The following is a 72,089-nucleotide window of genomic DNA, read 5'->3' as shown; positions in this document are numbered from 1 at the left end:
CCTTTTGCCCAGGAAGCAATGCCAAATGGTCCTCCATCCTGAGCATGACTTAGAAGCAAGGATTTATATTTCTAGGAGCTTTTTGTGGGGTTTGGGGGCTGTGTGGCCCTGTTCTGGAAGAGTTTATTCCTGACCTTTTGCCAGCATCTGTGGCTGGCATCCTCAGAGAATGCTGGCCTGGAAGAGAGGGAGGTATAGGAATAACATCAGGAATAAATTCTGGTTTTGCTACATCTGAGACTGCATCTACACAGCAGAATTAATGCAGCTTGACACCACTTTACCTGCGATGGCTTAATGCTATAGAATTCTGGGATTTGTTCAAATTGTACCAAGGTCTCCTGAAGGTTTTTTTCTAATTTTTCAGTAACTCTTAACACTACATCTTCAAAAGTGGAGATATAATGGTTGTGAACAGCAGGATTAAATTGTTTGACACCATTTTACCTGCCACGGCTCAGTGCTATGGAATTCTGGGATTTGTAGTTTTTTGTGCTATTTGACCTTCGCTTCCAGAGAGCTTTGTTGACACAACAAACTACAGATCCCAGAATTCCATAGCACTGAGCCATGGCAGGTAAAGAGGCGTCAAACAGTATTAATTCTGCAATGTGGCAACAGCCCCAGTTCCTTAGAAAAGGGTGAAGAATCCAGTTATGAATGCCAAGCTTGGCTAACTTAAAATGCAAGTATGAATGAATGATGTGAACAAATACTTTTTGATGATATTGTTGTTGTTTTTAGAAGAAGGGAAGGTATCCTGGTGTCCTGCACCTTCTTACCTGGAAGAGGAAGATATGGAAGACCTAGTTCAGAGAACCGCGCCAGAAACTCTGGATCAAGTGCACTGGACTCAGCATCAGTCTCTCACATGTGATCCTGCGGCTTGGCTCAATTCCGAAATGCTGCTCCCAAGGCTCACCATTGAGAACTTGAGCAAGTGGAGTTTGTATAAAGAGCAGGCTGTTACCCAGTCTCCCAGGTCAAAAAAGGCGTCACAAGGGAGATGGGAAGCAGAAGACGTCAGTGAAGATATTCTGGAGAAAGACATGGCACAAAAACAGGTTAAGAGCACGGGAACCTGCTTTATACTAAGTCACTCCACTGATCCATGAACTCTACAAGATGAAGAGGGAATCATCCCCACCTCAAGTATTTTAGATTACAGCTCCCATAATCCCTTACCATTGACCATGCTGGTTGGGGCTTCTGGAAGTTGAAATCCAAAGCATACGGCAAGCCAAAAGTTTCTCCAGTGCTGGTCTGCAGCCTGAGACATTGGCCCTCTAGGTTGTTGGAAGCAGATACCAGGAGATGCCACGAACCAAATGCCAGGACAGTAGCAGCTAGTGGGTTCCATGCTAGTGGGGTGGTGAGTCTGCTTCATAATTTAGTCAGATGGCACCTCACCTCAAGACTCTGGATGACCTCTCCCAGGTTTCACGTATATGTTAAATAGCATAGGGGACAATACAGAACCTTGAGGAATTCCACAGGTCAGTGGCCAGGGCGTCAAGCAAGAGTTTCCCAACACCACCTTCTGAGTTCACCCCTCTAGGAAGAAACAAAACCCTACCTCCAAGCCCCATCCCAGGGAGGCGGTCTAGAAGGATACCATGGTCAATGGTATTGAAAGATAATGAGAGGTCTAGCAGAACTAACAGGGACACACTTCCCATGTCCAGTTCCCTTGCGTAGGTCTTCTGCAGGGCAAAAGACAGAAACTTGCTCTTTGAACTGAATGCAAGCCTGCTGAGCCAGGGTCTGAGTCCCATTAAGGAGGCAGGGTCCAAAGCAACCTTAGAGCTAGCAGCCTCTTCTTCTTCATAGTCACCATGGTTGTTTCTCTCTCTGCTGGGATGTGCTGCAGCAGGGCCCTCTGAACTCCTGTTTTATATAGCCCAGGCACAGCAGCTGTGCTGGGTGGAAAATAGTGCTTGCTGAGCCAAGGCCTGAGTCCTGCAAGTAGAGTCCCACTAAGGAGGCAGGGGTCCAACATACTCTCTCTATCTCTCTCTCTCTATCTGAATTGTATTTTATTATACTGTTGAATTTTTGTGTTGATCTATTTTAACAGGGGAGGGGATACTGGGTTTTATTTTAATGTACTGTATAGATTTTTACTGTTGTAATGTCTTGATCTCATAGCAGAGGCGGGATAAACATTATTATTATTATTATTATTATTATTATTATTATTATTATTTTATGATGCTCCTTTTGCATGCCTTCTAGATATATACAAATAAAGACTGTTACATGGAGTTGGAGAAAGTGGAAGATCTTTCCAGACTGGAGTAAGGGGCACAGGCATTTTTCCAGAGAGAAATGTTCTGGAGGAGGACCACTTTGCTGGCCTTGTACTGAAGGCTCTCAATTGAGTCATACTGCCTCTCTCAAGTTTCTTCTTTATTCTGCATAAAAGGGATGGGGAACTCATGAGGCCAGAGGCTATACCCATCCTATATTTACCCACTCCAGACTTTGAGTCACACTCACCCCTTTATTCAAAAAGGCCACTGCAGAAATAAATCAGTTTGCAACCACTTTAACTGCCATCGCTCAATGCTATGGAATTCTAGGGCTGGTAGTTTTCTCAGATATTTAGCCTTCTCTGTCAGAGAATGCTGGTGCCTCACAAAACTACAAATCCCAGGATTTGATAGGATGGAGCCATGGCAGTTAAAGTGGTATTAAATGGTTTTGTTTTTGCAGTGCAGATGCAGACTCAGATAGCTCTGCATGACTAAAAAGTCCTTAGTGTATAGGCTTATTGTACCTTATTGTAGAATAGTAAAACAATGAGAAAGAGCAATGCATTGTCATCAGGTAAAGTACCCTTGCCAAGGTATTTTGAGATTTCCCAGTCTCCTTGTAGCTTTTTCATCATAAAATAGAATTAGCTGCATTCTGATAAATGGGTGTTAGCCACTGGTAGCAGTGGGAGGAGATCTTTTAATTTTGACTTATTCTGGCCTTTCTTCGGTTTGCATGTGTGATTCAAAAAGAATGGGGCAAAAGTAAAGCTGTTCTTATTTGGTTTTGCTAGTTCCAGTTAAAGTAGGCCCATTACTTCAACTGCTAAATGGCAGAGCAACATTTATGTAAAGTTTGTTGATTGAATAGAGTTAGGCGAGACTTACAGTTGGTCTTGTTGTTGTTCAACTGTAAATGTTGTTGAACTACAGTTCTCAGTGGGCCTGGTCAGTATAGCCATGGTGAGAGATGCTGGGAGTTGCAGTTCAACAATGTTTGAAGGGATGAACAATTCTAGTCACAGCTGTAACCCTAATCAGAGCTTGGAAAAGTTTCCTTTTTGAATGATGGCGCCCAAAATCTCCCAGCTAGTAGGGCCACTGGCCATGTTGGCTGCAAGATTCTGAGAAATGTACTCTAAAGCTGTGACTTTTCTGAATTCTGCCCTGGTAGGAATCTCTGTGCATTTGTGTAAAGTACCTTAGTAACTAGGGCCATGTTGTCTGCAAGGGTGAAGCACCCTTGATTAGGGTAAAGTACCCTCGTTTACCATTGTTGGCTTTTATGATGCAGTTTCAAGGAGAAACCAGTTGTCCCTTGTTCTTGGAGTGATGGTGCTTTGAAATTATAGATTGAATATGCACTGGCAAACCAAAGTGCCATTGTAATTGCCAGTTTCCCCCATTACTGGATTTGCTTTATCAGAAAAGAGAAATTAATGTGAAATTATGGAAACATTCAGACCCATTCATATGTATCATTAAAGGCATTAAAGGGAGTTAACATTTCTCTTATGCTATCAATAATCTACAACAGCCTGTAGCCAAGGCATACCTTTGAAGAACACTTTGTGAGCTTCTTTGTGTGGTGACAGCAATGGTGGTGGGAAATTTCTGGGCAAAAAAGCAGGCGATCCCTTCCTAGACCACAACAGAGTGTTGATTAAATACCAAGAAATTATTAACAGCCTAATTAGATTGAAATGGACAGAAGTTGCAAGGCAAATGGTTCAGAACCTGTCATAATAGACTGGCTCAAGTGTGTATGGAATCTAGTTTTTCTTTATGAAATTAATATATCTCATTGTATTTCAAAATACTTTTTGGAAATAGGTTCCATTAAACTGAAAGGGACTTACTCCTATGTGTGGAGAGGTTGAAAACTTCATAATACTGAGCAATTAACTGTATATTAAAAAAGGCTGGATATTTCAATTACTTTGAAGCATATCAACAACAGCAGCAGCAGCATTACTATGTTGTAATGAAAAGTGTTTTTCAATTTTTTAATTTTTTAATTTTGTGTTGATTTAAATCATTTACCAATAGTTGTAGTATAAATGAAGATATTGTTATAAAACATGTAGTAAAAATCACATCTCCCCCCTCAAAAAATTAAATATATAAACATAAATAGTATACCCTCCAACATTTCACAAATTAAAACCAGGACACATTTGACCAGGCAACATCAGAGGACCTTTCCACACAGGACACAGAAGTAGGGTCAGTCCGCATTGGTCATGCGTATTCGCGTCATATCACATCGTTCATTCACACCCGCGCTCTCTGAATACGCTTTGCTGATTCGTATTAGTGTCATATCGCATCATTCATTCAAACCTGGGCGGCCTTCCGCATCAAGGTTTTGCGAATGGCCAATGTGTATTCAGGCAAAGTGAGGCAAGTGCAGATTGGATAACCACACCAGCCCGATACAATGTGTATTGGCCGATGTGCATCGGCAGCTTTGCCCATGCTCTGTGGGGCTCTGAACGGGGGCAACATTTTTAACTTCTGGGGTGAAGAATGAGGTCACTGTTTAGCGCGTGAGAATTGCTGCCTTTAGCAACTTACGAAAGGGGTATGCACCATCTGTATGTGTGTGTGTGTGTGTGTGTGTGTGTGTGTGTATATATATATATATATATGCACACACATAAATGCATACATACATACTTATATATATATATACACATAGTGGTACAGCCAAAAGTGAGATGCCTTTTTTTATGTGTACACACACATTTGTCTGTATGAGTGTTTATATACACACACACACACACACACACACAAATATACACACATATACACATAGTGGTACAGCCAAAAGTGTGATGCCTTTTTTATGTGTACACACACATTTGTCTGCATGAGTGTTAATACACACACACACACACACACACACATATATATATACATATACACAAACACACAAACATATATACAAAAACACACTGTGCCACAGCCAAAAGTGTGATGCCGTATTTATATGTGTACACACACATCTGTCTGCTTGAGTGTTTATATATATATGTGTGTGTGTGTGTATACACACACACACACACACACATAGATATATACACATATACACATAGTGGTACTGCCAAAAGTGTGAAGCCGTATTTATATGTGTACACACACAGCTGTCTGTGTGTGTGTGTGTGTGTGTATATATATATATATATATACATACATACATATATACATATACACACACACACATACACACACACACACACACACAAACTGTGGAGCAGCCGAAAGTGTAATGCTGCATGTATATGCTTACACACACATCTTTGTGTGTATGTGTGTGTATATATATATATATATATATACACGTACATATACACATATATATATATATATATACACACACACACACACACACACACACATATACACACACACACACACAAACTGTGGAGCAGCCAAAAGTGTAATGCTGCATGTATATGCTTACACACAAATAAGGTGAGGATAAAGGAGGAAATTGGAGAGAAGAAAAGAGAAACTGGGACTTTTTAAAAGCAGCAGGAAAAGTGGGACAATAGAGGATTAATTGGGACTGTCCCTGCTGTATTGGGATGATTGGAGGGCATGAAAGATATTTTGGGGGTAAGAGAAACTCACTTAATCCAAGAAGAGTTAGTGGAACCAGGATTTTTGTACCACAGCTCCATGCCATGACCCAAAACGACCTTTCCTAACCTCTAGCTCTAGAAATCTAAATAAAGTCTGTTTTCCTGCTACAGTGGACAAAGTGGCTCAGGGAAGACTGAAGCTGCCAAAGCAATTGTCCTGTACTTGTCCAGGCTGTACCAACGAGGAGAAGGTCCTGGAAAAAAGCAAGTATGTTTTATACTATTGTTAACACCACTACCATCACAAAAATGTTGGGTTTTGTACAGAAGTGGCTTGGTCACTGCTCAGATTTAACTTTTTCATTAATGTCTGTGTGTGCCTTCAACTCACCTGTTGACCTGTGGCAACCCCATAAATTTTATAGAATTTTCTTAGAAAAGAAATACTCAGAGGTGGTTTTGCCAATTCCTTCCAATGAAATATGGCCCACAGCACCTGGTATTCATTGGTGATCTCTCATCCAAGTACTAACCAGGGCTGACCCTGCTTAGCTTCCAAGATCCCACAAGATCTCCAACCTTCAGGGCATTTAGGCAGTAGCATTAAACATGCCAGGGTCAAGTAGTGGCTTAAGTAGTGGTTAGAGCATTGACTATGACTTTGCAGGCCATAGGGTTTGAATCCTGGCTCAGCCATGAAAGCCCACTGGGTGACCTTGGGTGAGTCACATTCTCTCAGCCTCAGAGGATGGCAATAGCAAATACCCTCCCACAAAAAGAACTCCTTGATAGTTTTGCTTTAGGGTCACCATAAGTTGGAAATGATTTGAAGGCACACAACAACAATGCCACATGATCTGAAAATAATTCCATATGATCCCAGAGAGCTGGATTTCCCAAAACGATGTACAAATTTAACAGTTTCTACATTCCTGGGAAGGGATATAGGATGCCACATATGTTCCTTTCTGTGGTTAGAGTGGGAGACTCATGGACAGAGGAGTGAACTGTTTGTAGTCAACCCTTTCTAGAATTTGACAATGAGAGTTGCAACAATCTAATGGGAGGCTGAGGGGCTGTCGGGAAAGACTAAAACAAATAGATTTTCTTAATTGGATTATAGCCATAAACAGTGCCATCACTTAAACGGATTATAGCCATAAACATTGGCAGTACTTAAAGGGATTATAGCCATAAACACTGGCAGCACTTTGACAGTGACTGCAAATAGTCCCATTGTCATTTACAGCCATCTGAAGTGCTGCCCATTCTAGAGAGTTTTGGAAATGCAAAGACCATTTTACATGACAGCTCCAGCCATTTTGGAATTTTCTTGCATATTCACCTGAGACAGTGAGTAGACAGGGAAGGGCACAGTAATTTCCTTGGATTTTGCAACCTGTTGTCAGTTCCATTCTTTTTGGAAGCTGTTGGTAGCAATTAATTGGAGTTGTATTAGAACTGGCAGGTTCATATGTAATTTTTCTCTCTCCTAAAATCTGCCATTTGCCTTGACTTAAATGTCTTGTGTTCACTGATTGTGTTTCCAGGATACATTTTATTTCAAGCAATGGGGGAATGTGGAGGGAGGGGCCCAGTATAGTAGGGAATAGGGCTGAGTAGTAGGAGTAAGCAGTAAAGGAGTAAGAGGTTTTTACAGGAGTAGGAATAAGGAATAACAAAATACATTTGTTACTCATCATTCCTGTTATTATATTGCACACGCAAACACCAACCCCCTCCCCCCACTTTTATTATATTGCACTGGGGAATGGATTGAGAGACAAAGAGAGACACTTACACGCAAGCCAGCCTTGCAAAGCAACTGGGGCTTTACCCCAGGGCTGGGGAATAGGAGTAAGGAGTAAAGGAGTAAAAGGAGTAGAAGTAACATGAAGAAAAAAAATATCTTACTCTGGAGTAGGACTAGGAGTAACCGCAAAATCACCACAACTCCCCAGCCCTGGTAGGGAGTGTTTCCAGGATATATTGTATTTCAAACCTAGTCAGTATATCAGGGAGGACCTTAAACTGCAATAGGTTTGATCTCCTGCTAATTTCCAGTCACCTTCAACTCTTTTGTCATTTTTTTAAATCCAAAGATCACCTTCAACACTTCTAATGGCATGTCAATGTTCCATAGAGCACTTTGGGGAAGTAGAAGCCTCTTTCTTAAGAATGCTTCTAAGCCTCTAAGGTTCCTCCATTCTTTGTTGAAGGACTCCCTTGATAAAAGTACAAATTCTGCCTTGTCTGGTTAATCAAGACTGTTCTTCCTTGATCAGGACAACTGAAGGATATGCTTACATATAAATGCATAGTATATTGTATTGAGGCTTATCAAACTGAATGGATAAAACTCACTTGAGAGACACTTTTCGATAGTGTATTCTCTGTCCCCAGAGAAACCTAAGATAGATTGTTTGGTAATGGCTGCATGTTACTTCTGTTATAAAATCTGCAGTCAGGGTATGAAATAAAATGATTCCTCTTACAAGAATTTCTCTCTTACAGTGAATTCATGGTGGGTACGTCTATCTCTCACTATTTTTGGAAAAGTCTAGAGGTGTTTTTTTCAGGTAAGAACCAACCATCCTCACATCCCAGACCACTGGCAATTCCCTCCAGAGGAAAAAAGACCACTGGCAGGCCACCCTTTTTGGGCAGTCTGTCCCAGGCCTCTGTTACAGCTTGCAAAACCCATGGAAGACCTTGGGCAACTCACAGGCTCTCAGCCTTAGAAGATGGCAATGCCAAAAAAATTCCATGATAGGTTTGCCTTAGGTTCTCCATAAATTGGAAACAACTTGAAGGCACACAAGAAAAACAAATGAATGAATGAGAGACTTCCATGAGCCCTGGACATCAACTGCCCTGCTCAGATTTTGCAGAATCTGCGCAGCCATGGCTTCCTAGATTGAATCAATAGTGCAGTGTCTCTCTTTTCCTTCCACTTTACTGTTCCACATTGTCCTGTTAATCATGTCATCTCATCTCATGGTTTGTCCTAAATATAGCAGCTTCAGTTTAGTCAGTTTAGCTTTTAGTGAGCGTTCAAGCCTGATTTTGCTCTTGGGTGAGTTGAATTTCTTCCTGCCAGTTTTCTTCAGTGTCCCACCTTTACAGGCATAAGAAGAAATCTTCAATACTCTGCCATTTCCCTTAGTGGGCTCTATTCCACCAAAACTTCCACAATTGGTCTCATTAAGAGATCACAAGACTTTTAGGGTGCATCTACACTGTAGAAATAATGCAGTTTGACACCACTAAGTGCTGTAGCACCATCCTATGGAATCCTGGGATTTGTAGTTTTACAAGCTCTTTAGCCTTCTTTGCCAAAGCATGCAGGGTGTAGGGTGACATGGTGTCAAACTGCATTATTTCTACAATGTAGATCCACCCTTAATCTGTACCAGCAGCAGGAACAATGAACATGCCTATCTTTCCAGAAAGTGCATTAAGCAGTCAGTTCCATGTTCTACCACTGTAGGGAACCAGTGGGTTTCCTATAGTGCTGCTGCACAAAACTTCCAGGTGCAGAATGGATAGATCTTCATAAAACTAAGTGTGAACTCTGTATGGCAATTAGCACAGCAAACTAGCCTTTCCGTGCTTTTAAATGTGTCACTGTAAGATTAAAATGTGTTTTCCATTCTGGAAAGCAAACACATCTTGTAAGTAGCTGGGCTAATGTGTGATCTATATCTGCCCTTATCTGTTCTTTGTTTTGCTTCTTAATATCATTAATCATAACAGCACCATAGACAAATTAATACATACTATTACGAAACATTTTGTAGACTAAAGTTTGCTTCCGCAGGTCCAGGAAGCATCAGCATAACTAAGCCGGCAGGCATACATAGGCATATGCTGAGAGTGGGGAAGGGGATATAGTATCAAAATACAGGAAGGATTGTGTGTGGTAATTCAGTTCCAGCTGAAATAGAAGCAAATTTATTCAAATTTTTGTATGTACAAATAAAGCTTTTTGGGACAAGAGTAAATAAGAGCAGAGGAAGTATGTATGAGTGGTTGTTTTCTTTTACCTAAAATGAGCTGATCTCTTTAATACAGATAGATGAATGCGTCAAATCAAGTGATCCTCATCCTTGCCTTTCTCCCACCCCTTATTATTCAAACAGGTGATCTTACAAATTCTGGAAAAATGTATGTATTTCTAATAAGGCAACATAGATTGGGATCTCTTTCTGTTTTCACTTCTCTCTACTCCCACGATCCAACTTATCTTCCTGAGGCACACTTCCTCCATGAACACAGAAGAGGCAACATGAAGATTGGTATAGACCTGGGTCAGATTTTTCTGCCTGTTTCTGTCATGTGTCACTGCACCTCCATTTCAGGCAAAAATAAACAAAGGTGCAAGAGGAAAAGTTATGGAGACAGATGTATGAGAGTGCTCTGATTGTGAGTTCCTGCATGGCAGAATGAGGTTGGACTGGATTACCTTTATGGTCTCTTCCAACTGTATGAAAAAAGGGTGATATTTGATTTCCCCTTTTAAAGGGGGAATTTCAGAGAGGAAGAGATTGTTGTAATCTAAGAAGACTATCCCCTACTGGCACATATATGTGGCCTAGATGAAGAAAGCTTGGGAAAATTACTGTTTTAGACTACAACTCCCAAAATCTGGCTGGTGAATTTGGGGAACTTTGCTCTAAAACAGTGAAAAAGTGCTTGTCCTGTAGTTTGGGTGGCTGGGAGAAAGTACTTTCCTGATGACGGGTGGAAGAATGTGAATGCTAGGAGCAATATAGAGAACCCTCAGCTCAGGGGAAAAGCAGTGGTCTTTCAACCACTGGGTACTTGGGACATTGCAGAGCCAGGATTCCAAAGTATGAGGCTTCTGAATCATTTCATGCCTCATTAGGAGTGTTAGAGTAGAAACAGACATTGCAGTTTTCAAATCCCAAGCTATTTTAGTGATGGTGACATCTTATGCCACCTGTTCAGGCTGCCCTGCTGCAATTTTTGCAGTACCTAAGGTGTGGTGATAATTCCCAAACTTTATGTTAATGAATTAAAGTACCGTTTTCTGTTGCAATGCAAGGGGAGAGGTGATGGCTGGAAGGGGGACACAAGTATAGATATCCCTCACACTTCTATGCCACCACCCTTTGAAGATGCCAGCAACAGATGCAGGCAAAATGCCCCCAAAACCCACAAAAAAACAATTAAAATAGCACTTTGTTAATGAATTAATGTACTGTTGTATGTTGTAATGCAAAGGAGGAGAGGATGGCAGCAGAAGTGTAGTCTCAACTGATTAAGGCCTGGGACAGACTGCCCCAAAAGGGCGGCTTGCCAGTGGCCTTTTTTCCTCCAGAGGGAAGCCACAGCCACCAAACTGCACAGCTTCCCTCCGGTGGAAAAAGAACCCAAGAAAACTGGGTTCTTTTTAAGCCGCAGGGGCGGCATAACAAGTGAGCCATGGGTGCACTTGTTATGTAAGCGCCATGTGGCAATGTGCAGATGCCATGCAGCGCTTGCGTAACAATGGCGGCACTCGTGGACACAGGACACCGCCATTGTTACGCCGTCTGTATGTTCTAGGGTTAGGGACCGTGCGGTTGCCGTGCAGTCCCTAACCCTAGAACTGGCACTGCTACACCGCTTTATGGTGGTATGTACCGTGCCTAAGACACATTAGCTTTACAAAAGATCTGATCCCAACAGAGTTAATTGCTAGAACTGATGTGTCAATATGTAACAACACAGCTCTGTTCTTCTTAAATTACCCCTGAGGGTTGGCTATGGAGATTTTCATGAGCAGCAGCCATATTTCATTAACTTTCTCTCCAGGACAGTGAAACTCCTACTTGTTTGAAGGAGTTTTGTATTAAGGGGACATAAAGTAGGCTTGCAGTCAATACAAGCATACAAGTCATGCCAGACTAATCTGATCTTTTTTTTTTTTTTTTTTTTTTTTTTTTTTGACAAAATTACTAGCTTGGTAGATGAATGGAATGCTGTGGATATTGCATATCTTGATTTCAATAAATTTCAGTAAAGCCTTTGACAAGGTCCCCCATGACATTCTTGCAAACAAGCTAGTAAAATGTGGGCTAGACAAGGCAACTGTTAAATGGATTTGCAGTTGGTTGACCGGTCGAACCCAAAGGATGCTCAGCGGTGGCTCCTCTTCATCCTGGGGAGAAGTGACCAGTGGGGTCCCACAGGGCTCTGTCCTGGGCCCAGTGCTATTCAACACCAATAACTTGGATGAAGGAATAGAGGGCACGCTTATCAAACTTGAGGATGATACCAAAATTAAGAAGAGTAGCTAATATCCCAGAGGACAGGATTAAAATTGAAAATGACCTTAATAGATTAGAAAGATGGGCCAAAACTAACAAAATGAATTTCAACACGGAGAAATGTAAAGTACTGCACTTAGGGCAGAAAAATGAAATGCATAGCTATAGGATGGGGGACCCCTGGCTTAAAGAGACTATGTGTGAAAGGGAGTTCTAGTAGACCACAAATTGAACATGAGTCAATGTGGCAGCTAAAAAGACCAATGCACTTCTAGCCTGCATAAATAGAAGTAGAGTGTCTACATCAAGGGAGGTAATAGTGCCACTCTATTCTACTTTGGTCAAGCCTCACCTGGAATACTGTGTCCAGAGGAGGGCAACCAAAATGGAGAAAGGACTGGAAATCATGCCATATAAAGGAGACTTAGGGAGCTGGGTATGTTTAGCCTGGAGAAAAGACAGTTAAGAGGTGGTATAATAGCTCTGTTTAAATATTAAGGGATGCCATATTAAGGATGGAGCAAGCTTGTTTTCTGCTGCTCAAGAGAATAGGACCTGAAATAATAAATGCAAGCTACAGAAAAAGAGATTCCACCTAAACATTAGGAGGAACTTCGTGACATTAAGGGCTGTTTGACAGTGGAACACACTTCCTCAGAAAGTGGTGGAGTCTCCTTCCTTGGAGGTCTTTAAGCAGAGGTTGGATGGCCATCTGTCAGGGATGCTTTGATTGATAATAACATAAATAATAAATCTTTTATTTATGTCCCACGTTTTGTGGCATACATCATTAAAATTGTACAACAATATATACACAATATACTCCCCCCCTTAAATAAGAATTAAAAAGTTAAGGATTAAAATTACATAAACATTAAAATCATTAAAATTAAAGATGGTGAGTGAAATTATAGCATTGAGAGTTCTTGTATGGCAGAATGGGGTTGGACTGGATGGCCGTTGTGGTCTCTTCCAATGCTATGATCCATGTGTAAGCCCCACTGGGAAGAATAAGTGTCCCAGATTCTTAGTTTGCTCCACAATTGCAAATTGTAGTTGCAAAAACTTTGGAATGATGAAAATGTTGCCCTTGAAACACTTCTCCTCTTGGTTCATTTTATGCCTTAAAAGATCTTTTTAAAAAACCAAAAAAACCCTACAAAGTGATTGGCTAGTTGCTTCATTTTTTAAAAAGTCCTTTTAAGTTCTAAAACAGTAAAGGGAGTTATGTCACAGAGGTTTCTTTAGTCACTATTTGCCATTTGGGGTTAAAAAATGTTTAAGGGGATGAGGTGGACTGGGGGCAACAACATGCATGCCCACTATTGCTGGTTTTTGAGGGTAGGGAAGGGAGAAAAAGAAGAAAAGAGTGTACAGCCAGTACTTTTAAAATTGCAAACACTAAAAATACTTTTATTCAGAATTTAAGAAAGCATCACCATCAGGAGGACAGACCTGGATGCTAGTCTGCACAACCTTAGCTGAGCATTATTTAAAAATATTGTCACTGGCCATTGTCTTCCTTGCAGCGCACCTCCTACAGCCAGCGCTGGGTGTACTTTTTCCTTGGTGGAAGGTGGCGGTTTTCAGCAAAATTCATGTATTCTCTGGTCGGGGTTTGGAATGGGCTTTCCGCCAGACTCAAGCCCTCTTGGTGCATGTGACCCAGGCTGACCGCTTCAATCTCAGGAGACAGACCCAGACGGAGATATGTCTTTCTTCTTGTTAGGGGGCAGCAGCCTTGGCCTCTTCCACCCTGAGCCCTGGAACAGAATATCTGAGGTACATCTCCACAGAAATTCATCTTCTCATTTGTGCTCCAGTCAGAGGGTGCCACTGGAAGCTGTTGGTGAAGTGATTCAGCTTTTAGGAAGCTCCTGGGGCTCCTGGGGACATTGAGGAGGAGAAGCCACCATGAAGAGGCACGCAAAGTATTCCTCAGCCTCTGAGCAACGGCCAGCGAGTAACTGCGATGGAATCTGAAATGTAAAGGCCAAGATGGGAGACACGTTAACTTAAATAACTCCCCAGTAGATGCAGCTTAGTAAAAGATGATACTTTCTAGTACCCCTTTCCCCTTCTTTGGATCTCTAAATCATGTGTAGGAATAATTGTAGCATTGCTTTAAATAAAACCCCACACGTTCTAGATCCTACAGTCTCGTCAAACCTTCTTAGCCAAAGCCAGGAGACCCAAAGCAATTGGGCAAGAGGTAACTGACTTCACAATGCCATGCACTTCAACAGGAGCAGCTATGCTGGGACCCAAAGCCATGGTATACTTCCCACGTGTTTCTTGACCACAAAACCATAGCTGCAGCTGACAAGTCCTGGAATATGCTGTAGCTGTCATTCTGTATTGCGAGAGTCTTTCTGCCATATAGTTACATCTCCCAGGATTACTACCCAAATCCCACCTTTTAAGTGATGCAGCCCATGCTGCAACAGCCATCGGACGTTCAGGGCTCCTCAGGAAGTCTCTGCAGATGGCGTTCTTACAACAAGCCCCCACACCACTTTACAGGAAAAAAGCCAGACCCATCTCTGCTGATTCTCCCACGCTCCAAAAACATAGGTATGGTGGGAGGGGCTGTATCACTTAAAAAGAAGAAGAAGAGCAAGAGACAAGGGGATCCCTAAGAACCAGATCATTCCCTTGAGCCTCATAGAAGACCTGACCATTAGACAACAAAGAGGCAGTGAAATATTAAAAGGGATCAGGTTTTCCAACCTGTGTTGCTTAATTGCCCTGGTTTTCTTTCTTTCTTTCTTTCTTTCTTTCTTTCTTTCTTTCTTTCTTTCTTTCTTTCACTGAGCATTAATATTGCATCAAGTTGCTTCAGGTTTCCTTGGAGGGAAAAGAGATTAAATACTATTTTATTTTGAATTGTAATTTTTTGGTAAGAAGAGCACTATTACCCTGAATTTTTTGGTAAGAGTAGCACTATTACCCTAACTGGGCAGTACTTTCTTTAGGCTCAGAATTAATCTGGCATGGGGCCAGAATTCAGAGACACAGCCAAGATTTAGTTAGTCTGAGGTTAGTTTGTTAGTCCAGTGGGATTATTAGTATGCAAAGGGATCTTGCAGTGTCTTTGAGAGAGACTAGGCAAAAGAAGTTAAAGACTTTCCTAGATTTTAAAACCAAAGACTTCTAGACTTTCCTAGACTTGAATCTCCCTCCTCAGAGGCGTGAGTATTTTCATCTTGTTCTTTGGTCATGTCCCCTATTTTTCTGGAATGTCCTCCCTTTCCCCCTTTTGTCTTGGAGGAATTCCAAAATGTCCTCCATTTTGAGCAGATGCTTTGCAGCCACCTGAGGAAGTCGGTTTTGCAAACTGTTTCCCAAGAGGTTTGGAAAAGGGTTTCAGAGCAAGGCTAGGCAACAGGGAGGCAGGTCCTTGGATTACTTTTCCCATCAGCCCCATGAGGAGCGATGCTGGGTATTGAAGTTAAAGCCCATGGAAATGCTACTGCCCTCCCCATCATCCCCTAGTTTGCAGTAGAGCTTGGAATCATGGTGCCTTTCAGATGTTGTAGAACTGCATTTCCCAGCATCCACCATCCACTGGCTTTTCTGGCTGGAGCTGCTGGGAGTGGTAGTTCCAAAGCAACCTCTGGAAGGTTCCAGGACTCCCATCCTTTTGGTTTAAGGCTGGTGCTCTCTATGAAAATAATAATAATAATCAGCAAGGAGTCCCCCATCATGACCACATGCCTCCTCCGAGGCTTAGCAGCGAACATTCCCCATGGTGGTACTCTCAGGCTCCCCTGCTCTGTCCCTCACGTTTGTCCATGCTCCTTGATAAGGGAAAGAGCTTCAAATCGATTCTGTAACCACAAGCTCCCAGAACAATCTCTGGTTTCTCTACTTCTCTGTGTGACATTCCTCCAGCTGTCTGCCTCCTGTGTATGTGAAGTGACCTTCTCCTCCCCAGAAACTTCCTCTGTGTGGTCCCTGTCCAAGACCATTCATTCTGTTCTGTCCAGGAAAACCTCTTGCTCTCTAATATGTAGCTACTCTGGACTCCAGCTGCTGGACTTTCTCCTCCAAGAGTGCTACAAACTTGCACTTGGTGCATGTGAAGTTCCCCACATCTGTAGGCAAGAAGACAAACATCTCACAAGTGTTGCAGGTGACTGCAGCAGTTCCTTCAGTGTCCATACTGAGAAGTCTTAAGTAATCACTGAAACAGGACTGTGGGTTTCCTCCTCAAAAAATCCTCCGATAAACACCAATGTTCAGGTCCCTAATGCCCTGGCCTTTTCACCAATCCCTGCCAGTGAGCTCAATCTACTGGGAATATATCTTTATAGAGATGTCCTGGCTGCTAACTTGTTCTGAAGGCAAGTTTCTGACTCACTTCCTCTGAGCAAGAAACCCTCAAAAGTCCTTTTTTAAAAAAGGAAAAAAACAAAAGGAGAATCTCTAAAGACAAAGTTTATTGCTTCCTTGCTGCCTTTGCTGTACTTTTCCTTGGTTGAAAAAAAAACTATGTGCTCCTCTGGGAGGAGTTATATAGAGCTAGACTCCTAGCTCCACCCCCTAGTGCCTCACAGAAGCTCCACCCCCTCAGCAACAAGCACACTCTCCCAAGAGTTTTTAAAAAGTTCAAACACTCACCCACTCAAAATGACTGCTCTCCTTTTCCTCTCTGTGGCAGGAACTGCCCTGGAAAGCCTCCATTCAAAATGGCTGCCCAGAAACTGCTCTCCTCCTCAATGTGGTAGGAATTGAGAGGAGAGATGCCATCCTTAGTCAGAGCTATGGTCTGAAGCATGGAGAGATATATCTGGGTGTCATCAACATACTGATAACCCCCTGCCTCATGTCTCTGGATGATCTCTCCCAGCAGCTTCACACACACACACACACACATATTAAATAGCATTGGGGACAGAATAGTGCCTTGAGGGATGCCAGATGTAAGTTCTTTTTTTGCAGAGCAACTGTCCCCAAGCATCACCCTTTGGAATCTACCTGAGAGATAGAACACTGCAATGCAGTGCCTCTGATTGCCAATTCTCCTAGGCATTTCAAAAGGATGTCATGATTGATAGTCCAAAAATACCAACAGGGTCACACTTCTGCTGTCAATACTCAGATGAAGATCAGTGACTATGGCAGCCACAGCAGTCTCAACTCCATATATCTTGTCCTAAAGTTGGTTTGAAATGAGTCCAGATAATCAGTTTAATCCAAAATTACTTGGAGTTGAAGGGTAACCGCTCTCTCAGTCACCTTACTCAAAAATGGGAGATGGGAGACTGGTCTATAATTATTCATGTCCAACAGGTCTAAGAAAGGTTTTTCAGAAGCAGCCTTAGGACCGCTTCCTTCAAGCAAGATGGAAACTGACCTTCTGTAAGAGAAGCATTAGCAATGTATCGCAGGTGCGTTATAACAGCGTCTCCACCCTGGACAGCCAGCCCTGATAGGCACGGATCGAGAAGGCATGTTTTCTTCTTCACACTACTGTCCACGTCTTCGTACTCATGGACCTGAACTGATCTTGTTTAATCTCATTCACAGGAGTTGCTGGACATCTCCTTGATCGACTGTTATAAAACAGATAAAACAATGTTAAACTTTTAACATTAAGTTGAATAAACTTACAGAGGCTTCAAAATGACCTTGGTTTATTTAAATCTAAAGTCAAGATGATAACAGATGTCCCCCCCCCCCCCCCCATCTGATAGATTTACAGAAGCGCTATATAAACAAACTGGAAAGTAACAGAAACATGATTGCAAGGAAAAAAAAATTCAAGACTATTGATGGTTCTGTCTGTTTGAAAGAATTCCGTATTTTTTGTAAAATGTGTTTTGTTTGTAGATGTAAAAATAAAGGGTTTTTTTTAAAAAAAAGGAAAGGAAAGACATTTTTAATAAATTTAAGTCTATGAAGGTTTATGCCCCAACTTCTTTTTTTCAGAGTCCCTTTTTCAGAGCCCCTTGGGCTCCAAGGGGCTGCAAGATCCCTTGGGATTCGTTTTAAAGCCCCAGGTTAATGGTTCAAATCTCTCCACTTTTTCAACCAGAGCCTCCACTTTGAAGAGGAGACTCAGTCCCAGGGTCTAAAGGGAGATTTTGTGGGGAAAATGGGATGGAGAAAGGCCTTTTTGCCCCTGCAAATCCTTGGCTGGGAATCTGAAAGGTGTTTTTAATCTTTCTGAACAGCCTTGGGTCCCTTTCGGGCAGACAGCATCTGGACCCAGAAGAAGGCAGACCCCGAAGAGAAGCAAGCAAAGACAGGCTGCATCCACACAGCAGAAATAATCCTGGTTGACCCCATTTTAACTGCCAGGGCTATGAGATGCTGGGGACTGTTGTTTTTTGGGGTGCCTGAGCAGAGTAACAATCCTCACAATTGTGTAGCATTGAAAGTGGGGTCAAACCAGATTATGTCTGCAGTGCAGATAAAACCTTCCCCCGAAAGGGAGAAATGCGGAAAAGGGTTGCTTTTGGGTGACCCAAAGACCTTTTGCCTGGGCCTTTTCTGCCCGAGGTTTCATTCTTTGAACCTAGGACTCTGGCTTGCCATAGAAACCCCTGGGTGACCTTGGGCAAGTCACACTCTCTCAGCCTCAGAGAGGCACAAACCCTCCTGAATAAATGTGGCCCCCAAAAACCCCTATGATAGGGTTGCCTTAGGGTCGCCATGGGTCAGGAAAGGACTTGAAGGCCCAAAACAACAGCCACAACAGCCTCTTCCTGAACCAGAATGAAGACTCTTCCTAAACCCTCAAAAGCTGCTCCTCCTGACTGGCCATGACACCATCAGGGAAACCAGGAGCCATCCCTCTCCTGCCTTTTTCTTTTGGAATTTGTTTCCTAGCTGAAAGGAAGGAAAGCAAAAAGACCCCCTTGAGACCCCCATCCATCCAATCATTGTGGGTGTGTTGTTTCCTCCCTTTCAAGACCCTAAGGCAGACTTGATCACAGGGGTTTCTTGGCAAAACTTGTTCAGAGGGGGTTTGGCTTTGGCCTTCCTCTGCGGAGGCTGAGAGAATGTGACTCTCCCAAGGTCCCCCATTGGGTTTCTATGGCTCAGCCAGGATCCTAACCCTCCTCTCCCAGGATGCTCAATCCAGCCTCCAAACTACTAGAACCCCAATTTTACAATTCTCTGTAAAATAGGGAATGGCTGCTCATTATCTGCTCTTTCTGTGATAGTTTCCTAAGAGCCTCTTATTGGGGGATTCCTTGCCTTGAAAGCAGCTTTACAGCCAAATCATTGCAACAAGATGGGTTCAAGGAGCCCCTATCACCTTTGGCTTGTTTGCCTTCCCATTCCAATGGGCCATTTACAGGTTTGGGCTGAATAGACCTTCTAGTGCCACCATGGATTAAGAGTATGAAAAGGGATCTTGCTCAGGGGGACCAGGCGTCCTACTTTTCCAGGGCATATCCTACATTGTCACCTTATGCCCAGGAGGCAATGCCCAAAAGTCCTCCATCTTGAGCCTGACTAAGGAGCATGAATGTATATTTGTCAGAGGGGTTTGAGCTTTTCTTTTTGGAAGGTCCTCCACTTCGACCTTCTCTCCAGGAGGAGTTCCAAAAATGTCCTCCATTTGAAGCAGGACAAAAAAACATGAATTGACATTTGCAATATGGCTGTTTTTAGCTTTTGTTTTGCAATGTCCTCCCTTTTTCTTAAATGCCTTCCATTTCAACCTTCTTCTGCCCAGGAAGAAATTTGAAAATGTTCTCCCTTTTGAGCATGTTTAAAAAGGATGGATTGGCATAGGAGTGTCTTAAAATTTTCTTTTGGAACGTCGTCCCTTTTCCTTGAATGTCCTCCATTTCAGCCTTCTGTCCAGGAGGAATTCCAAAACCTCCCTTTTGAGCATAATTAAGTTGCATGAATGGACATTTACAGGAGTGTTTTGAGCTTTTATTTTGGAATGTCCTCCTTTTTTCTTGAAGGTCCTACATTTTGAGGGGCCTTCTCCTCCTTTGTGGTTATGAGGACATCTGGACATTCTTGTCTTGCAGCTCCTTTCAAAGAAGGTGTACGATTAAGAAAGTTTATGCAGGATTTTTTTTTTTGTTCTGTTAAAAAGCTCTATGTTCCTTTTTTATTTTTATTATTTTACTGCTGCAAGAAGTCCTTCATCTCAAAGGGTCTAGATCTAGAAGATACTTTTTGCATGCAGGCACAGGATAGTTACACAAAGTTCCTGCGTTTTCTCATTTCAGATGCTTCCTCCCCTTTCAGCAATTGATTCTCTAATGGGAGCAGGTCACACTCTTAATTTCCTATTTAATTCTTTTGAGTGTTGGTAAGACAGCTGCTAAAAAACCCCTGTGATGGGTCACCATAAATCAGAAATGACATGAAAGGTACACAACATCAGATCCTTAAAATGGGTGCTTCACTGGAGGTTCTCCCTTCTCTCTTTTCTAACATGATAGATTTCTATAACAAAGAAACAACAATATCTTTATTGGGCCAAACAAAATGCACAATTACATGTTGCAAGCTTGATAAATTCCTGACCACATCTCAGTTTAAAACCCAAATCAGAAACTTCAATATTTCAGTAATTCAGTAAACACAGACAATACATAAATATAAAAGTGGGGGGGAGAGAAACCACCTTATTTAGCCCCTCTCCCCCTCCCCCAGTTCAGAAGGAAAAGAAAAAGAAAAGAAAAGAAAGTATAATATAAGAAAAGAAGCAGAAGACAAATGGAGCAAAAAGAATTTGCCATAGCACTTCAATCCCAGCAGCAATTCTGCAGTTTTTGACTGTCATATGTTTTGTGATTTTATTTTCCCCATGCCTGAATCTGGCTCATCCTCTCTATTCTGCCAGCGTCCATCATCTCTGTTTGCCCATTGCCCCTGCTAACCATCTGGTGCCACCTTTGGTTGAAAAGTTCAGCTGTGCCATTGGGCATGTTGAATAATTGATACCAGTTCCCCTTTATCCTTCTCATTTCCACTTTTCCATCATAGAGCTTCCTACCTCATCCCCTTTTTACTATTAAAATGGATTCCTTTGAAGAGGTCAGGATGAGCTTCCTTCCCAGCCTTCAAGAAATACAGGTTTTTTAATGCATTGGACTCCAAGTAAGAAGGACCTCTGGTATTTCCAGTGGAACTAGGAGGAAAGAGACTGGTAAGCTAAAGAGCAGGATCTCTAGAGTGCTCATGAAAAAAGCTTGGCTGATTTTGTGTGTGGAAAAATGAAATGAACTCTTAAAGTAGAATCCCTGAAAGATTAAGTATGCTGATAGGCAATGAAAAGATAAAATTACATTCTGAATATTTAGACTATTATTATAGCTGGTTCTGGCCACAAGCTATATAACTGATACAGGGAAAGAATAACATGTTCTGTTTGAGCAACTTTTCCTAATGCAAATTTAGGGAAGTCTTTGGGAGAAACTGCCCCTGCGCAGGTGAGACTGAAGCAAGGTTTGATTGTTGACTTTTGTGTTGCAGAATTTCACCTGTGCCTCCTAGTCAAAAGCCTGCTCATACTGCACTCTCTTACTATTCTCCTGGGATCTCCTGTTTCATATTGTGACTGTTTATCTTGTAATTTTCCTCCACAAAGTAGTTCTGCGACACATAAAGTTTACATATTGATGAAAACATGGAACACAACAAATTCCTACAAAAATAAGGAAATTGTTATAACAAGTACAAAAGTAGTCTCAAATATTAATTAGCTTCATGGTTTGATATAAAGTCTTTCTCTGTGCCTGTGCGTAATAATTATATCTCACACATTTTGTACAATTTGGTGTGTTGGACCACGATTTGACTTTGCTATTCCTCTGTTTTGCTGAGTACACCATGGCACTTAGCTTAGTTTCTATATTTCCCAGTTCCTATTTTCCTGATGGGAACAAATACTTGGCATTTAAAAAACACACATAGAAAACATAGATGCATAAAATAAATTTTACTCAGCAGTTAGTAATCATCTGCCTTGGTTTAGTAAATTTCCTTAGGTTAACATAGGTCCAAAACACACTGCAGAAATAATCCAATTTGACACTACTTTAACTGCTCTGGCCCAATGCTAGGGAATTCTGAAAACTAGTTTTCTGAGACATTTAGCCTTCTCTATCAGAGAACTGTGGTGCCACAATAAACTACAGTACGCTAGCACTGAGCCAGGGCAGTTAAAGTGGTCTCAAACTGGGTTATTTCTGCAGTGTACTTTGGACCATAATCTGCTGGTGCAACTCCCAGGTTATATTGTCTGCTTTATTTGACAAAAATTGAAAGTGCCATTCTGGATGGCAGTTCTAGGTTCGGTAAGATATCAACCACCAGTCCTATTGCTGATGGTGAGGCTCAATGGGAGGGAACTTTTGACTTTTTTGGTTGTTTTGGACTAGAAATCCCACAGTCCCATACTATTAAGTATCCTGGATAGGATTGTTAAAGAGTTGTAGCCAAAGTGTACAATTTGTATGTACCCAAAAAACTGGCTTCTATTATTTACTTATTTTCACACACCACCCATCTTCCATGGAGTTCAGAAAGAGACTGAAGCAGATGCTCAGATCCACCAACACCTTATAATCTTCAAGAGGTTAAAACCTTGGAAGAGAAAGTGGGCTGTTGCGTGTATGAGAAGGAGTGAAGGAAAGGAAATGGAGATACCACATCCCAGCTGAACATCTCTGTCTGAGTATAACTTGTAAATGCCTTGACCATGTCTGGGCAATTCCTTAGTTGCAATGCTCTATATAACAGTGTAGGGGTGCAGAACCTTTGACTGCCATATGCTTTGGTTAGACTTCCTAACAATCCTATCCAGCATAGCTAATAGTATGGGACTGTGGGATTTCTAGTCCAAAACAACTGAAGAGACAAAGGTACCCTATCACTGAACCTCACCATTGGCAAAAAGACTGGTAGATGGTATCTTATAGCCCCTAGGCTACTTCTCAGGATACTAGACCCAGATTATACAGAAGCTGGTCACTTCTCTGATAAGTGATGCCTGCGTAAGGGTTACTTGCTTACTGATTGCTCTTAGAAAATGATACTTTATTCTCCCCTTTATAGGTGACGTGTTTACCAATATAAGAAGAATGGCACCTTCTAAGCAAGAGCAGAAAACATACAGAGAAAAGAAAAGCAAGCATGATCACAAGGAGGTAACACCAACTCTTTCTCAGAAGAAGAAGAAGAAACATGTTGAAGAACTCAAGAACCAGGATAGACGGCAGCATGAAAGGAAGAGCAATGAGCAAGCTAATTCTGAAGAGACGTCCTCTGAGAAGGATGGCGATTCTGTTGTCTCTCTGCCAGGTATGAGAAAAGGCAACAGAGAGTTGAGAAGGGCAAAGAAAGGCAGAGAGAGTGGCTTCAAAAAGAAAAGGGGGAAGAGAGATTCCAAGGTGAAAGGAAATCCTTCTGACAGAAGCCATGGAGGCCAGTTTGCATACAAGGAACAAAAGACAAAAAGGAGTGCAAAGCAAGAGGATCAGAGCAAAGATGACGAAGGGTCAGAGCAAGAGCATCACGACAGTGACATAAACCATAAACAAAAGGACACAGAAGACAGTGAGAAACATGCTTTGAAGAGAAAATGTAAGAGTCAACCAAGTAAGGGAAAAAATGTCCCTGATACGGAATTCCTCAGAGTAGAAAGTGACGAAGGCTCCTCTTGGATGCTGGAGTCATGCCAAAGAAGAGGCTCTGATGACAGCAGGGAACAATATAAGAAGAAGCCTGACAGTAAGGCTACTAGGGTCAAAAGTGAACGGCACAAGAAGATACACATTAAAAAGCCAGGCAGGATGTTTTCCAAAGTACGTCCCGTGAATTCAGAAGATTCATCTTGTTCTGACGCCCGAGATGAATACACTTGGAATCAAAGAAAAAGGGGTAAAGAGATAAAAAAGAAAACAATCAAAACGAAAGAGGACAGACGTTCTTCAGAAGACAGTGAGGAGCAATTCTGTAGTAAGAAATGGTTACCAGCTATTATGGAAAGTCACCATTCAGGAAACAGAAGGGAAACAACCAGTGAAAGTGAAGGGAAGCCAGAAAGTGTAGCCAAAAGATGGGGATCTCAGAATGAAGAGAGTGATTCTGAGCTAGATGAGAAAATTACAAGGAAGAATAAAAAACTAATGCAAAGAGAAGCTACATCAGCTAACAGTAACAAGCATAGTGATGGTGATAGTAGAAGCTCCACAGAAGGAGGAGGAGGAGGAGGAGGAGAAAAGAGTGATGACAGAGAACATGAAAATCTATCAAGAAAGGGAAGTTACAAAAAAGATTCCAACTGTGAACAAAGAAGACCTGAAAGTGAAGAGGATGAAAATGAGATAAGTAGCCTTGAAGAAAACAATAGCACCAAGGCAAGACCACTCCCCAGTACTGTAAGATCAAAACTCCTCAATCTTGGCTTGACCAGAAATCTTCAAGAGAACGTCCAAGCAGAGAAGGGCAAGAATAGCAAGGGTCTGGTAGTCAGAACTGAAACCACATCCTTACCACAGGCAGTAAGGCATAAAAGACAATCTCCTAATCAAGCTGATGCATTCCAAGAAAGTACATGTTTAGAAGACCAAACAAACCAAGATACAAGAACAAGATTGGATGCAATGGTTTTGCTTGCCAAGAGATACCATCATCTGACTTCACAGTCTCAAATCTTTTTGAACCTAAAGAGTAGGCATAGAGAGGCTAAAGCTAAACTATTGACTGGTGACACACTTTGTTATTCCACTAAGACAGGAAAAATTGTTTCTGGTTTGGAGAAGACTCAAAGGATCCTTCCTAAAAAGGGCACAGGAAAGAACAACCCAGTGGCTTCTAGAGTTATGGAGGGTAAAGAATCAAGATCAAGTCTTTCCACTGCTTCAAGTTCATATTCTGACACTAAAAAGCTTTCTGCTGAGAAGAAGAAAGTTGGAAAAGTAACTGGGAAAGGTAAAAAGGCTAAAAAACAGGCCCTGGAGAGAAAAGAAGAAAAGGTGTTGGTGGAGGAACAAACTGAGGAAGAAGACATTGCTGAAGAAGACTTCCCATCTAAGCAAACAAGGTCCAAATCTCTCCAAACCCTTTCCGCATTTAGGAGAGTAACCCACTGGCTAAGCCATAAGCCCTTCCAGAAAGCCAACTTGAAAGGTCGCTTCTTAAGTGCAGTGCGTGCAGTTGGCATCTCAGAATGGCTGTTAAAGAGGTTTGGCAAGAAGAAGAAGAGGAGCAGCAAACCTTTTGGATTCAGGAGAAGAATGGCCATCCACATTGTTCGTACAGTTGGATTGGCCAAGAGGTGCAGCAGAGCTTCCCACGATTCAAGAAGAGAGCAGAGCAAGAAAGATGTATGTAGCAAAGGAAAGTCATGTTCCCTGTTAGAAGGTGATCAGACTGTAGTTGAGGATAAAATCATGGCGGTAAAACTGGAAGAGAGAAGGAAGTCTTCAAATAATTATCCTTGTGATGAAGTCATGAATCCCAACCGACAGTCAGATGAAGAGAGAAACAATGCTACTGATGGAAAGTTTGCCATTGTATTTCCCAGGGTTCATCAACTGGTGAAGTCAAAAGCTTCCTCTCTCAGAAGCTCTGGCAACAGTGGATTGCAGCTGCATCCACACACTCAGTCAAGAAGGAGGCCTCTAATGCCCACCCAATATGACTTTTCTAAACTTAATGGCCAAAGTAGCAGTCTGGGACTTCCTTGCAGTCCTCATACTGATACGTCCTTACCAGGTAAGGCAAATCAACCCATTCCTAAAACAGAAGAGCATTATTTATGCAAATAAAAGCTCTAAAGGCAAAACCTGTGTGACTCCATCTTAAGGAATTCTGGCATTTGTAGTTTGTTGTGGCAGCAGAGCTCTCTGACAGGGAAGGCTAAATAGCTGAGAAAACTACAACTCCCAGATTCCCGTAACATTGAGCCATGCCAGTTAAAGCAGTGTCAAACTATTTTATTTCTGCAGTGCTAATGAAGCCAAAGATGTAGCTGATTTTATTCTGCACAGTTTCTTCCAAACCTATGCTTTCAAGTACTCTCCTTCCAACTTCCTTGCATATGGAGTTCCAATTAGCAGCCGCATACCGACAAAAGGGGAGAATAACAAACAACTGCACACTGCATGTGACCCCCCCCCCCCCAGTAATTTCTGTGGTACCCACAGTCCCTCTGCCTCTGCCACTTGCCCAGTTCCAAATTCCAACAGAACAACAGCAGAAAAACTGCTTGCCATCTAAAAGGAGAATATTGTTCCTTAAACAAACTGAAGAACACCATTCCCCTCTAAAACAAAGCACACAATCTCTCTACACATTGTTTTGCTTTTTAAAATGTGATTTTACAGAAGAACCTGTCATTTAATTTTGTAGACTTGACCACAGGATTTGGTAGGACCAAGAAATGGGCCCCCAGCTAGTCCTTCCCTGAGCTCTTTACGCCAGCTTTCTTGCCTCTTTCTTCCTGAGTCTTCTCAGGTGGTTCCATCTGCCACCTCCCTCCCCAGGCGTAAATTGGTGTAAAACAAATAAAATCACACAGATTTAATGAATGTGACTGGAAGGCATTTGGATGGATCATTTTCACTAACCATTCACTAAAAACAAGTGTCTGGTAAGTATCAAACTTTGAAGAGGGGTAGTTATTTCGCATCCTCTTCCCAGAATTAACAATAAAAATTGAACTTTCCTTTGGGATATTTTTGTTAGGATTTTGAGGCCTTCCCCACAATTATTCTTTTAACTTTCACTGAAACTGAAAGCTGGTACTCTGGCATAGTGGTTTCAGTGTTGGACAGTTATTCTGGAGACCAGGGTTTGAATCCCAGCTCAGTCATGAAATCCACTAGGCAAGTCACACTCTCTCAGCCTCAGAGGAAGGTAATGGCAAACCTCCTCTAAACACTGAAAAAACAGCAGGGTGGAGAAACTGGCAGTACACTAATCTGCAATATATCTAAAGAATAGGGACTGAAACCATCACTCTAACATATACACAATAATGAATTGTTTATATACAGTGACCACAATGCAGTAATTCTGCAAAACATTAAATACACAATCCAAGTGCTTAGAGAGTATATATCCCAATTTATGCCCATATACTTCCTCAGGTGCTACCAGCCTCTGCTGCAGTGAAGGGGTTTCCACTAGCAGAGGATGGCAAATGGTTCCAGAAAATGTAGAATTCACAACTCTGATTCCGAGCTTTATTTCCACAAATCCTAGATAATAGGCCACACCTTAGTGGTTGCAGCAACACAGCATACTATTTGTAGAAACTGTTGAAAGTAAATGGATAGCAATGAACTGGAAAGGAAATGGATAGTAATAGTAGCAGGAAGGCAACTACCTTTGTAGGGATTTTTTTTTGGAAGCTCTTTCAATATATCTTTATTGACACTAATGAACTATATATCCCAACTAAGTATCCACTCCACAATCCAATATCCAGGATGCAGTTTTCCCCCCAAAAAACTTTCCAACAAACTCTAAACATAAAAGCAACATTCTGAAATACCCATTATCCCCCAACAATTAATATGTACTATATAATAATGCTGCTGAATTCTTACCTCTCTTGGAAATAAGGTATTCCCCATTAGATATACTAAGTCTTCCTGCATGCTGTTTTTTGCAAATAGCTTTATACAATCTAATAGCAATGGTTTTCAGATGGAACTAAATACCACTTCAATACCTTAAAGGGACATACCTATGTATGCTGCAAAAGCTCCTTGTATATACTGCAACTCCCCAAAACTGAAATCCTAGACATGGCTGAATCCACTTAAATAACAAGAGGGGAGGGAAACACTAGAATTGTAATACTAATTGTAATGAATACACCAACAGCTAATACTCCAGAGGACAGGATCAAAATTCAAAATGACCTGAATAGACTAGAAAGCTGGGCCACAGCTAACAAAATGAACTTTAACAGGGAGAAATGTAAGGTACTGCACTTAGGGCGAAAAAATGAAGTGCACAGATATAGGATGGGGGACACCTGGCTTAAGGAGACAACATGTGAAAGGGATCTAGGAGTCCAAGTAGACCTCCAGTTGAACATGAGTCAACAGTGCGCTGCGGCAGCTAACAAGGCCAATGCGATTTTAGGCTGCACCAATAGAAGTATAGTGTCTAGATCAAGGGAAATAATAGTGCCACTATATTCTGCTCTGGTCAGGCCCCACCTGGAATATTGTGTCCAGTTCTGGGCACCACAATTCAAAAAGGACATTGAGAAACTGGAGCGTGTCCAAAGGAGGGCGACTAAAATGGTGAAGGGTCTGGAAACCTTGCCCTTTGAGGAACGCCTTAGGGAGCTGGGGATGTTTAGCCTGGAGAAAAGAAGGTTAAGAGGTGATATGATAGCTCCGTTTAAATATTTGAAGGGATGTTATATTGAGGAGGGAGCAAGCTTGTTTTCTGCTGCTCCAGAGACTAGGACACGGAGCAACGGATGCAAGCTGCAGGAAAAGAGATTCCACCTCAACATTAGGAGGAACTTCCTGACAGTAAGGGCTGTTCGACAGTGGAATAAACTCCCCCGGAGTGTAGTGGAGTCTCCTTCCTTGGAGGTCTTCAAGCAGAGGCTGGATGGCCATCTGTCGGGGATGCTTTGATTTGGATTTCCTGCATGGCAGGGGGTTGGACTGGATGGCCCTTGTCGTCTCTTCCAACTCTATAATTCTATGATTCTATGATTTCATTACTTGATATATATATATATATATATATATATATATATATATATATATATATATATCTGTGAAATAAATATTGAATCCAGCAGTGGTATACAAGTCTTGAAACAACATTCAACATGAAGCCAGCTGTAAGAAATAACACTTCTGAATCTTTTTGAATATAAATAATAGTCCCAAAATATGAGTAGATTATCCAGAGTGTCACCAGTAGCAATATTCTGCTGTTTCACACAAAATATCTAATCAAAAACATGAGAAAAATTATTTGTAGCACTTGTAGAATAGGTAGCATGAAGATAAACAGTGTATTTTTCAATGGTAGCAATGTCCTTCAATGGTCTAAATCTTTCAATGATAGAAGACGGCTACCTCCGAAATAATATGTGGCCGTTTAGACTCACAGAAGTCTTCATCAGCATTACAACAACATTCTATGCCAGATTAGTGTCTCAATCTGTAATTCCATGCTTTTAAATGCATAAGGTTGATAGATATTAGTACCACAATCCACATTGGCTACAAAGTACAAAAATGCAAATGACACAAAGCAAACAACATTCTTGCTTACCCAAACCATAGGTCAGCTTGACTTAACAATTGCAAAGTTCCTGGTAAGAAATTAGCAGTGATTGTATGTTGTAATATACTTTTCTTATTCAATGACCTACAGGTGGCTAACTAATACATTGAATCTCTTAAAGGTATATATAACAGAAATGCAATGCACTGTATCTCCCAACACATAAACCTGATCCCCGGCTGAATAATTATACATATACATTACATGTACAAACAAGATGAAATATAATGTGATAAAGAACAGTATTACAAATATATTTTAAACAGTTTTAACTTCATAATCTCAAATTGTCCTCTGTCACACATGTTGCATGCCTCTATAGATTATAACATTACTTACACACACACACACACACACACGAGCTGCACAGTAACTGAATCTAGACAATTTCATAGAAAATTTCATAGAAAAGCAGACAAATCTAGACGCTTATTTAGGCCCGGCCTTAGGTATACTTGATGATAACTTGTGGATCCAAAACGATTCCCTCTGTAGAAATTTGGTTTGTATGGTACCACTAAAGAAGGGGCCAAACTTAACTTGTTCAATTGCAAAGCATTTCAGTGAATCTGGAGAGTGATACAATTGTAAACAGTGTGTAACTAGTGGGGTATCTGAACTTTTATTACGAATGGTGTTTTTATGCTCAGAAATTCTAGTTCTTAATCGTCTCGTGGTTTGTCCTACATAGATTTTCTGTCAGGGACATAAAATCACATAAATGACATTCTGAGAATTACAGTTTGTAAATGATTTTAACTCATAACATTCCCTTGATGTAGGATGTGTGAATGGTTTTATATTTAATGATAGTCTGCAACAACTACAGTGTCCACATTTGTAGTGTCCTCTGATATGAAATGACTCCTGAGCATGAACATGAAAGTCAGTATGAACTAAAGAGTCTTTTAAGTTTCTAGTTCTACGTAAAGCTATAATGGGTGCCCTCTTGTTACTTATACTGTAAACCTTCTGCTCGTTTTGGTTTTCTGAATCCACTTAAGAACAGCTTCATTCACTTGCAACAAACATAAAGTTAGATCAATCATATGGTTATGCAGATAATACTGATATTCATAAAACTGCTATTATTTAAGGTAGCATATTTGACTTTTGTTTTGTATTAACATTCAACCCCAGTATCAAACATAGGGGACACTTAACCTCTTATCTTCCACAATTAATATGTGACAGTCCAAAAATAATAATAACAACCACAATTCAGTATTAGTATTTTATTGTTGTATTGTTTGTAAATTGTACTAAGTGTCTTTTAAGGTTGTAATCCCACCTCGATCCGTGGGAGAGGCAGGAGGTATAAATAAACTATATTATTATTATTATTATTATTATTATTATTATTATTATTATTATTATCCTCTCCCTGAGGATCAAGGTGGGTTACAGTAAAGGATAATAAAATAAATAGTACAATAAATCATAAAATTTCACAATTCCCCAACTCACCACCAACATAAAATATAACAATTACAAATTCAAAAAATAATCAAATTACAAATTCAAGTTAAAATTAATTAAGACAGTTAAAAGATAGGCAGATAGTAAAAATAGATATGGGCAGATGGGGTTATCTTTTATTTTGGGAGGTCAGTCAGTCAGGGAAGGCTTGCTGGAAGAGATCCATCTTGACTGCCTTCTTAAAGGTATCAAGGGTGGTAATCTGATGGATCTCCTCTGTCAAGTCATGCCACAGTTTTGGAGCAGATGATGAAAAGGCCCTCTGGAACATAGTCTTCCATAGACTGAAACCCTGATTGTGGCTGTACGTATTGTGGCAAAACTCACAGAAATTGGTTTTAGTAAAAGAACCCAGTGTTATGCTATATGTTCATAGTCATGTACAAACTATTTTTCCCTTGGGTTATAACCCCCAACTAAATATTAATTATAAATAAACTGACAAATCTAAATGATAATTTAAACCATGAGGTTTGCTGGATTGAAGCCTGTGAATCCAAAAAGCTTCTTTTTGAAGAGGTTTGCTTTGTAAAGACCCTCTTTCAAAGGGATGAAACTGAGTCTGTTCTTTATGGGGGGGGGGGGGGAACCTTAAGGAGTCTCGTGGATGGCCAAATTGAATAAAGTGTTCTGAAAGAGGGATATCTAAGCTGCCATTCGTAATTTTACTTTTGTGTTCAATAATTATAGTTTTTAAATTCCTGGAAGTTTGGCTCATATGTATTTTTAGACACAGACACACAATAATATAAATAACATTCTTAGGATTACAAGTGGTGAATGACCTCAGTTGATAAAATTTCTTTGATACCAGGTGTGTATAATTTTCAATTTCCAAACATTGTTCACAATAAGAACAGTGTCTGCATTTAAAGTGACTGTAGTAGTCAAATGGTTCTCTTTACACTATAAAAAGTACGTGTGTACCAATGAATCCTTAATATTCATGGTTCTCTAACCCTATGATAGGTAATCTGGAACAACCTGGAATATTTTGAAACATATGCCAATGCTTGAAAATGATCCTTTTGATATGATGAGAAACATTACTGAACATCAAAGAACCTATCATTCTGTTGTGTGTTTTCTTGTCTGAAGGTGCAAACAATGAAGTTCTATCCTTTGGGGCTGCCCTATTTCTTGCCTGGGTAATAATATGGAAAGGGAAAAGCACTATTAGTCAGTTCCTGTTGAAATTGGTCTGCAACCACTTCATAATGGTTATCATTTGTGAAATTCCTTTTCAAATGTAAAAACTGAGAATGTGGTAAATTCTTTTTTTAAATGATAAGAATGGCAACTGAAAAAAATGTAACGTAAAATTTCAATCTGTAGATTTATGATAATTACTTACACCAGTTCTAGAATTGTTAATATACACTACAACATCCAAAATTGGAATTTGGTATGGATTAGAATGACATATAAATTTAACATGGGGATTAATGGTATTAATCCACACACACATAAACTTTAGTGGCTTGTGTAAAAAAGATGAAAATGTCATCAGTGTATCAACCATAAGACTCAAGATACTTGTGATATGGATTTACCTCCAAATTGGTAATATAAATTGACTCTAAAAAAACCATGTATAAATCGGCTTTGCTGGGGGCAGCTGGGTGGCCCATAGCTACTACCTTGATTTGGAGAAAAAATTGAATATCTAATCTAAAATATATTTTTCCCCCAAAATGACATCTAAAACACCCAACAGAAAATGTGTAGGTGGTTTCTGAACTGGATGAGACTGTAAATAGCGTTCAATTACTTTTCAAGCTTCTGAATGAGGTATGGATGTATACAAAGAATTTACATTTAAAGTGATAAGACAGGTGGATGATTCTACCTGTTTGTTCTCTATACATTGAATGAAGCGGCTCATGTCTTTTATATAAGAAGGTGTCTTTACAACAAAAGGGGCCAGGAGTTCAAAAACTGAGCTGACAGTTCCAAATGTGAACTTGAGCCTGAAATGATCGGTCTGCCTGGATGCAGAAAACCCGCCTTGTGAATTTATGATAAAATATAAAGAATAAGAATGTGAGGATTCCCTTATATAAAAAAGGATGCTGTAGATGACTCTTTATAGCCCAAGGACTATGCTTCTTGGATCATGACTTTAATAATATTCTTAATAGATTAAGTAGGATCATATCTTAAAGCTTCATAATTACTAATGTCACTAAGTTGGTGTTCAACTTTCTAGAAGGATAATTGTGGCTGTCTAAAAGAAGTATGGCTCATCCTTTACCTGCAGATTTTATGATGATACCCTGATTTGAGGCTAATGCTTTCAAAGTATTGCATTCTTTACGGTTCAAATTGTACCAAGGTCTCCTGAAGTTTTTTCTTTCTGATTTTTCAATATCTCTTAACACTACATCTTCAAAAGTGGAGATATAATGCTTGTGAACAACAGGATGAAATTGTTTGACCACATTTTACTTGCCATGGCTCAATCCTATGGAATTCTGGGATTTGTAGTTTTTTGTGATATTTGGCCTTCCCTTCCAGAAACCTTTGTTGACACAACAAACTACAGATCCCAAGATTCCACAGGATGGAACCATGGCAGATAAAGAGGTGTCAAATAGCATTAATTCTGTAGTGTGGCAGCAGCCCTAGTTTCTTAGAAAAGGATGAAGAATTCAGTTACGAATGCCAAGCTTGGCTGACTTAAAATGCAAGTAGGAATGAATGATGTGAACAAATACTTTTTGATGATATCGTTATTTTTAGAAGAAGGGAAGGTATCCTGGTGTCCTGGACCTTCTTACCTGGAAGAGGAAGATATGGAAGACCTAGTTCAGAGAACCGCGCCAGAAACTCTGGATCAAGTGCACTGGACTCAGCATCAGTCTCTCACATGTGATCCTGCGGCTTGGCTCAATTCCGAAATGCTGCTCCCAAGGCTCACCATTGAGAACTTGAGCAAGTGGAGTTTGTATAAAGAGCAGGCTGTTACCCAGTCTCCCAGGTCAAAAAAGGCGTCACAAGGGAGATGGGAAGCAGAAGACGTCAGTGAAGATATTCTGGAGAAAGACATGGCACAAAAACAGGTTAAGAGCATGGGAACCTGCTTTATACTAAGTCACTCCACTGATCCATGAACTCTACAAGATGAGGAGGGAATCATCCCCACCTCAAGTATTTTAGATTACAGCTCCCATAATCCCTTACCATTGACCATGCTGGTTGGGGCTTCTGAAAGTTTAAATGCAAAGCATATGGCAAGACAAAGGCCTGTTACAGACTGCCAAAATAAAGTTGCTTCGGGTCTCTTTGGAGGTATGCTGTTTAAATTATGCATGGATCCTAAGAATCCGGAAGCTGCACCAAAGCTGCACTCCAGTGCTTAGGAACGGAGTGTGGCTTTGGCGCGACCTCCGGACTCTTAGGATCCATGCATCATTTAAATAGCATACCTCCAAAGAGACCCGAAGCAGCTTTATTTTGGCAGTCTGTAACAGGCAAAAGTTTCTCCAGCCCTGGTCTGCAGCCTGAGACATTGGCTCTCCAGGTTCTTGGAAGGAGATATCAGGAGATGCCAAGAACCAAATGTCAAGACAGTGGCAGCTAGTGCTTCCATGCTAGTGGGATGGTGAAATCCGCTTCACGATTTAGTCAGGTAGTCAAGACACCCCCTATAATGCCTAGTTTAAGGAAACACACATTCAAACTTGATAGCCATGTTTAAATATTTGAAGGGATGTTATACTGAAGAAGGAGCAAGCCTGCTTTTTGCTGCTCCAGAGACTAGGACAAGGGGCAATGGATGCAAGCTACAGGAAAAGCGATTTCACCTAAACCTTAGGAAGATCTTCCTCACAGTAGGAGCTGATCAACAGTGGAATAAGCTGCCTTGGAGAGTGGTAGTCTCTCCTTCATTGGCATTTCTGAAACAGAGGCTGGACACCATCTGTCAGGTGTGACTTGATTGTAGATTCTTGCATGGCAGATGGTTGGCCTGGATGGTCTTTGTGATCTCTTCCAGTTTTATAATTCCATGATTTCTTGATTCCCAAAATAGATTCACCATCTTGAGTAGCTCCTTTAAATTTCAGATGGAAACCCAGAATAAATTTAGTTCCCACCTGACATTGGAGCCACCAGCTGCCACTGAGCTGAGCTAGGTAATGCATGGTTTGATCCCTGAACTGCCACAATCTTCCTTCTGTGCAGTGTCCTATAAGCAAGAGATCATTATGTGGGATAAGTTGTTGCTGTTGTTGTGTGCCTTCAAGTCATTTCCAACTTATCATAGTTGAACCGATATTATGATGCTCATATTACATGTCTTCCAGATCCAAAAAAATGAAGATTGTTACATGGAGTTAGAGAAAGTAGAGGACCTTTCCAGACTGGAGTAAGTAAGGGACAAAGATATTTCCAGAGAGAATCTTCTGGAGGAGGCCCACTTTGCTGGCTTTGTACTGATAGCTCTCAATTGAGTCATAGTGCTTCTCTGAAGCACTAGGGAGGCTATTCAGAAACAACAGTGAAGCTCAGCACTATTACTGGGAATGCTGAAATACATTAACTTATTCGAGACAATAGTGATAGGTATTTCTCCACATGGCTCATCTGATTCTGGTTTGGGAAGTGGTGTACAAAAATGGGGATGCAGAATTTTTTTTTAAAAAAGCTAAGGAGATAAAAATGTTGTCTTCTTTTCTTTTTTTTAGAGAAGTCTGTGAAAGTTCTGTGTTGCTGTGCTTGAAGAAGAGATTCCATCGGAGTTTTATTTATGTATGGGTATTATGTTCTTAATATCTGTGGTTGGTTGTGGTTGGTTAGCATAAGGTGAAAATGTGTGTGTATGTGTTTGCTGGAAAGAAGGGGAACAATCTTTTCCTGATGGGAATCCATAGTGGAAGTGACTGACTAACAATGTCAGTTGTGTCTTGGTGCCCTGGACTTACAAGGAACATAGTAGTGGTAATAATGGTGAGATACAGACCACCAGAAAGAGGTGGACGGTGGCCGCCTCTCTTTTCCGCGTAACCACGCTGCACCATCCAAATTGTGTGGCACGGCTATGCGGAAGCAAAAGGACTTCTAAAAGCGGCTCTTTTTTGCGCAGCCACAAACTGCCTGCGGCGGCACAAGAACATCACTGTCGTGCGTGCCCGTCTGGAAGGTAGTGATGTCACAGCTGTGCGCGCTGTGTATACAGCGCCGCACAGCTGTGACGTCCTGGTGACGTCCTAGGGTTGTGGGGCGTTTAGAAACGGCACCACGAGGCAACTAGCATGTTGCCAGGACATGCTACAGGGCCCGTTTGTCCAGGGCCAATAATAATAATAATAATAATAATAATAATTTGTATCCCGCCTCTCCCTGTATTGGATCATAAACTCCAGTCCCCAGATGCTGTTGGAGTTTCAAGTCCCAGAATGTCTGGTCATAGATCATGCTGGCTGGGGCTTCTGGGATTTGAAGGACCACGGTATCTTGTGACCCAAGGCTGGAAAACCACTGCACTGCAGGAACAGAATGGGAAGAGCAGAAATTTGAAATGCTTCCTTCGTTGTGAGCATAAAAAAACCCAAACCATGTTTTCTTTCTTCCTAGACCTACGTTGGGCACATCTTGATCTGTGTCAATCCATTCAAGCCTCTCAGTCTTTATTCAGAGGAGGTGATGATCCAGTACCAGAAAGGGATGCTCTCCAGAAATGCACCGTATGTCTGTTTTAATTCTGTCGCTAATGTTCCCTCTGGATTTTGTGATCATTTCATTTGAGCAATATTACAGTGTCTGTCTTTAGAATTTAGGGAAATGGCTTTCACAGCCCTGTTAGTAACAATATCTTACGAGGGTGCAGTTTAGCAACAACTGATCTTAGTATAAAATTCCTGATTCATTTAAGTGGGGATATCGCTATGGAATTTACAGAGTGAGAGACAGAGTGCCTTTGTCTGTTTACTTTAGCCACAAATTGCACTAGATCTCTGCCTTTCTGGGTCTTTGGGAAAGTAAAAGCCAGAACTCATATAAAAGCATAGCCTTGCCATCACATGTTAATTGTGTCCCCTGTCCCTAGGAAGTATTATTCCATTCTGGGTTCCACAACAACCTGGAACAGAAACCTGGCACAGAGGCGGGTTACAGACCGCCATTAAAGTACGCGCAGAGCGCGTACTAGGGTTAGGAAGGGGCGGTGCTTCCGCACCCCCTAACCCTAGTATGCGCTCTGCGCGCACAAAATGGTGGCAGCCATTCCACACAGCCACCGCCATGATGGCGTCACAAACGCGCCGCCATCACTCCGCGTGAGGGCGCTTAACGTGCCCTTTCCGCGGAGCAGGAAGGAGCTCTGAAACAGAGCTCCTTCCTGGTTTGCATCGCTGGGCGCAGCCTTCAGACAGCTGCGCCCAGTGATGCAAGGGAGAAAGGGCCCAAGCCGCCCCTTTCTCCTCCTTCCCGCCGCTGTGGGGTGTCCTTGGAGCTTGAAGCCCCAAGGACACCCCTTTCCAGGCTGCGGGGAAGAGGCCTTTTGCTGCTTCCCCGCGGCCCAGAAGGCGGCGGATCGGGGCCTCAGCGGCTGCCGTTCTGGCCACTGAGGCCCCGATACACCGGGGAAAGGCGCGCCTACAGGCCGCCCCAAAGGGGCGGTCTGTAACGCACCAGAGTTTCTCCTTTATTCTACAAAAAAGGGATTGAGAGCTCATGGGGCCAGAGGCAATAACCATCCCAGATTTACCCACTCACCCCCTCACTCAAAAAGATCACTCCGGCTTTTTTTTTTTTTGTGGTGGATATAAGAGAGGCTATTTGGGACTAAAGACAGGTCTTGGCTGCCCTTAATAGCTTTCAAATGTCCAATCATGTTCCTGGAGACATTTGGACATTTTTATGAATGAAATAAAAATAAAAATTGGAGAGGCAAGAAAAACTAGGGGTTGCACTATAATATCTGTATTACGGTTCAAGGGGTGTTTGTTGTTATGTTCCTTCAAATCAACACTAACTTATAGTTCCACTACCAAAAAGTTTCCTCTGCAAGATTTGTTCAGAGATTTGCCATGACCTTTCTCTTAGGATGAGAGAATGTGATTTGCTCAAAGTCAACCAGTCAGTTTCCATGGCTGAGTGGACATTTGAACCCTGGCCTCCCAAAGCCTTAAACCAGTGCCCCATGCTGGCATGGGAGCCATATGCATACATTTATAATTTATAATGTGTCCGACTCCTCACACACATGGGAAGCTTGATGGCTCCATGCCACAGCTATCCAAACTCATGAATCCTCTCCCTCCCCGCCAATACATTCAGCATCTATGATAATGTTATCTGTTGTATGCCTTCAAGTCATTTCTGATTTATGGAGACCCGGCCTAAGGTGACCCTATCATGGGGTTTTCTTAGCACGTTTCTTTAGAGGGGGTTTGCTATTGCCATCCTCTGAAGCTGAGAGAGTGTGACTTGTCCAAGGTCACCCCGCGCGTTCACATGGCTGAGCCATGTAATATATATGATAACACATATAAAAAGTCACACCAAAACATGAATCAAGTTCACTGCCCCATTGACATGGATGCCAACAGATGCTACTACTTACACATCTACAAGCATTGCATGTTCATGGCCACACACCATAACAGTACCTGAAACAGTTCTCTTTCCCCTGGTTTTTAGCTGGCTGATGATAAACTGTGCTAATGCAAAGAGTGTGCTTGGAGATTCACCGGGCCACGGGGATGGGAGTGAGGGGAGCCAAAAACCAAAGATTGCCATGCTGTTCCTTAACTATTCTGCTGGTCCTGAAAACCCATAGGGCCATTGTAATATTAGGATGGTGGTGGGGATTATGATTTAAAATTATGAGCTTAGGCCTTGTCTGCACTGCAGAAATAAGTCAGTTTGACAGCAGCTCAATGCTATGAAATTCTGGATTGGTAGTTTTCTGAGATGTTTAGCCTTCTCTGTCAGAGAGTGCTGGTGCCTAACAAAACTACAAATCCCAGAATTTCATAGGACGTGGCCATGACAGTTAAAGTGGTGTCAAATGGCTTAATTTCTGTAGCACAGTCTTGCATAGCTCTGTATGATTCACAAGTCTCCTTAGTGTATAGACTCTACCAGTTTATTTTAGGATAGCATTGGTTTACCTTTCAACCACCAAATTTGTTGCTAGCTGGAATTATTATTATTATTATTATTATTATTATTATTATCATTATTATTAACCTTTATTTATGAAGCGCTGTAAATGTACACAGCGCTGTACAGGCAATCTTTTTAGTTAGATGGATCCCTGCCCTCGGGCTTACAATCTAAAAAGACATGACACAGAAGGAGAAGGGAGTGGTGGAGGGAAAGGGTAAGAGGTCCAGCAGTTCCTCTCTACCTCCGAGGCCTGGACCAAGGCAGATGGACTGGACGGAGGGCTTGGCTTCAAAATGGAAGGTTAATCTTCATCCAGGGAAAATACATACTCTCAAGTAGGATAATACATATACAATACATAGCAATACAGGAAATGGTTCGATAAACAGGCAACAAAAGAACATCAGATAGTAAGTGACAATTATACAATGCCTGGGAAGGCTTCTCTGAACAGGATGGTTTTCAACTCCGTTTTGAAGCTAGTTAAAGAAGTGATGGCTCTTGCTTGTGGGGGAAGAAGGTTCCAGGAGTGAGGGGCAGCAAGTGAAAATAATAATAATAATAATAATAATAATAATAATAATAATAATAATATTTATTTGTATACCGCCCTCTGGTAAACCAATCCGGGCGGTTAACAACAGTAAAATATAAAATATGAGAATTAAAAACCCTTTATCCCTCCCCCCCTTAAGACAGTATTAAATAGTATAAATATTAAAAACACAATATCAAGCATAAAAACAGCAATTAAAACTAAAAACCCTGATATCCCTCTGTTGATCCTCAACCAGCACTAAGATGGGGCCACGGGAGGAATGAGGGAATCAGGGAACCTGGGAACCTGGGCCGGGATGGTTAATCTGGAAAGGCCTGCCGGAAGAGATCCATCTTGACCGCTTTTTTAAAGCTGTCTAATGATGTTATCCAGGGGTAGGCAACTTTTTTGAGTCGGGTTGCTGTCCCTCAGACAACTGGGGGGCCGAAGCCAAAAAATAAATAATTAAATAATATTTTAAAAAATTATATAAATAAATAAACAGGGATAAATGTAGGACAAAAATTTCAAATGGAGGACACTTTTTATATAAAATGGAGGACACGCGAAAAAATTTGCTGATTTTTTTAAAAATGTTAATATAAATGCATGTTTCTGAGGCTTCTATAGACAATTGCCCCCCTTGCCCGCCGCTTGCCCCGCTTGCCTGCCACTTGCCCCCCCTTTGCCCGCCTCCTCCTGATAGGCCAAAGGTCCCACGCCCTCACGCGAGAGGCCAAAGGCTCCGGCGGCAATCGGCGGCAAGACCGGGCTGGGGCCGGTCCCAAGGCCTTGCCGGGCCGCATCCGGCCTGCGGGCTGCAGGTTGCCTACCCCTGATGTTATCTGACGGATCTCATCTGGCAGGTCGTTCCAGAGTTTGGGGGCGACAGCAGAGAGCGCCCTCTGGGAGGTCGCTGCAAGCCTAGATTTTAGAGGCTGCAGTAAGTTCCTCCCAGAGGACCGGAGAGCGTGGGGAGGATTGTACGGGAGGAGACGGTCCCTAAGATAGCTTGGACCCAAGCCATTTAGGGCTTTAAAGGTGATAACCAACACCTTGTACTGGGCCCGGAAGCTGATAGGCAGCCAGTGGAGGGACCTCAAAACTGGAGTAATGTGGTCCCTCCTAGATGTACCTGACACAAGCCTGGCTGCCATGTTTTGCACCAGCTGTAATTTCCGAGTCAAGCACAGGGGTAGCCCCATGTAGAGTGCATTACAGAAGTCAAGGCGTGAGGTTACCAGCACGTGCACAACAGTCTCGAGATCCCTTACTTCCAGAAAAGGGCGCAGCTGGCGTATCAGCCGAAGCTGATAACAGGCACTCCTGACCATCGCATTTACCTGATTTGTCATCAGGAGCGACGAGTCAAGGAGCACCCCCAGACTGCGAACACAGTAGCTGGAGGAGAGTGTGACCCCATCCAGGACTGGAGGTTGCAACCCAATTCTTGGTTTCGGGGCCGCTACCATGAGCACCTCCGTCTTGTCTGGATTCAGTTTCAATCTGTTTTTCCTCATCCAGCCCATTACCGCTTGAAGACATTCATTGAGAGAAGAGATGCCATTGGAATTCGAGGCCGACGAACGAGATACGGAGAAATAGATTTGGGTGTCATCAGCGTACTGATAACACCCAGCACCATAACTCCGTATTATCTCACCCAGCGGCTTCATATAGATGTTAAATAACATCGGGGACAAAATAGCCCCCTGAGGAACCCCACAAGTGAGGTACCTCTTACTGGAGTTACAGTCCCTGAGTAGCACCCTCTGAGACCTGCCCGAGAGGAAGGACCGGAACCACTGCAAAGCAGTGCCCCCGATACCTAACCCCTTCAGGCGGTCCAAGAGGATGCCGTGATCTATAGTATCAAAAGCCGCTGAGAGGTCTAAGAGCACCAACAGGGTCACACTCCCCCTGTCAATGCTCAGACGCAGATCGTCGGTCAAGGCAACCATGGCAGTCTCAACCCCAAAGCCTGTCCTAAAGCCAGTTTGAAATGGGTCTAGATAATCGGCTTCATCCAAGACAGCTTGGAGCTGAAGGGCAACCGCCCTCTCGATCACCTTGCTCAAAAATGGCAGCAATGACACCGGCCTATAATTCTTCATATCCAGGGGGTCCAGGGAAGGTTTTTTCAGGAGCGGCCTAACCGCCACTTCCTTTAAACAAGATGGAACATGTCCTTCCCTGAAGGATGCACCGATGATATCCGTGAGGAAAAGCACCTGATCAGAAGAAAAGGTGAATGCAACTGATTTCAGTAGAACTTAAAGATAGTTAACTTTCTCTAGATGGCAGCCACTCTTTTTTGAGAATGGGATACATCTGGAGCTTGGAGAAATAACCTTTTTACCTAGAAGTCCAATCAGTATAACCACAGCTGATACCTGCTAGGGGATTCTGACATTACAGATCCCCAAAATCACTTTCCAAAGCTCAGGTCAAATCATCTTCAGTTGTTATACCTGTTGTTATACCATCTTACCATGATAATTCATGGTAAGAGTTAGACAGGATTATTAAAATATACTCTGTGTGGGTAGCTGAAATTTCAGATGGTACAAAATGCTATTTCTATGGATTTCTATCAGGGATGGGATGGACAGAACACAATATCCCATGGTTATTCAATCTACATATTTCCCATTTTTTCCTGAATCTGGCTTAACTTTGACCCAGGCCTCTGAGGCTAAACAGGAAATTTTCTTCACAGAATTTACACTGAAAGAGGCTTGCAAAATAGTCCTGCAAAACAGTCTCTCTAGACAGTATTACTACTACAGAGTTGGCTAAAATCATAATGTGGAATTTCTTTGTTTTTCTTCTGCCTGTCCAGACACATCTTTGCCATCACAGAAATGGCATATGCCTTTTCTCAGAGTTCAGAGAAAGAGCAATGCATTGTCATCAGGTAAAGTATCCTTGCCAAGATATTTTGAGATTTCTCTGTCTCCTTGTAGCATTTTCAATGTAAATCAAATCGAATTAGCTGTATTCTGATAAATGGCTGCTAGCCACTGGCAGCAGTGGCAGGAAATCTTTTAATTTTGACTAACTCTGATTTCTCTTCTGCATACAAAGAGTGTTGCTGTACTGGGTGATTCAAAAAGAATGGTACAAAAGTAAAGCTGTTCTTATTTGATTTTGTACCATTCTTTTTGAATCACCCACTAAATGAATTTATGTCTCCAGGACTAGATGAACTACATCCAAGAGTATTAAAAGAACTCGTATATGTAATATCAGACCCATTCATATGTGTCATTAAAGGCATTAAACGGCATTAACATTTCTCTTATGCTATCAACACTACAGCCTATAGCCAAGGCATACCTTTGAAGAACATTTTGTGATTTTGTTGTGTGGTGACAGCAGTGGTGCTGTAAAATTTCTGGGCAAAAAAGCAAGTGATCCTTTCCCAAACCACAACTGAGTGCTTATTAAATACCAAGAATAGATTAACAGCCTAATTAGAATGAAATGGACAGAAGTTGCAAAACAAAATTGTTCAGCACCTGTCATAATAGACTGGCTCAAGTGTACATGAAATCTAGTTTTTCTTTATGAAATTAATATATCTCGTATTTCAATAGGTATAAGGAAGAATTCAGTTCAAACCTATACATACTTTCCTGGGAGTACTGTATGTTCCATTGAACTGAATGGGACTTACTCTTATGTGTGGAGAGCTTGAAAACATCATAATACTGTACATTGAGTATTTTTTTTAAAAAAAAGGCTGAATATTCCAATTTATTTTGAAGCATAACAACAACAATAAATGCATTATTATGTTGTAATGAAAAATGTTTTTCAATTTTCAATTTTTTAAATTTTGTGCTGATTTAAATCATTTACCAATAGTTGAAGTATAAATGAAGATATCATGATGTAAATAGATTTTGTAGCACCTTTGAGACTAATTGAAAGAAAGGAGTGTCAGAGTATGCCAGTTTGCATTGTAAGTTGTCACTGGAGACAGCTGTGGTAAATGGCAGTTGTAACCATGTTAGGTAAGCCTGCATTGTAAATTAGCCAATCAGCAGACTATAACTCCTGTAGGAATCTGTTTAGAGTTTGGGAGCATATTACGTAATGTGTGCTCTTCGTGTTGGTTGTGAGCATACTGGTATTGCGTGCTCTCTGTTCTGGTTGTGAGCATACTGGTATTGTGTGCTCTCCATGCTGGTGGGAGTTGTAGTACTATCTATACTGTGGTTTGTATGCTGATATGCAGGAAGCTATGCTATGTTTGTTTTTGCATATTTTGCTAAGATTGGTTGTTTCTAGTCATATTGCTATGTTTTTTGCTTTAACTATTTTTGACTGAGTAAACTATATTTTTGTTGCTGTACCTCCATGACTCTACTGTGATCTTTTTCACATCCCAACAAGGAGTTGGCAGGATGAGCTCTCCTAGGCTTCAGTCCACTTAAGTCTAGGGGGCGAAGCAGACTGCGCAAGAGGTCCATGCTGGGACTGCACTGCCACCGTTCGCTCCAGGACCATGGCAGCCACATGCATCTGGTCCTGATCCAGGCCGCTACTGTAGTTCTGATCCAGCCGCTGAAAAGGAGTGTTTTTTCCCTGCTTCTTTTTGGGCAGGTTCTTTGCCTTGGAGCAGCATCAGGGCTTCTTCCAGTCTCATTCAGGGCATGCATTGTCTAAACGCCACACCCTCAACGTGGCCCAATGGCGGACCTTTTGGCCTGTCTGTCTGAGGCTGTGCAAAACTCATGCTGCCAACTTCTTTCACTTAGTTGCAAAGATGCTACTGATTTTAGAGACTAACACGGCTGTATCTTTGAAGATATAATAAATAAAACATGTACCGTACTAAAAATTACATCTTCCCAGAAAAATTTAAGAATATAAACCTAAATGGTATAACCTCCAACATTTCACAGATTAAAACCAGAACACATCTGACCAAGCAACTTCAGAGTGTGGTCAAGAGAATAAAAGGGATTAATGAGGAAGAATACAAAGCTAGGGGAGGCTGCAGCCATTTGATTTTGCCTGAAGGGCAAGACCCAATCCACTCTTCTTCTCCCCCCTCCTCAGCAAAATTAATTGAGTGCAGATTTCTTTTGCATTTTGCACTCAGTTTTGCAGCAACTGAAGTAAGCTGAGAACAAGGGAGTGGGGGTGGGGAGAGCAACTGGGACATTTTAAAATCAGCTGAAAAGTGGGAGAATAAATGATTAATTGGTACTGTTTCTGCCAAACTGGGACAATTGGAGGGCATGAAAAATGTTTGGGGGTAAGAAAAACACACTTCATTCAAGAAGAGTTTGTGGGACCGGCTTTTTAGTATTACATGCCATGTAGTTCTACTAGGCCATGCTGGCTAGGCAATTCTGAAAGTCCCAAAAATAACTTTCCTAACCTCTGGCTCCAGCACTCTAAATATCTGTGTCAGTCTTTGCACTGTTGTTCTGTTTTCCTGCTACAGTGGACAAAGTGGCTCAGGGAAGACTGAAGCCGCCAAAGCAATTGTCCTGTACTTGTCCAGACTGTACCAACGAGGAGAAGGTCCTGGAAAAAAACAAGTATGTTTTATATATTAATATCACAACCATCACCAGTGGTGTCATTAGGGAGGTGCAGGGGGTGCTGACCACACCAAATGACATTCTAAGGTGGGGATGACACCACTGCACCTCAAACACCTACCTATTGGCAGAAATGGGCTGTGGGACTCATCTGCTTCCCAGTCCTTTACAAGATGGTGTGAGTGGGGTGAATTTCAGTGGGAGGAGAAAGGGGAAGCCCTAGAATTTTTTTTAAAATTAAAATCTCACATTTCATTTTTTAAAAATTTGTAAAAATATTTTAATTAAAATTTTTGATTTTTTTTTTAAAAAATGCTTTAAAATGGCACCTTTTAACAAAATCTTCACTGTGTATATGTAAATACATTTAGGTTGTGTGGATGATATTTTAATTTGAAGGTACATTTAGCTAGTTGTTTATGTCATGACTATTACCATGACGTTCAGTGGTACACTGCTACCCCGGGTTACGAAATTAATTCGTTCCGCTATTCCTTTCGTAAGCCGAAAATTTCGTAACCCGAAACGCTTTTCCCATTGAAAATAACTAATGCGTTCCATGACCTCAGACTGAACCTGCAAGTCAAAACAAAGTCACAATAGAGGCCTATTAAGCTAAGTACCCTACAATACAATGTAATACAAAGTTGCCTGAGGCACTAAAGAGCTTAACAATGACTGGCAGGTCCATTCTAAACTTTCTAATGATCTTAACAATGACTGGCAGGTCCATTCTAAACTTTCTAAGGATCTTAACAATGACTGACAGGTCCATTCTAAACTTTCTAATGATCTTAACAATGACTGACAGGTCCATTCTAAACTTTCTAAAGGATAAAGAAAAAAAGTTTTTTTCTCTCTTTGATGGTTCTGGCATCTCAGAGTCAGGCAGGAGGAGGAGGATGAGCTCTCAAATCATCACACCCATGACCAAAGCACCCCAAATCTAAAAAAGCAACCCCATGGTCACACTCTCTGGCCCAAACTTGCAAAAGTCCCACCCCACACTCTCAAATCATCACAGCCATGGCCAAAGCACACAAGAACTCAAGCCCATAGGCCAGAAACCCCAAATCTGAAAATGCCACCCCAAAGTCACACTGTCTGGCCCACATCAAATCAAGGCCAAACATGCAAACCTCACATCTCACACTTTGAAATCATCACACCCATGACCATGCCACCCCAGAACCCAAACTCAAAGGCCAGAAACCCCAAATCTGAACATGCCACCCCATGGTCACACTCTCTGGCCCACATCAAATCAAGGCCAAACTTGCAAAAATCGATGCCCACACTTTGAAATCATCACACCCATGACCAAACCACCCCATAACCCAAACTCAAAGGCCAGAAACCCCAAATCTGAACATGCCACCCCATGGTCACACTCTCTGGCCCACATCAAATCAAGGCCAAACATGCAAACCTCACATCTCACACTTTGAAATCATCACACCCATGACCATGCCACCCCAGAACCCAAACTCAAAGGCCAGAAACCCCAAATCTGAACATGCCACCCCATGGTCACACTCTCTGGCCCACATCAAATCAAGGCCAAACTTGCAAAAATCGATGCCCACACTTTGAAAACATCACAGCCATGACCAAGCCACCCCAGAACCCAAACTCAAAGGCCAGAAACCCCAAATCTGAACATGCCACCCCATGGTCACACTCTCTGGCCCAAACTTGCAAAAGTCCCACCCCACACTCTCAAATCATCACAGCCATGGCCAAAGCACACAAGAACTCAAGCCCATAGGCCAGAAACCCAAAATCTGAAAATGCCACCCCAAAGTCACACTGTCTGGCCCACATCAAAGCAAGGCCAAACTTGCAAAAATCGATGCCCACACTTTGAAAACATCACAGCCATGACCAAGCCACCCCAGAACCCAAACTCAAAGGCCAGAAACCCCAAATCTGAACATGCCACCCCATGGTCACACTCTCTGGCCCACATCAAATCAAGGCCAAACATGCAAACCTCACATCTCACACTTTGAAATCATCACACCCATGACCAAACCACCCCAGAACCCAAACTCAAAGGCCAGAAACCCCAAATCTGAACATGCCACCCCATGGTCACACTCTCTGGCCCACATCAAATCAAGGCCAAACTTGCAAAAATCGATGCCCACACTTTGAAATCATCACACCCATGACCAAACCACCCCAGAACCCAAACTCAAAGGCCAGAAACCCCAAATCTGAACATGCCACCCCATGGTCACACTCTCTGGCCCACATCAAATCAAGGCCAAACATGCAAACCTCACATCTCACACTTTGAAATCATCACACCCATGACCATGCCACCCCAGAACCCAAACTCAAAGGCCAGAAACCCCAAATCTGAACATGCCACCCCATGGTCACACTCTCTGGCCCACATCAAATCAAGGCCAAACTTGCAAAAATCGATGCCCACACTTTGAAAACATCACAGCCATGACCAAGCCACCCCAGAACCCAAACTCAAAGGCCAGAAACCCCAAATCTGAACATGCCACCCCATGGTCACACTCTCTGGCCCAAACTTGCAAAAGTCCCACCCCACACTCTCAAATCATCACAGCCATGGCCAAAGCACACAAGAACTCAAGCCCATAGGCCAGAAACCCAAAATCTGAAAATGCCACCCCAAAGTCACACTGTCTGGCCCACATCAAAGCAAGGCCAAACTTGCAAAAATCGATGCCCACACTTTGAAAACATCACAGCCATGACCAAGCCACCCCAGAACCCAAACTCAAAGGCCAGAAACCCCAAATCTGAACATGCCACCCCATGGTCACACTCTCTGGCCCACATCAAATCAAGGCCAAACATGCAAACCTCACATCTCACACTTTGAAATCATCACACCCATGACCAAACCACCCCAGAACCCAAACTCAAAGGCCAGAAACCCCAAATCTGAACATGCCACCCCATGGTCACACTCTCTGGCCCACATCAAATCAAGGCCAAACTTGCAAAAATCGATGCCCACACTTTGAAATCATCACACCCATGACCAAACCACCCCAGAACCCAAACTCAAAGGCCAGAAACCCCAAATCTGAACATGCCACCCCATGGTCAGGCCCATTCTAAAGGATAAAGAAAAAAAGTGTTTTTCTTATCTTTGCTGGTCTTGGCATCAGAGTGAGGCAGGAGAAGGAGGAGGAGGAGCTCTCAAATCATCATAGCCATGACCAAAGCAACCCCAAATCTAAAAAAGCAACCCCATGGTCACACTCTCTGGCCCACATCAAATCAAGGCCAAACACATCTCACACTTTGAAATCATCACACCCATGACCATACAGTACAAAAGTGTTTTTCTTATCTTTGCTGGTCTTGGCATCTGGTCCTGGCATCTCGGAGTGAGGCAGGAGGAGGAGGAGGAGGAGAGGGGCAGCCCAAAAAGCCAAATTTAAACCAATTCAAGCAATTTAACCACTTCAGCCAATTCAAGCAATTTAACCACTTCAGCCAATTTATCCAATTCAAGCAATTTAACCACTTCAGCCAATTTAGCCAATTCAAGCAATTTAACCAATTCAGCCAATGCCACCAATTTAACAAAGTTAACCATTTTTTTAAAAAGAATTTGGTGTTTTTTTTTAGGGTCACCTTTTTTTTAAGGGTCACCTTTTGCCTTCTTGGATGACGGTTCTCCCGCTCTAGGGAAGAACTGGTCCAAGGATGTCTGCTTTTGCCGGCCCTTAAGCAGGTTCTTAAAATGGCTAAGGCAGACATTATCAAAATGGGCAATGGCATGGCTGGTGAGCACCTGCTCAGGGTGGTGCTTCTCCACAAAGGAAGCCACATTGTGGAATTGCCGCAAAATGTCTTTAATTTCTGCTGTTGGCAGAGATGCCCCCGCAGCCTCCTCCTCCTGGCCCCTGTCGAAATGGAGCACGTCTTCATCCACGGCCGAGTGTTGCATCGCCGCCAAGGCCTTCAGGTCCTCTGTTGTCAGGTCCTCGTTGTGCTCCTCGATGAGTTCCTCCACGTCCTCGTTGTCCACGTCGAGTCCCAGGGACCTTGCGATGGAGACGATCTCGTGCACCTCTTCCTCTTCACCTGGCTCAGCACCCTCGGACTGTGACCCTTCCAAGGAAGAAGCATCAGGCCACAGCTTCCTCCACGCAGCAATCAGGTTGCGCCTGGTGATCGCCTGCCAGGCCAAGTCCACCATCTTTAAGCACACCACGATGTCAAAATGCTGCTTCCAGAACTCACGAAGGGTCAGCTGTGTGCTCTCGGTCACATCGAAGCAACGCTTGAAGAGGTGCTTGGTGTACAGCTTCTTGAAGTTGGCGATCACCTGCTGGTCCATGGGTTGCAAGAGGGAGGTCGTGTTGGGTGGCAGAAACTGGACCTTGATGAAGGAGAACTCCGCGAGGATGTCCTTCTCCAGGCCATGCGGGTGCGCAGGAGCATTGTCCAAGAGGAGGAGGCACTTCAGGGGCAAATCTTCTTCCTCCAGGTACCGCTTCACTGTCGGGGCGAAGACACTGTTGATCCACTCGACGAAAAGGAGGCGTGTCACCCATGCGCGGCCATTGGAGCGCCACATCACTGGCAACCTGTCCTTCTGGATGTTGTGTGCCTTGAACGCCCTGGGATTCTCGGAGTGGTACACCAACAGGGGCTTGACCTTACAGTCCCCGCTGGCATTGGCACACAACGCAAGTGTGAAGCGGTCCTTCATTGGCTTGTGGCCTGGCTGTCTCCTCTCCTCCTGGGTGATGTAGGTGCGGCGAGGCATCTTCTTCCAGAAGAGGCCCGTCTCGTCGCAGTTGAAGACTTGCTGCGGGACGTAGCCTTCCTCCTCCACCATGGCCTTGAACGCGACGACGAATGCTTCAGCGGCCTGGTGGTCTGCGCTGGACGCCTCGCCGTGACGGACGACAGAGTGGATCCCGGTCCTCCTCTTGAACCTGTCGAACCAGCCACGTGATGCTTTGAAGTCCGGGGTGGCTGGCTCCTCCTGCGAAGAAGTTCCTTCGCCTGCCTCCTTGCTGGCCAGGTCTTCGTAGATGGCGGTGGCCTTCTCGCAGATGACCGAGGTGGTCACAGTGTCCCCGACTCGCTCCTTTTCCTTGATCCAGAGGAGAAGCAGGCGCTCCATCTCCTCATGCTTCGGTGTCCTCTGCTTGGCGATGGTCGTCACGCCTTTCGCTGGAGCCACAACAGCTCTGATGGCCTCCTTCTGCTTGAGGACAGTGCCAATCGTCGATGGGTTGCGTCCATACTCCTTGGCAATGTCCACCAAGCGCACGCCCCTCTCGTGCTTGGCAATGATGTCCTTCTTGTCCTCCAAGGACAAGGGAGCCCTCTTCTTCTTCTCACCGCTTGGCTTGGGAGCCATACTGTACAGTAGCTCAAGCCTAAAAAGGACAAAAGGCACAGGCACTGAGCAAAAGCCACAATTGGAAACCACCCCCACCCCCATGGTCACACTCTCTGGCCCAAACTTGCAAAAGTCCCACCCCACACTCTCAAATCATCACAGCCATGGCCAAAGCACACAAGAACACAAGCCCATAAGGCCAAAAACCCCAAATAAGAAAATGCCACCCTATGGTGAGAGTCTCTGGCCACATGTGACCATAGCCAAAGTGTTAAAAGTCTCACACCACACTTTGAAAACAGCACAGCCATGAAGAAATCAAAGCAGCAAATGAAGCCCATCATCCCCAATTCAGAGCATGCCACCCAAACAGCAAAAAACCCCAAAAAAGCAACCCAGCAGCTCTAACCCATCATCCACACATCAGAGCATGTTACCCAAACAGCAAAAAACCCCAAAAAAAGCAACCCAGCAGCTCTAGGCCATCATCCACACATCAGAGCATGTTACCCAAACAGCAAAAAACCCCAAAAAAAGCAACCCAGCAGCTCTAACCCATCATCCACACATCAGAGCATGTTACCCAAACAGCAAAAAACCCCAAAAAAAGCAACCCAGCAGCTCTAACCCATCATCCACACATCAGAGCATGTTACCCAAACAGCAAAAAACCCCCAAAAATGCAACCCAGCAGCTCTAACCCATCATCCACACATCAGAGCATGTTACCCAAACAGCAAAAAAACCCCAAAAATGCAACCCAGCAGCTCTAACCCATCATCCACACATCAGAGCATGTTACCCAAACAGCAAAAAACCCCAAAAAAGCAACCCAGCAGCTCTAGGCCATCATCCACACATCAGAGCATGTTACCCAAACAGCAAAAAACCCCAAAAAAGCAACCCAGCAGCTCTAACCCATCATCCACACATCAGAGCATGTTACCCAAACAGCAAAAAACCCCAAAAAAGCAACCCAGCAGCTCTAACCCATCATCCACACATCAGAGCATGTTACCCAAACAGCAAAAAACCCCCAAAAAAGCAACCCAGCAGCTCTAACCCATCATCCACACATCAGAGCATGTTACCCAAACAGCAAAAAACCCCAAAAAAAGCAACCCAGCAGCTCTAACCCATCATCCACACATCAGAGCATGTTACCCAAACAGCAAAAAACCCCAAAAAAAGCAACCCAGCAGCTCTAGGCCATCATCCACACATCAGAGCATGTTACCCAAACAGCAAAAAACCCCAAAAAAAGCAACCCAGCAGCTCTAACCCATCATCCACACATCAGAGCATGTTACCCAAACAGCAAAAAAACCCCAAAAATGCAACCCAGCAGCTCTAGCCCATCATCCACAAATCTGAACATGCCAGTAGCAAAACCCACAATCCACACTTTGAAAACACCAAAAAAATAAAAATAAAAAAAAATAAAAATTAAAAAAAAATTAAAAAAATTTAAAAAAAATAAACAGCACCCCAGCACCCCAGAGCAAAAGCATGGTCACACTGTCTCAGCCCACCCCACCCCACAAGAAGAAGGTAAAAATCCATCAACCTACCGGTAGAGAAATTGCTGATGGCCGGTCTTGATCCGAAGATATGGCAAAGCCAGAAAAAGTCCAAAAGTCCCAAGGCAGAAAGCTAGGAAAAGTCTGAACCGCAACCAAGACTAGAGCTCCAAAGAGACTCTTTGTCACCAGTCCGCAGGGCCAGACAAAGGGGGCAGATCGATGGAAGCCGGCTTTTATTTCTCAAGGCAAGCCACCCCCCCCCAATTTCGTTAGCCAATGCAATTGATTGGCTTGATTTCGCAAGCCAATCACTGCTGCTAACGAAATTCAAAAATCGCGCCAAAGCTAATCCTAACCCAGCCCCCTGGGTTAGCCGTTAGCCCTTTAAATCCCTGGAAAGCCTATCGCTGCACTTTGCATCATTTGAATTTCGCGCCGAAAAGGATTGCGTAACCCGAAGAATCTTTCGTAACCCGGGACAGGTTTTTCCAAGCCTCTAATTTCGTATCCCGAATATTTCGTAACCCGGTCCTTTCGTATCCCGGGGTACCAGTGTATATGGGAATTATGATTTATGAGTAACATTAGTGCAAAAAAGCATTACTACCCCCTAAGTAAGATCACTGAGTTATAACTGATTAAAACAAATATGTTTTCTTAACTGGATTTTAGCCATTAACAACACAACAGTGATGGCAATATTCCCATTGTCATTTACAGCCATGTGATGTGCTGCCCATTCTAGAAAGCTTTGGAAATGCAAAGACTGTCTTAAATGATAACTCCAGCCGCTTTGGAAAGTTCTTGCATATTTACCTGAAACAGTGAGTAAGAGGAAGGAGTGCTTCCAGATTTGTATATCTCCTGATATGCAATAATTTCTTCAATTTTGTCAACTGATGTCACTTCCATAGACATTTTTCTTGGAAGCTCTTGGCAGCAATTAATTGGATTTGTATTAGAACTGTTCCAAATATATACTATATTTGTTTTGCTGAGGTGGCCATACGGTTTGAAGGGCAGGGTTGTTTTGTTTGGCTGGGGGGGGGGGGTGTCCTCTCCAAAAAATTTTATTCATTTTAGAGTTGTGGAATTATAAGGAAAATGTTTCATTTAGCTGATGCACTATAGAACCATAATAAGAGAGAGAGAGAGAGGGAGAGAGAGAGAGATGGGAATATATTGTTCAATACATCTTCAAATTAGAAAGAAATAAAAAAAATACCAAATTAACTAAATTAAAAATTGCCCAAAAATAGTGTAGGACAACATCACAATTTTGTTGAATATTTATTTTACAACATGTGAACTACAACAACAAACACTGCAGCCTCCCAACAAATTTGATCCTCTGGAGAAGTCCTGAAATACAATAAATATTCCTGTTTTAAATAGAAAAAAAAATGTAGTCTAGCTAGTCAACAAGGGGTAGAGAGACCATTCAGAATGTACAGTTGTGTATATTCCATTATAGGAACAATATATTTATTATCTAACACTCACTAAACATGTTTATGAAGGATACTTCTATCGGTTAACCCTGATAGCCCATTGCAGCAGGGGTGGATGAAGTTTTGTTCCCCCCAGATTTGTGGACTTTGGTTCCCAAAATCCACAGCCAACATAAGTGATCATGGGAATGGACAGCCTTAAAAAAGTGCTTCTGTGTTCAGATGAAAATCTGCTAGATACTGGGCCTTCCTTTGAGTCTGAAATAGTGTGAGTTGTCCAAGGTCGCCCTGTGGGTTTCCATGGCTGGACAGAGATTTGAAACCGTGCTTTCCAGAGTCTTCCAACACTCACACTGGCTCTCCTTCAATAGGTAGCTTGCCTACATACCAGAAATGTTGAACACAGCCTAACTACTTGAAATCCAATTGTTAGTCCCACCTAGAAGAGATCCCTTGAATCAATAGGAACATGGTAAGTCTCATTGATTCAGTGGGTCTGCTCTACTTTTGGCTAACAGCTGGTTAGGCCAGGGTTTTCTAGGCTGCTGTTATGTTAAAGCAATTTAAATGTAATTTGCAAAACAGTTCCAATTCTCAAGCTGGTGTGTGTCCTAGGAAGTGATCTCTGGTGAATTCACTGTATGAGTGGTTAGTGGAGTAACTGGCAGGTTTATATGTAATTTTTCTCTCTCCTAAAAACTACCATTTGCCTTGAATTAAATGTCTTGTGTTCACTAAAGGTATTTCCAGGGCACATAGTATTTCAAACAATGGGGGAATGCGGAGGGAAGGACCCAGTCAGTATAACAGGTTTGATCTCCTGCTAATTTCCAGTCATTTCCCATTTTTTGTCTTTTTTTTTTCAAATCCAAAAATCACCATCAACACTTCTAATGGAGTGTTAATGTTCCATAGGGCACTTGGGGAAAGTAGAAGCCTCTTTCTTAAGAATGCTTCTTAAACCTCTTAGGTTAAATGCCTCCATTCTCTTTTGAAGGACTCCCTTGATAAAGGTACAAATTTTGCCTTGGCAGGCTGCAGGTTGCATGTTACTTCTATAAAGTCTACAGTCAGGGTATGAAATAAAATGACTCCTCTTAACAATTTTTTTTTCTTTTGCAGTGGATTCATGGTGGGTACATCTATCTCCCAGTACCTTTTGGAAAAGTCTAGAGTTGTTTTTCAGGTAAGAATCAACCATCCTCACATCTTAGACCACTTTTGTGTGCAGTTAATAGTTTTCTGTCAGCAAATCCCAATTCTGTGATCTTTAAACACACATTGGACAGAATCAGAGTTTAGAAACAAACTACAACTAATGGCAATACGTACTTGTTGTAATACTTCAGCTTTCTTTTTCTTTTTCAGAGGATATTTTAAAATAAGGAGTAATGAGTAACCTTAGAGAGGCAATACAAAAAAGAGAAATTAGCCACCACTGCGACTTTCACAACCTTCTCCTACTTCTGCCCCTTAATATTCCTTGTTCTACTAAGAGATTTCTTTTATGCAAAGAGAAAGGGGATGTAGGGGAAATTAATGAGTATGGTAGAGACATGGGTTTGGACAAGCTCTGGTTTCTATCAGCCCCTCTGCCACATCATAGTCAGTGTCTTGTTCCTAATTTTGTTATTCTATAGCAGGGGTGGGAATCTATAAATCTTCAGATATTGTTGTAGTGCAAGCCTCTTCTGCCGTAACCAGCATAGCAAATAGCGAGGAATGCTGGGTGTTGCAGTATCCAATGTTATCTAGAAGGCTGCAAGATTCCCAGCCCTGAGTTACAGAGCACTGAAACTGGTCTTAACTGTTAACTCTCTCTCTATTTCTCGCTCTTTCTCTCTCTGTTTTTTCCTTTTCCTTTTTTTCTGTTTGAGGGCCATGGTGAGAGGAGCTTCCATGTCTTTTATGAGTTGCTTGCTGGACTGCCAATAGAACAAAAGGAAGAACTGTATCTACAGGAGCCAGAGACTTACTTTTATCTCAATCAGGCAAGTAAATAAATGACATCAAGGACAGTAGTGCCTTTGCTGTCTTATACATTGTGGCCAACATTTTAAAAATATTTTTTATTAAGATTTTCTTATATACATACATAGCAAGAAAAGAAAAAAGAGAAAAATAATAATGACAAAGATGTACATACAAAAAAGAAAACAAACAACAAGGACATTATACAAATAGAAAAAAAAGTTACATTGTTCTGGTCTTCCAAAAAAATAGCTTAACTCTTACCAATGTATTATTAATCAAATTAGTAATTAGTATTTTTGCTAATAGTTCCTTACTTAGGACCATCTAACTTAATTGCCATAATTTTGTTATATTTTTCCATTTATTTGCATTGTTCTTTTTGCTGCTGTCATAGTCAGTCTGTCCATTATATAGTAGTCATATATCCTTGTGATCCATTCATCTAAAGATGGCAGTGTCTTGGATCTCCAATTTCTTGCTAGGGAGATGCGGGCTGCTGTTATTATATACAGGATTAGACTTGTCATACCTGGTGTCATTTTTAATTGTATTGTGTCTAACATATTAAGCAGAAATATTTCAGGAAGGAGGGGAAATTTTATATCTAATACTTCCTGCATCTTCTTATGTATTACAATCCAGTATTTCTTTACTAGGTCACATTGCCACCACAGGTGAAAATAGGTTCCAACCTTCTCCTTACACTTCCAGCATTTATTATTATAATGCGGATTTATTCGAGCTAATCTAGCTGGAGTTATGTACCACCTATGAAATACTTTTATATAATTCTCTTTCAGCGCACTTCCTTTTGTAAATTTCTGGTTTGTTTTCCAAGACTGCTCCCAATAGTTAATGTAATTGAGTGACCTATATTCCTAATCCACTTAACCATGCTTTCCTTGACAGTTTCTTCTTCCATTTCCATATCTAAAAGATATTTATACTTTTTTTATAAATCCTTTTTCCCCTCTTAATAAAATCTTGTCAAAAGGTTGCCATTCCGATTCTATCCCAACCTCTTTCATATCATTGTTGAATTCTTTTTTTATTTGAAGGTATAAAATGTGGCCAACATTTCACAGATTAAAAACTGGCAAACATTTGACAAAGCAATATCAGAGTGTGTGCAAGATGACAAAAGTTACTAATGAGGAAGAACACACAAGCTGGGAGAGGCTTCACCAGTTTGCTTTTGCCTAAGCCTACTGGGAAGGGCAAGATTTCCACCATCTTTTCTCCTCTTGGCCCCACTAGGTTAACTGAGTGCAAAGTACTTTAATGAAAAATTGGGGAGAGGATTAATTGGGACTGTCCCTGCTAGATCAGGACAACTGGAGGATATGCTTACATATAAATACATAGAATTGAAAGATATAGTTGTGTTAGTCTGCAGAAGCATCTGAGGAAGTAGACTTAAGTCTATGGAAACTCATGTTGCCAACTTCCTTCTTTCAGTTAGTCTCAATGGTGCTACAAGATCTCTCTACATATAAATACATAGTATATTGGCTAAAAGTCACTTGAGGGAGGCTTTTCAATAGTGCATTCTCTGTCCCTAGAGAAACCTAAGATACATTGTAATGGGTGTGTGGGGGGAGGGACAGTCATAGCACCTCTCTCTGTGTATGTGTACACACATGTGTGTCTTCAACTTGCCTGTGGACATATGGTGACCCTATGGTTTTCTTCATCAAGGAATACTCAAAGGTGGCTTTACTATTGCCTTCCTCTGAAATACAGCATTCATCACCTGCCTGACCCTGTTTAGCTTCCAAGGTCAGATGGGATCTGGTGCCTTCAGAGTATTTAGGCCCTTAGTAGCTCTTTTACCAAACTGCAAGAAATCTTTGGATGGTTTAAATCTAATAAAGCTTTTCAAAATGGGCAAATCTTTGCTGTAAAGTTATTTCAGATCTATATTTGCAGTCATCACAGCCTCAAACAGCAGCTAAACTGTGGGCTTTGTTACAGTTTGCTAAACCCACTGCTTGGACAAGTCACATGCTCTCAGCCTCAGGGGAAGGCAATTGCAAAGCTCTTCTGAACAAATCTTGCCAAGAAACCCCCATGGTAGGGTTGCCTTAGGGTTGCCATAAGTTGGGAAAGACTTGAAGGCACACAACAGCAGCAGCAACAACATAGGTAAATGTACAGTTACTGAACTGTAACAGTATTACTCTACTACTAGCTACCATGGTAATGAATTTAAGCCAGACTTCCTTTTCATCACACAATTTACAAAATTGGCTCTAATCCAAAACTGGCCTATTTAACAATCTCTTCACCTTTCAAATGCCACACAAGTTTCTTTATGACCTACCCCTTTGAGCTAAATTATATTTGTCTATTTCTGACAATCACTTTATGATTCTGTGTTCATGTCAGAACAATCTGCTTACTTTCATCTGTCTCCTGTTACAAAATGTATTAGTTTTGCAAAAAAAGTTTGATTCACATGATGATGATGAGTATGTAGTATTTTCCTATTTAACAAAGAATGCACTAGCTGTATAATGAACTTGTTTTCTGAGATGATCATCAAGAAAATAATTCAATCCTTTTACACCTTCAAATTAATGATGTTAGATAGACACATTGGGACATGAAATCATAATTTCTGCACAACAAATAATTTAGACAACTTGTTCTCTGTATCAGGACTGGGGAACCCTTGGCCTTCCAGGTACTGTGACCTGCAGTTCCCATTATCCATTCTCAGTCTGTCTAGTATTTGTGCTTTCAAATATAATGTGTTATACCAATAGGTATAAAGAGTGTAGCTATAAACAGCATAAAATGTTCAGTAACATTATCCAGAGAAAATTGTTTATCCCTGACATATTCTCCTGATTTTCTAGAGGACTTGTTCTAGGTTTATAAGGCATGATTCATGGCTGGCATCCATAGTTTTTTGTGGATTTTTGAGGCTATGTGGCCATGTTCTAGAAGAGTTTATTCCTGACGTTTCGCAGCATCTGTGGTTAACATCATCTTCAGAGAAAGATGCCAGCCATAGATGCTGGCAAAACATCAGGAATAAACTCTTCTAGAATATGGCCACATAGCCTGAAAAACCCAGAAAAAACTAACAAAAGTGACATTTTTAATGGGCAGACTTATCCATTCACATCAGTGCAATGTAATTTATATCTTGTCTCTTTCAAAATATTCCTATCTGCATCACCGTTTTTTGTTAAATGTCTAAAAAAGTAAAGTGTGATAGCTTTTCAAGGAATATGGATGTTCCTACAGGCATTCTTAGAGAAAGGATACATCCCAATTATGGTGCTATGAATCCTTTTTAACTATCTTGGCTGGATGCTATGGAATCCTGGGATTTGAAACTTAGGGAGGAGCAGTTTAGAGAGAGATTTCTGATGCAGTTTCATGCATTCCTAACTATGGGTGTATGTTGCTTCTTCCAGGGCAGAGTCTGTGAGCTTCCAGGAAAGGGAGATGATCAAGACTTTTGGGTCTTGATGAAGGCTCTCCGGGTTATTGGGCTCTCTGATGACCAACTGACCTCCATCTGGGCAGTGCTTGCTGGCATTCTCCAGCTGGGGAACATTTGCTTTACCTCCTGTGAGGTATGTTGTCACCTTGTAATTTTCGACTGGCATGAGCAACTTGTCAGCTGCATCAATGGAAATGGCCCCAAGTGTCCCCATTTTCATTTAATCCAATTTGGTCTCTTCCCCAATCTTCGCTAGAAGGGAAAGAGGTAGGGCTGGCTATTCCATTTCTCCTATACCTCCATATAGCCACCAGGCTTGGGTTGTATCAGTGTATCTGTCTTCATCCCATCCAGCTTCTCTGCAGACTGCCTAGGCAGATTAACAATGCCATCCTTCTTGGGGAAGGAGCACTTTTGGGACCCAGCCTAGTCAAGAAAGATGAAAGCATCTCTTTTAAAACCAGCATATGCAAGAGATTTATGTATTTCCCTTAGAATACACCTACTGTTTTGATAAAGGTGCACAGTGCCATAACACCAAGAGATGTCTGGATTATATTATTACTGGTACCAATAATGCCTACAGTTATTATCTTCCCCTCCTTTTCTTTCTTTCTCCCCTCCCTCCCTATCTCTCTGTCATATCTAGAAAGAATCCTTTGAACTTGCAATTATTCCCAGTGAAACAGAAATCCAGATAATTGCCAATTTGCTATGTATTTCTGCAGATCTCCTTCAAAGAGCCATCACCCATCGAGTCACTGTGAGTATACTCTTCTTGTTTGGCATATCCCACTTTCTCGCTTTATTTATTTATATGTTGTATTTATGCTCCACTCTTCCAAAATGCTCTCAGAGTGGCTTACAAATTGGTACTTAGACAGTTCTTGCTTTGAGGCTTGCAGTCTAAATTAGGCTCTTCACAGAGGATTTAGGACGGAGTGGCTTTTGTTCTGTAACATTAAGAATAAAAGAGATATAAGTACATTTCTACTGCTCTTCTAGTTGTTTCTGAGACCTCAGAAGCATATTTACTGACATTTGGTTCCAAGATGCCATTGACTGCATAGATGTAGGATTTTCCTTGCTCATAATAAGTGCTTCTTTTTATTTTTCATAGAGTGGGGGCAAGGGAGGGATGGGGGATAAACTCCTTTTAAAATTCTTAGTTGAAATAAAATACACAGATCAGGCAGTCAAATCTGAATTTTATTTAACTCAGTTCAGGTATAAGATTTCAGGTGTAGTATGTTTAAGTTCAGTTTTGGTTCCCCTAGAAAAAGTATGTAACAAGCACCTATTAGAAATAAGGAGCTGTGTGTTGCAGAGGAAACCTCTAATTGATTTTATGTGCCAGTACATCATTATGGATTCCAGAAGGGAATTAATACAAATCCTAGGATGAGTACAGAATTTGATGTTTGTGGGTCAAGGAGAAACAGAAGCTCTTCCTGCTTCCTCTCTCTCTTTTTTAAACTGATGAGTTGTGATTTCTGAAACCAGTATAGAGATCTACAGTTTTCTTTCCAAAAGACTAAAATAAGATTTGTATCAAATTTGTTTGATGGGGAGGGGGTTTAGGAACTAACTTAAAAAATGTTCTGCATTTTTGGGTGAATCATACAGAATTGGAGTGTAACTGAGTGGTTATATAAATGCATTTAAATAACTAGATACAGCATTCAGTTGTAAATACAAAACACTAATCCAGCTATTAACAGCTGAGATCTTTGGAGCTTTCATTTTACAGAATGTAATTCCTGAATTATTTCCAAAGTCAGTTAAACTGTGCAGACTGTAGCAGTTTATATGCTGGCTATTTGCCATAATAAATGAAATGTAATGTAGCAGTTTATGGGGACAACCCTGAATAAAGATGAATGAGCAAAGATAAAACAGACTATACAACATTAATAATTAAAATTAAAGCTTTTGTCATCTAAAGACCTCCAACAAGAAATCTTTCAGGCTTCTATTTTCATATATTTTCACCCATTTCAATATCCAACATCTCTGTCTTCCCAGGAAACATGTTATGACCAGATATTCACTCCATTGTCAGTAGAAAGTGCCATAGATGCCAGGTAACCTTCCCCACTTTTATCTCTCTTGTCTGTTGGGTTTTTCACTCACATTATAATTGTTTCCTTTTCTCTCTACTTTTTCAGAGATGCTATTGCGAAGGTTTTATACTCCTTGCTCTTTGATTGGCTGCTGATGAAAATCAATGAATGGCTAGCCCCACTGGAAATGGACAGCACCATTGGCATTGTTGACATATATGGCTTTGAGGTTACTTCCTGTATTCACTTTACAGTGTATCTTGGGAGTAACATTTTGTTTTTGCCCTTTGTGAAGCATCTGCAGGGGTTCTAATGGGAACTACCTGAAGTCAGTTGCCAAAACACTATGTAGGTAGATTTTGTTTTGTATTTTCAGATAGCCTTCTCTGGTGTAGATTGGTGTAGTGGTTAGAGTGGACCTGGGCCGTATGGGGTGTGTTTTCTCTGAAGCAATTATGTGGCATGTTGTCGACCAATATTCAAATCAGTATGACAAAATAGCAGAGTTTGGCCCTCCCTCTGCATCATTTAATCCTTTTTCCAGTGAGTGCATTGCTCTTTTCAAACACAAATGTGACCTTACCCCACTCACTGAGAGCAATTACTGCACAAGCATGAGTGTATTTATAGTTCATGTGGAATATCTATATTAGATCTTCTACAGCATGCAGGCCTGGGAAATCCACTACTAAAATGTTCAGAAGATGCAACTTATGTTCAAACATAATTAAAACCCCTATTAAGTTTTGGACTTTTGGCTAAGATCAAGTGTGTACAGTAATTCTTCTTCTCCAAGTACACCTGATCTGTATATATGTGTGCATGTGCGTGCGCACGCATGCATTCAATAACTGTATCATCTTTTCACTTTGTACCATTGTGATGATTTGGAAAACTTAAAAACATCCATCAGAAAGAATAATGCAGGAGAGAAGAAGTACCTGTGTGCAGTTTCTTAGATCTAGAGATTTGTACTAGAATCATAGAATCATAGAGTTGGAGCCACAAGGGCTATCCAGTCCAAACTCTTGCTATGCAGGAATACACAACCAAAACACCCCAAAAAATGGCCATCCAGCCTCTGTTTAAAAATCTCCAAAGGAGGAGACTCCACCACTCTCCCAGGGAGTGTGTTCCACCATCGAACAGCTTTTACTGTCAGAAAGTTCCTCCTAATTTAGGTGGAATCACTTTTCCTGTAGTTTGAATCCATTGTTCCAGGTCCTATTCTCTGGAGCAGCAGAAAACAAGCTTGCTCCAGCCTCAATATGGACCTTATCACACTGACAAAAAACCCTCCTGACTTGGAAAAGCAGCCTCCAAAGGTGAATTACGTGCGATAATTCCCAATAGCAACCCACAACCTGACTGTATCCCGTTGGGAGCAGTTGGGGGGTTTGTCAGTACAATAAGGTCCTATGACATCCTTTCAAGTACTTAAACAGGGCTATCAGATAATCTCTTAACTTTCTCTTCTCCAGTCTAAACATACCCAGCTCCCTAAGTCTTGGCTTGTCTGGCTTCAGATAGGGTGGAGGGAAGACCACCTGCAGTAGGGGAAGGCAAAGGCAAACCCACTCTAAACAAACCTTCCCAAGAAAACCCCATCATGGGTTCACCTTAGGATCTCCATGAGTCAGAAGCAACTTGAAAGCACACAAGAAGAACAACAATAGTGCTATAACAGTGTAGTATGATATTAACTATGGCTCATTTTATCTCACTTTAATGGCTATGAATCCACGTTATCAAATTCTGGGATTTGTTGTTTCATGGGGTGTTTAAAATTCTCAGCCAGAAAGCCTCTCAAGCACCTCTGACCAAACTATACATCCTGGAATTCTATGGGATGCAGCCATGGCTTTTAAAACTGGGATTAAAGTGCTACAGTTGTGTACTGTGAAAAAGACCTTAGGTTGTATAAAACAATATGGCTCCTTTTCCTTCCTTCTCTGGTAAGGAGGATACCCAAACTGCAAAAAAAGCAACAGTGGATGACAGTCCACTTGGTATTCATTATATTGTTGTCTCACCAATTAAAATTGACCAGCACCATATATTCAAGTCTGCATGGTCTACTATCATTTTTCTGTGCACTGTTTATCATTTTCATGACTGACTTGTAAACCAGAAGTGAAAGGTTTGTGTGTCTTTTTTATGTATCCCCAGGATCTTGGAGTGAACAGTCTGGAACAGCTGTGCATTAACTTTGCCAGTGAACATCTCCAGCACTGTTTCAGCCAGATAGTTATTGCACAAGAGGAGGTAAAAGAGATTGCGGGATGCACATGTGAGCATAACAGCTTTCCATGAGCACAAGAGGAAACATTATAAGGCGAGGTAGAGCGTCTGGATATAATCCTCCTCAGGTTTTGGAGTAGGACAATATCTTGACAAGTTTGCAGCAGGTCTAAGAAATAGATCCTGTTTCAAAATTTGGTGTTACTAGTGAGAGCCAGTGTTGTGCAGTGGTTTGAGTGTTGGACTATGACTCTGGAGACCAGAGTTTGATTCCCCTTTCGACCATAAAACCCACTGGGTGACCATAGGCAAGTCACATCCTCTCAGCCTCAGAGGATGGCAATGGCAAACCTCCTCTGAACAGATCTTGCAAAGAAAACCTCATGATAGGTTTGCTTTTGGGTTATCATAAGTTGGAAACAACCTGAAGGCACATAACAACAAAGTTGGTGCCAGCTGCATACATATGATGCATATTAGTATTTTTCACCTGTCATTTGAAAACTCTCTACTGTGCATGAGTATTTTTATCCAAGTGCCTGTCTTTGAGTATGTGGTGGGAAGCAAAAACCATGGAATAAAAAGTAGCCGATTCATTTTGTGGCTCTTAGTGTGTTATATCATAGCATAAGAAAGTTATTGAAAAAGTGCTGTGATGCTATATTTACACCCAAAAGTGTAAAGGCTAGTTACGTACATGTTAAATCTAATTTGTAGTTTAAATGTATGTTAAATTACGACACTAAAAATTTCACCAGAATGAAGGTGAAAAATCCCATCCATGATTTAGATCACCCAGTGGGTTTTATGGTTGAAAGGGGAATCACTTGTTTTGTGAGAGAAAACAATGGCTTCTCTGTCTTTATCTTACTCTCTTATCTTCTGTCTTATCTTTATCTTATTGTCAAATCATGTTCGTGTTACTGCCATTGTTCCTCTCTGATGTTCTGTTACCATTGTCTTTTGTTTAGTAGCTCTACATACTACAGAAACTCTTATAACCATGTTTTTTTAGTAGCTCTGTATGCCCTCTACTTTGACTATGTACATTCATCTGTCTTTCATTCCCTTTCTCAATTGTTCTCTCTGTTTATTACTCCATTCCTCCTGTGTATGTCTGGCTGCATCTACACTGAAGAATTAATGCAGTTTGACACCACTTTAACTACCATGGCTCTGCATTATGGAATTCAGGGATCTGTAGTTTTGTGAGATATTTTGCATTCTCTTTCAGAGAGCTCTGGTGCCACAACAAACTACAAATCCCAGGATTCCATAGGATGAAGCTATTACAGTTAAAGCAGTGTAAAACTTTAATGAATTAATGAATACTGCACTGTGGCATTAGCTTCTGACAAGGTTCAGGACAAGTAAGGGACACAACATAAGAAATTAAAATGCTACTCCCCAATATTGTTCCCAGAGAAATGTCCTAAAATTACATGGAGCTTTCACGATGGGGGAAAGTATTTTACATTCAGACTGGGGGAAAAGTGAATATCATGATTAATATGAATGCATTTGTTCTGGTCTCTGATTTAGTTGTAGGATTTCATTCAAATTATTTCTGATCATTAGGAGGAGTATACACAGGAAGACCTAATTTGGAGTCCTGTATCCAAGATATCTACAGAGTCCTGCCTGGACTTGATAGCTGGAAAGCCACATGGGATCTTGCATATCCTGGATGATCAGACCTTATTATCACAGGTCAGGAATTTGTTAGGGTTTTCTTTCACACTTGTGTCATGTGGAGTATGTAATATTTGCATGGGTTAAATCTTATTTAGAAATATGAAGCATGTGTGAAAAAGGACATCTCTTTTTCCTTTTGCTCTTCCTCTCATGTTGGATTTTGTCTAAGTGTCCCAACAATATGTCACAAATAAACCTTTGATGTGAAGTCGAAGGCTTTTACAGCCAGCATCCATAGTTTTTTGTGGATTTTTGGGCTATGTGGCCATGTTCTAGAAGAATTTATTCCTGACATTTCCCCTGTATCTGAGAAGATGCCAGCCACAGATGCAGGATAGTGACACAGCTAATGCAGTCCCAGCTGACAAACAGCAGAACTCTTTTCCTGTTTCCTGTGCCAGCATCCTTAATTATCATAGAATCATAGGATCCTAGAGTTGGAAGAGACCACAAGGGCCATCTAGTTCAACCCTTTGCCTCTGTTTAAAAACCTTCAAAGAGGGAGACTCCACCACTCTACAAGGGAATGTGTTTGACTGTCGAACCGCTCTTACTGTCATAAAGTTCCTGAAGTTCCTTCTAATGTTTAGGTGGAATCTCTTTTCCTGTAGCTTGCATCCATTCCTCCGTGTCCTGTTCTCTGAAGCAGCAGAAAACAAGCTTGCTCCATCCTCAATATGACACAGCTTCAAATACTTCAGCAGGGATATCATATCACCTCTTAAGCTTCTCTTCTCCAGGCTAAACAGACCCAACTTCCAAAGTTGCTCCTCATAGGACATGGTTTCCAGACCCTTCACCATTTTGGTTACCTACCTCTGGACATGCTGCAGCTTCTCAATATCTTTTTTGTCATGTCATTTCATTATACAGTTGGCCCTCCTTATCCATGGATTTTTTATCCATGGATTGAAGCATCCATAGCTTGAAAATATTCCAAAAAAGGGTAAATTCCAAATAACAAGGCTTGATTTTCCATTTTATGTAAGGGATATCATTTTGCTCTGCCATTATATTTAATGAGACTTGAGCATCCATGGATTTTGTTATCCAAAGAGGATCCTGGAACCAAACCCCAGCAGATAACAAGGTCACACTGTAACTGCATTGTCATTATCAATTCATTATGCTTCATAACTGAATTAATTATAATTGAATTATAACTGAATTATATAAGTGAATTATCTGTCACTTCATTATAACTGCATCTCATATGATCTTCTGTTTCTGACATAAGGAAAGATCATAACAAAGGGGGCATCTACACTGTAGAAATAATGCAATTTAACATGAAATTAAGTGCTGTAGCTCCATCCTATGGAATCCTGGAGTTTGTAGTTTTACAAGGTCTTTAGCCTTCTCTGCCAAAGAGTGCCAGGATTCTGTAGGGTGGAGCCATGGCAGTTAAACTGGTGTCAAACTTCATTATTTCCACAGTGTACATTTAAATACTTCGGGCCATTTATGGATGTGGATCTTTTAAGATTTCAAACATGTTTTCCATCAGCACCAGAGGATGTGATTGCTCAGTATTATTTTATATAAATAAGAGTTTTATTATTTCTTACTCAGGCCACCAACCACACCTTCCTGCAGAAGTGCCATTACCATCATGCCAACAATCCTTGGTATGGCAAGCCGAAGCTGCCTTTGCCTGTCTTCACTATCCAACACTATGCAGGGCCTGTTACTTACCAGGTACATGGACAGAGGGATATTTGCTCATGTCATGCCCTTCTGTCTTTGAGGTTTATCTTGTGCTTGTATTTTTGGATGTAGCTTACTAGAACACCATTTAACTTATTAGGTACTAGGTGAGGCAAATGTGAGTTGTGTTCACCAACAGCAAGTAAGCCATGTAAATTCACACACACCCCTTTTGATCTGGAGATGTGTTTCAGGTAAGAATTCATTTCTGGGGTGGAGATTCTGTTTGTAGCATCCATGAATTCTAGCTTACAATTGACAGTCTGGGATATACCCTTTTAGGTGTGCTTTTTAAAAGTACTTTCTGAATTAAATGCCAGTATGGTATAGTGGTTTGAGTGTTGGGCTAAACCTGGGAGAGCAGGGTTTGGTTCCCCACTAGGCCATGGATACCCAAAGGGGGACCTTGGGAGAGTCACACTCTCTCAGGATTCTCAGAGGAAGGACAAGGTCCAACCCCCTCTGAACAAATCTTACAAATAAAACCCTGTGATATGTTTGCTTTAGGGTTGCCATAAGTTGGGAACTACTTGAAAGCATGGAGCAACAGCAAATTTACATATTACTGTTTCAACTTTTAATCCAAAATGTATATTGTGATCATGGTTTTGAATGGTATTTAGAGGTGAAAACAGATTTTGTATGAGAATTAAAATAATTACTTCATAGTGGTTGGGAAAACTACGGTAGATGATGCTTCCAGTTCTTAATGCAGCTGTCCTGTTCTGTAATCACCAAAAGTTTATCAACATGTTAAGCCTCAAAATTCTCCTTAGAAAAGACAGAAATGGGGATTGTTATAAATCAGGGTTACAGGTAAGACAGGGCCATACTGAGTGGAGTTTCATAGTACTATCCAATACATGTTTATACTGGGTAAATGTCCCTTTAAGATATAAAATAATTATATGGCTGTAAATGGTGAGGAACACCAGGTGCCAACCCTTAGTTGTTAGTAATGTATATAAGGACTCTGAAACCCAGAGCAGATATGGATTGAGGATAGAGGATTGGAGAGAGGAGTTGGTCTGTGAGTTTGGAGTGTGTGGGTTGTAATTATATCAGACAAGTGTATATTGATAGAAGTTAGAGCTTTTGTTGTATATATTGTATATATTGCAACCTGAAGATAAAAGCCTCCAAGGACTTTGGAAGAAGTCAACTGTGTCTGTGCCTCATTTCAGGTTAGTGAGTGCCTTGTTGCCAAATACTGCAATACTACATGCTGGGTTGTGCTTCTACAGTCTGCTGTGTGTGAGCTACTGTTGAGATCAAGCACCTCAGACCATGCTGAATGTTGGCACCTCTGTTTGAGCCTAGTTTTTGTTTGTTTTTGTCACTGCACACATGCAGTACGCAGAAGAGAACCAACAGTTTACTCAGAATAAGCCCCATGGAGTTCAGTAGAGTATCCTCCCAAATCAGTGTGTATAGCACTCTAGTCTCAGAAACTCAATGAATGTCTTAAATAACAGTGTAAGTGATGCTGAAACTTGGCTTTACAGGTCCATAAGTTTCTAAATAAAAACAATGACCAGCTCCATCCAGAAGTTGTGGATATTTTCTTCCAAAGCCATCTCAAGGTATTGTAAATGTTTAAAGTTCGTCATTGTGCTTGTGGCAGATGCACCATGCAGAATCTTCTATGTTGTTATAGTCCAGAAATGACATTAATTTTGTATTCATATAGTGTCAGTCAAGAGTCATTTTTAACACATGGTGGCACTGAGTATTTTTTTTAACTTTCATCCACTCAGATGGGATGTTTTAGGCCCCCAAGAGTCCTTGTAGTTTTAACAGGATTTCCAAACTCTGCCAGGGTAGGGTCAGTTGTAAAAATAATTATAGGGTCACCCCTTTGTCCAAGGATTGATTTACCCTTTAAAATGAAGCCAGTTGATAGTTGGACTGATTTTTTAATCTACAATTATATTTGTAGATTATTTTTTAAAAGGATTTTATCTACTTTATAAGCCACACAATAAAAGGGCTAATATAATGTGATGTAAATAAAAGACAGCCATTCTATTCTGAGGTACCGTATTTCAATACAGAGACTATTGGGCTTTTGGAAGAGTTTGCAAAAATGACCAATATAGACATAGAGGATGATGGATGCTGGTCCATCTGCCTGTTGTCTTTTCAAATTAGCATTCCAAGATTATTGTGAATCTTTGTGTTTCTTTGGTTTCTTTTTGTCCATTTTTTGCTGAAGCTGGTTTCCAGACTTTTCCAGAGAGACAAGGAACAGCAGGCCAGCCTGAGAGAAGCAGGGACTAGAGTCTGTGGGCTGAAGCCTCAAGCTTCTACATTAGTGTCTAGATTCCAACAATCTTTGCAAGATCTCACAGCTAAACTAGACAGGTATGGGAATTGATTCAGACATCTCACTATCATTTTCTTCAGATGTCTCACAGCACCACCACCTTATGTACAGAAAATGTGAGAGTATGAGAATGAAGGAAGGGATTGTCAATGAGCAGAATGAGGATCTGGTTAGCATCCAACCATCAGGCTATGAGTGTGAGGTGTAGATCCAACTTACCACCTTCAGCAAGTTATTTGGAGCAACAGCTCATATTGGTTTAAAAAGGGATGGATATATCCTTTAGGAAGGAATCTACCTGTTATGTAACATACCAAGGACTCTTTTAATTCATTCATTCATCCATTTTATACCCCACCTTTTTCCCAGCAAGGAAACCAAGGGACTCACAAAATTCAAGACGTCAGCTAAAGTGTACATTACAAAAATTGAAAAGCAATTAAACAGCAGTACATTTTTTAAAAAAAGATAGTTAAAACAGTTTAAAATACATTTGAAACATAATTAAAAACAAACAGGATAAAATACATTATGCCACAATCAGCAGAATTTTTAAAAAATCCATCAAATGTCTGCCTAAATAGAAGGCTTTAATTTGCCTGGGGAAAGACAGCAGAGAAGAGACTGATCCAACCTCCCATGGAAAGGAGTTCCACAGCCTGGGAAAGTCAATGAGAAGGCTTTCTCCTGCCCCATCCTTACCAAATGACTATGTTAACGAAGGTGGGACCAAGAGAAAGCCCTCCCCTGAGGCTCTTAGATCTCAGGCAGCCTTACAAAACTTGAGCTGCTCTTAGAATGACCTTTGGACCATAAGCTTAAAAAGGAAGGGCAAATTGTAAATGGGCAAAGCTACAGAGTTCTGAAATCTCACCATTGTATTTTGCTCTAGGTGCACAGTGCTGCTGCTGCAGAAGTAAACTCCTTTGTGAATGTATTTTTCTTTATTTTCACAAATGTACATTTCTTATTTTTGATAGCATCTTCTGTTACCTTGTCCAGTGGCAACTAGTGGTTCCCATCTCAATATGGCAGTTGTTCTGGTCTGACTGTTAGGCCAATGTCACACTACACTGTTATAGCTGTATTATTTCACTTTACCTGCTTTGGCTGCTACCTGTGGAATCCTGGGATTTACAGTTTAGGGAGGGGCATTTAGAATTCTCAGCCTGACAACTGTTTGGCCTCACTAAACTACAAAACCCAGAATTCCACAGCAGGCAGCCACAGCAATTAGTGGAATAATAGTGCTATAACAGCATGGTGTGACAGTCTGAACTACACAGGAGCTGTTCAAGGTGCTGAATAGCATCTCCCAAAATAGGCCCTGTACCTTGGATAGCTCTTTTAAGGGATTAAAACCCAGAGTAGTTTGTCTGCCCAATGGACATAGGAACCAGTAGCTGCCTCTGGCCTCAGTGTATGCCTCTCAGGATTGAGGCAGAGTAGTGATGCTCTAATGATTGACTTCTTTTCTCTACATGCTACAGGAGTCACAATTTCTTTGTTCGGTGCATCAAACCAAATTCCAAAAAGGTAGGAAAGTCATTCTCTTTGCAGGGCTGGATATCAAGTGGGAGGAGCCATTTTGAATCACTGCCAAACCAATGATCCACTGAAATGATAAAAGTCAGTGATCACATTTGGAGGTGCATGAGTAGGTAGTGTGCAGGCCAATTGTGCTTGCTGTGAATGGGAGTGGCTGAACAAAACATGGATTTTACATCTGTGCTTTGCTTATATTGACATCCTGAGTTAAGGAATTTGATTTGTTTATGGAAATTAACAGAACACACAATCTTTCTACACATCCACTTCTAGTTATGCTGAGCTTTCTTCATTACAGTAGTATAATTTCAGCAGTACGGGGTGGGGGGATTTTCTTGACATTATTAAATATTTGGGAGTCAGCAACCCTTTTTGATTTCCTGTAAATCACTCAGAGATCCACCATCATATTCTGTTACCTCCTTACTACTTCTCTCTTACTCTGCATTGGGGAGGGGGATCCTAAGTGCAGACCCAGACCTAAAGTCCTCAAACCCCCCCCCCCATTTAAAAATGTGCCAATTATCAGCCAATATTTTGACTAAAACACAATAAAATCCAAAATCTGTCCTCAAAGATTTATCTCATTTCTGCAGCCCCCCAACTTCCACCCCAAAAATCCTGACATTGTGAAAAAAAGTCTGAAAACTGACAAAAATGGCAACCAGAAGTGACCTGTCATCACTTCCAATGTGCTGAAATTTAAGAATGTATCCTGCCTGAGTGTATCACAGGGAAAATATCTTCTACCTCTCTCACAGTTGTCCAGTTCTACGCAGGTTTGATTCAAGACGTCTGGAAAGAGAATTGAACTTGCAAGTGGGGAATTAGCTTTTTCTGCCATCTCTTTTTCGCTCCCCTCCCCTGTCCTTTTTTTCCTTTTCCTAGTTGGGCTCACTAAGCAATTCATTCCCTTTATCCTTCAGGTGCCAAACATCTTTGATACCGAATATGTTGCTTGTCAGCTAAGGCATTCTGGGATTTTGGAGGCTATATACATCAGGAAAGAAGGTTACCCCATCCGCATCCCATTTCACCATTTTCTAATCAGGCAAGGCTGTTACTTGTCTCTCCTGTGTCAACATGGTATCATAAAACAAAATGTATACCAATAAAACACGGTTTAAGGTGCAGTAACAATAGTGTTAAGCAGGCTAAACCAAACACTTGGGTAGTAAAACAGTCACCATCTCAGCCCCATTCAATTTAGAAAAAGGTTTTAAAAATACTAATTTGAAATCATTATAGATTCAAAATGAAGGTGATCTTGGGGGTCGATCCAACAGTGATCACACACATAAGGCATCTTACTTTCTAAATTAAGGAATTTGCAAGAATATTTCTCATTTAGTTCAGGAAGCAGTGACTCCCTTATGAAGTAGATATTGTGAATCTGAAACCCAAATTGACTGGCCTTATAATTAGCACCCAATGGCCAATTTTTGTACAAGTTCTCAGACAGAAAAAAGTCTAGAGATGGTACTTGGATAATCAGACATGCGAAGTGTAATCTTGTGAATGTTTACTCAGTAAGTCCCATCACATTCACTTAAATTTACTGCTAGTGGATTTGCAACCTGAATATCCTTTGTATTTTAGACATTCTTACCTAAGAAGTGAGAGCCGGTATGACTTGGTTTGATTGCAGAACTATGACTCTGCAGACCAGGGTTCAATTT

At 41.5% G+C, this 72,089-nt stretch overlaps 1 protein-coding gene across 1 annotated transcript; it reads left to right on the top strand.

Annotated features, from left to right (window-relative positions):
* Nucleotides 1-23,183: 23,183 nt before the first annotated feature.
* On the top strand, nt 23,184-71,456 carry LOC149322174 (unconventional myosin-XV-like). The gene is made up of 15 exons (XM_089524174.1): nt 23,184-23,403; nt 35,942-36,057; nt 36,433-36,542; nt 42,351-42,425; nt 44,120-44,225; nt 58,802-58,963; nt 59,480-59,593; nt 60,856-60,914; nt 60,999-61,122; nt 63,063-63,158; nt 64,713-64,844; nt 66,402-66,527; nt 68,042-68,119; nt 70,353-70,398; nt 71,337-71,456. The coding sequence occupies exons 1-15, from the start codon at nt 23,184-23,186 to the stop codon at nt 71,351-71,353; spliced, it is 1,581 nt and encodes a 526-aa protein (XP_089380300.1). The 3' UTR covers nt 71,354-71,456.
* The last annotated feature ends 633 nt before the right edge of the window (nt 71,457-72,089 follow it).

This window comes from Sceloporus occidentalis, unplaced genomic scaffold (assembly GCF_023333645.1).
Source record: "Sceloporus occidentalis isolate IW3139 unplaced genomic scaffold, rSceOcc1.0.p SCAF_1, whole genome shotgun sequence".
NCBI lineage: Eukaryota > Metazoa > Chordata > Lepidosauria > Squamata > Phrynosomatidae > Sceloporus > Sceloporus occidentalis.
This window is presented reverse-complemented; position numbering and strand designations above follow the sequence as displayed.

Excerpts from the sequence above, each read along its gene's own strand:
- LOC149322174 (XM_089524174.1), top strand. The coding sequence starts at position 23,184 with ATGGCACCTTCTAAGCAAGAGCAGAAAACATACAGAGAAAAGAAAAGC. Across the intron at positions 59,594-60,855 it reads CCATCACCCATCGAGTCACT|GAAACATGTTATGACCAGAT; the intron begins GTGAGTATACTC and ends CTGTCTTCCCAG. Across the intron at positions 63,159-64,712 it reads TAGTTATTGCACAAGAGGAG|GAGGAGTATACACAGGAAGA; the intron begins GTAAAAGAGATT and ends TCTGATCATTAG.